Source organism: Megalops cyprinoides, chromosome 10 (genome assembly GCF_013368585.1).
Source record: "Megalops cyprinoides isolate fMegCyp1 chromosome 10, fMegCyp1.pri, whole genome shotgun sequence".
NCBI classification, from domain to species: Eukaryota; Metazoa; Chordata; class Actinopteri; order Elopiformes; family Megalopidae; genus Megalops; species Megalops cyprinoides.
In genome coordinates, this window is record NC_050592.1 from 14,857,936 (window position 1) to 14,918,883 (window position 60,948).

At 40.2% G+C, this 60,948-nt stretch overlaps 3 protein-coding genes across 3 annotated transcripts; 1 reads left to right on the forward strand and 2 right to left on the reverse strand.

Moving 5' to 3' along the window:
* The first annotated feature begins 1,031 nt into the window (after positions 1-1,031).
* LOC118784480 (von Willebrand factor D and EGF domains) lies at positions 1,032-22,412 on the forward strand. Its single transcript, XM_036538722.1, has 33 exons — positions 1,032-1,248; positions 5,275-5,465; positions 6,487-6,718; positions 7,481-7,546; positions 7,950-8,182; positions 8,316-8,405; positions 8,551-8,695; positions 8,908-9,122; positions 9,376-9,449; positions 9,591-9,864; positions 10,581-10,777; positions 11,056-11,957; positions 12,198-12,334; positions 12,468-12,632; positions 13,013-13,117; positions 14,376-14,490; positions 15,210-15,460; positions 16,254-16,473; positions 16,790-16,927; positions 17,025-17,120; positions 17,279-17,422; positions 17,599-17,638; positions 17,669-18,057; positions 18,382-18,477; positions 18,731-18,826; positions 19,143-19,238; positions 19,466-19,561; positions 19,653-19,748; positions 20,144-20,239; positions 20,473-20,568; positions 21,398-21,493; positions 21,823-21,920; positions 22,344-22,412. The coding sequence occupies exons 1-33, from the start codon at positions 1,158-1,160 to the stop codon at positions 22,410-22,412; spliced, it is 5,445 nt and encodes a 1,814-aa protein (XP_036394615.1). The 5' UTR covers positions 1,032-1,157.
* Positions 22,413-23,684: 1,272 nt separating this feature from the next.
* Positions 23,685-26,561, reverse strand: LOC118784008 (von Willebrand factor D and EGF domains). Its single transcript, XM_036537974.1, has 5 exons — positions 26,319-26,561; positions 25,951-26,046; positions 25,315-25,419; positions 24,898-24,993; positions 23,685-23,847 (listed from the first exon to the last, which is right to left on the reverse strand). Exons 1-5 carry the CDS (start codon positions 26,551-26,553, stop codon positions 23,735-23,737), a joined length of 645 nt encoding a protein of 214 aa, XP_036393867.1. The 5' UTR covers positions 26,554-26,561; the 3' UTR covers positions 23,685-23,734.
* A 4,398-nt stretch (positions 26,562-30,959) lies between these two features.
* tmem106ba (transmembrane protein 106Ba) lies at positions 30,960-38,199 on the reverse strand. The gene is made up of 8 exons (XM_036539172.1): positions 38,122-38,199; positions 35,891-36,094; positions 35,387-35,450; positions 35,075-35,234; positions 34,599-34,739; positions 32,955-33,004; positions 32,725-32,778; positions 30,960-32,545 (listed from the first exon to the last, which is right to left on the reverse strand). Exons 2-8 carry the CDS (start codon positions 36,084-36,086, stop codon positions 32,407-32,409), a joined length of 804 nt encoding a protein of 267 aa, XP_036395065.1. The 5' UTR covers positions 36,087-36,094; positions 38,122-38,199; the 3' UTR covers positions 30,960-32,406.
* Positions 38,200-60,948: the final 22,749 nt, after the last annotated feature.

Sequence of the window (60,948 nt, forward strand, 5' to 3'; positions counted from 1 at the left end):
CCCTTAATACCTCTTAAGTTTCTGAATTCAAATTATTTTCCTTGTAAATGTCACTGGAACTATATGCAAATAATGGTGTCTTACAAAAATGTTATTTTGCTAAAATAAAATTATATGAAGCCTTTCACGAATTGTTTTGTGAATCAAATCCTGCCTTACAGCTTTGAACGTAGATGTATGGAATGTGCCTAATTATAGGTCTCTGGAGATAATTACAAGGCAAATTACCGCCAATGCTTTGTGACATGGCTCAAGCACTAATTGTTTTGAGTGAGACATTAGTCAGAAAAACTGTTTTGTAAATCTTTCTAATTGAAAACTTGCTTATTATGACGGCGGATTATTTTTTTAGAAACTACCAGCCTTTAGGGAATAGAGTTCTAAATTTTAATCTGTATTTGTCAAAACAGTCATGCAGGCAAATACACTTCAGTATCCTACCTAAAGACAACAAACTATAGTGTACTCCATTACGTTATGCTTGTTAAATAGCTGTTTGTTGAAAATTAGACGGTATATGTTACATTTTATTAGAAGTTTATAAGACGTAAGATTGAAAGTGTATGTCCTGTTTGGATGTTGGTGGAGTGGGAGGAGCCGTGGGATCATTCTCATGACAACAGAAGCTGTAACATGAAATATAATTGTTATTACTCTATAATGTAATACGACTTAATATATTACGTACCACACGCCATGGTGTATTATGTTTATTATTATGCATTAATTGTCAATGTATTTTGCAAAGTTGTGCTATTGTGCAGTGAACCAGACTTCCTAAATTCCTGTCCTGCACATCTGATTAACATCCTCAATTTTTAAAAAATGCTAACATTAAGTTATACGGATATTCATTTTGGACTCATGCATCGTTTAAAGAACGCCCCTTCTGTTGTGATGCGGTTGCGGAATCTGGGGTTACGCACCACAGCTTGGAGCGCTGTTGATGGGTTTTGTCTCGGACACACAGCTGAGGCAACAGTAGCGAAATTTGGAAACTCTGCCGCTGTCTCAGTGATTTTTATCGCAATTTCGTCATGAAATGGAGTTCCGTGCGAAATAATTCCTTAACGTGAGGAAACACAGAGTGCTTGAATGACCATTCAATATAAGAGGGGGCTTTCGCTACAGATCTAGTAATTTACGGAACGTCCTGCATGAACAAGACCATGGGGCTGGAAGCTCCAATGGTACGCTACCTTGTGCGCCTTGTCACCGTCTTCTTGTCCGGTGTTTATTGTCAAATTGGTAAGTACACATATTTACATTCTTTCATGTAATTATTGCATATCTTACAAGTAGTATTGCTATATTTAGATTCTGCCCATTTATAGTCTATTGTATATTAACACTTTGCTCTTAACTAGCTAAATGTAGTTAGCGTTATTTCTCAGAACTCAGTACGTTCACATGTGGACCTATACATTTGGACAATGCAGGTAGTAACGTGAGATTTACCTACAAGACACTCATACAGAAATGTTTTACGCAAAGAAAACGTTCCGCTTTTTTTCTGCCGCTCTTAAAATTCTTTCGAATGTTAGCAATGTCCTATAATTTATTTTACCGTACAAGACTTTTTTGGGCCTTTGAAGACTTTTAATGTAGTGATGTAATGAAGAATTTCGGGCACACGTTTTCGGCCAGAACGAACGAGTGCCTCTATTTAAGCCTTAGACACGGTCCAGCGCACCTTGAGCACAGTTCGTTTGTTCTACAGGTATGGGGGAGACGATGGAATTGGTATTCACCAACATGCACGTTGTAATCCTTGTGTAACTTAAGCTCCTGTGAAAAGGAAGGCATGTTACCTTGTGTTAATTAGCCCCACTCATAAAATGTTGGCCGGCTTTCCCCTGAGGTTTCAGTTATTTACTATGTGGTGCAAAGACATTTTGCCGGTGCCTGTCTATTATGTGCTCAAAAAAAGGCGCAGAAGGATGCCACAGTTGATCCAAAGTTTCATTGTGTATCACTCCCTCTTCTGAAGCTCCAAGAGGGAGTGATACACAATGAATTATCTAAAATAAATTAATGAAATAAGAGAAGGCTGCAATTACAAACAGATCTTTCTTCATGCAATAGCTTTCAAACACCTCTCTTGTGGTAAAATTGTATTTTACCTACTAAATTTATGATTTTGAACATTGCCTTTCTTGTGTTATAATCAGACTAATTTAATTTGTAAAAGCCATTCACATCATGTATGTAGAAGCCAAACTTCTCATTATCTTCCTTCATCCAAAGGGAGATGGGCAAAACAGTGTAGGTTTGAGGGACCATCAACCAGCAGAGGCCCATGCACATTGCTGCTCACTATGGCCACAGCATGCGTTGTGTAGTACTGTGTCTGTTATTTCTGCTGGTGTCCCAGTCTCTGAAGCTATGTGCACAGTGAGTGGCAGAGTCTTTTTTACACCTGTAGTTTGCATACTTGAATAGGAATACTGGGGAATGTCCAGTCATACTGATATTCTACTGAATCTGTTCTTAATGCTGAAGGCACACTTACTTGACTATCACTAGATATGGTGACAGCAGTGGGTGGGTTTGTGTCTTTCATGCAATGCCTCCTTGTGCAACAGCTGCGACCAAATGAAGTATCTTTTCAATTATGCCAATCATGCCAGGGTGCAGCTCCTAGATAAAATAATCCCATTAGTTATGTCACCCTTTTTCACTTCATGTAAGTGTACATATTATATGGTGGTAGACACCTTATCAGTGAAACTAAAAGACTGAAAGACAAGGTACCAAAGAGCCTGTCGGGTTTGAGAAATGTTCTGGTGCTCAGCAGCTGAAGAATGGCCCAATCTACTGTACTGTACATACGTATGTACATTCACTTAAAATGTAAAGTAAAGTGTGCATAGTCTGTATTGTAACACACCTTGTATGATAGTTCTAGAAAGACAGGACACAGACAACAGCAAGATGTAAATCATTGTATACGGACTGGTAATTATTTATAGGGTGAGAGATACAGTGCAAATACAAAGGATTATTTGATTAAATAAATTGGCTTAAACTCCCCCTCAAGGGTTCACTGAATTAAATCAAACCCAATTAAAGAGACCACAACAAATATTCTTTGTTATTTTCTTGGATATATTTAGTTCTATGCACACACACAAGCAAGAACTGACAATGACAATGTGAAGTTCAAATGCAAGCTAACCTGAATGACTTCAGACTTCTTCAGAGGTCAGGCAAAATAGATCTTGTAAATCAGGATGATATGTTCATGTTAAAACAGTTAATGGGAGCAGTTTTGTAAATTTCATAAACACACTATTTACATCATATGGTGAATTGGACAAAACCTCTTAATTACTAGTGTATGTAATGCCTTGACTTCATTTTCCATGGCATTAAATAGGAAATTCCAGATAATAACCTTTCTTTTCCTGAGGAACCACTTCACACACCACATGGCCATTAACATTCACTGAAACAGAATAATTTTTTGGCTTTTGAAATACATTAATAATTGTGGTTATTACCTTTGGCAATGGCTTGGTTTCTCATGATTTCTGGACAGGCCATGTTTTGAAACTGGACTCCATGTGCTTAAATTTTCCCTGCACCCTCACAGTCCTGTGCGTCTGACTGTGCAGATCATTTATTCCAAATGGTGCTATTGAGTTATGAGTTTGTTGCACTTCTGATTCTGGGTCAGCCTGTCCAGGGTCCTCTCCAGTATAAACTCCTATTTGTTAGCTAGCAAGTGTGGCCCAGGCCCCTACCTTTTGGGCTTCCCTCGTCATGCCTTTGCTATCCTCTTTCTACCAAAGAGAAACTAGATGAGTAATGGTAAACATCAGGATACTGAATTTTGGGCCAACTGCTTGGGGGACCCACTCATTGGTTGGCTGTCTGTATGGGAACTTAGAAACTCTGGGAAGATTTAATCTGGTGCCGTACCCTGCCAATAAATCTCCTGAAAGACTGCCATAGTATTTGTATAACATACTGTAAAATTCATAGTGAACAATATTTTTTAAAAGTCTAATTATATGCCATGAGAAGTCTTGGGATTTAACCCCTTCATCTCATTGCTATGGGAGTCATGGGACTTATTACATTACATTATTGTCATTTAGCAGACACTGTTAACCAGAGCGACTTACATAGGTTACAGCTTTTAAATGTTGTCTGTTTATACAGTTGGATATTTAATGAGGCAACTCTGGGTTAAGTACCCTGCCCAAGGGTACAGCAGCAGTGGCTGGGGGGGAATCAAACCAGCAACCTTTCGGTTATGAGCCCTTACCACTATGCTACACTGCTGCGTCTTAATGTAATGCTGACTACTTAATGTAATGTTGACTACTTAATGTAATGTTGAGCTCAGCTTAGACTGACATGGAGAACTTCTAGTTTGTTGGGAAATGTTTGAATAGATTACATTTGGAAGAGTTCATAAAATAAGGGACCAAAAAGCAACCAAAATTAGCAAAAAGAATTAATCCACAATGATTCTGAAAGAGCACATTTTAAACTGAGTGTTTAACCATTTGTGAAATCTCCTCTGTTTGTGTGATTTAATCAGATCCATCTTGTACTTTGCCTGCCAACCACCTGTAATTTAGTTTTTGATTGTTCTATTACTTCTCAATTGTGTCAAACGGATTTACTCTTGAATTAATAAATTGGATCTGTATAGTACTCTGTTTAACTAAAATGGAGAGAGGAGTAAGTGGGCAAACTTAATATTGCACTCCTCTTTATTTGATGAAATATTGCTTTTGTCTTTCAGGTTTTGAATTTCTTTCAAAGTAGCATTTCCTCTAGTTGTGTGAGCATTGTTTCTACTTTGTGGCTGTAATGAGGCTTTCCCAAATGGAATGAGGAATAAAGATATTATCAAATGTGGAAGGGCGTGGTAAAAAGGTACAATAATGCCTGAAGAAATGTATAATTCATGAAACGATTACAAATAAAGTTCTCTTGTTCTGTTTGAGTGATTTCTTTTATTATTTTTGAAATTTAGCCTGGGAAATGTGACAAATTTAGTACAGTTATGTATTTTCCTTACATGTTTTATGTTGGCAGAACAGTTCATTGAGTTTCCCCCATGAAGGCATAGCTATTTTTTAGATAGTGACTTAGATATTGTGACTGAATGCTGTTTTAGATTCAGAGCACATACTGCTCTTTAGCTTACATCATGAATAAATATTCTTTCATTTTTTTTTTGCTGTGTGGTGTGTGTTGTGTTTCTGTGTCCAGCTGTGTTTTCAACCTGTGTCTGATGTTTCTGTGCGTTTTCAGGGGTGCCCCCCGAGTGTACTCCAGGGGGACACACACTGCTCCAGAACCCCTATCGGAGTGTTAGCTTCAGCTCTCAGCAGCTGCAGCATTCAGCCCTGCAGGACTTCATCTGCGACCACTCCCTCGCTCCTGGCTGGTATCAGTTCCATATCTTTGGCAAACCTGCCAGCATGCCAACTGAATGTGTGGAGGTATATCCTTACCATCCCATTCCTCTCCCTGTTCACTGAATCGCAGGCGTAATGTATGGGGATTTTAGAGAAGCTTTAACCTGTCCTCAAGGAGAAAATCAGGATGGGTACAGTGGTTTGAAATACACTCTGCAGTACAGATAGTTTAATGCATGCTAGCCTCTCCTTTACATACCCATTTACTTTACATGGGCTGTATTGTGTTCATTCATTTTAATGTTGATTTTTATCATAACTGGGTTGTTCTGGTTATGACTGAGATTAGCCTACAGATAATAAATAGTTTTTTTTTATATATATAAATAGAAATGAGGATATAAAAAGCAGGGTGACCATACGTCCTCTTTTTCCCGGACATGTCATCTTTTTGGGACCTAAAAAATGTGTCCCAAAAAGAGGCATGGCTGGGAAAAAGAGGACATATGGTCACCCTATAAAAAGTCCTTTTTATTTTAAGTACATTCTTGCATATCCATTGCAGTATACATGTTACTAACATTCCAGGCTGAGCTCTTTGAAGTGAACATTGGACCTTTGTTCTGGTCGAGAAGGTAGAATCCACATAAATGGTAGCGGAGTTCCAATGGACATCGGAGATGGAGTGTTTCTCATTTCCTTTCAGCTGGAGATGGTAGCCTGCTGTTAAAGCTCTAAATGGCTCCATTTTAAATGTCAGCTCCTCCTTTTCCTGCCCACGGTTCTCTGTGATTCACTCGGGGTGCATTTATTTATATCATTAGAGCAAGAATATTTAGGTGACATGCTGACAAAAGAGAGAGTGGAGGCACTCCAGGCAAAGAGCAGCTATCAAAGTAGAAATGTGCATTTGATTAAAACACATTGAAGAGAATTTTTTGAAGATGATTTCCATACAAATAATGAGGCTTAGTTTGTTCAGAGGGCCTGAGCCCTTCATTAATGTGCATCTAGGTAACTACTTTAACTAGTATGTCTTAAGGCTTTAGGTCTTTAGTAGACTATGGGTCTTGAAACTGCCATAACAATGTGTAACCCTGTGCAGGTAAATCACTGCGGGACACAGGCCCCCGTGTGGCTCTCTCTGGGGGAGGGGGAAACCTTGCCACGCCCCCTGGAGGCGAAGCAGCTCACTGCTTGTGCGACCTGGCAGTTCTTCTTCAGCAGCAATAAGGACTGCTGTCTGTTTCGCATCCCTGTCACTGTGCGGAACTGTGGGGACTTCTATGTGTACCTGCTTCAGCCAACACAAGGGTGCATGGGCTACTGTGCACAGGGTAAGAGCTGTCATGCAGAGGTTTATAGGTAAATAATAATAATATGACTTTATTGTCCACAAATGTGGAAATTTGTCCTTGGCTCCACAGTTAGTTGTCAAAAATACAATACAATAAAATACAATAAAAATACAAGAGCTGTCACACAATCAAAATCTTTGTTGATTAATGGGTAGTTTAATCATATATGTTGCTTTTTATTTGTTCGTTACACTAGTGAATTTGGACATTCCAAAAGACAACACCCTTTGCTGACAATGTATGTTTTTCTGGGTTAACAGTTGCTGGCTAGGTAGTTAGATACAGTATTGCTTGTCTTTTATTACTGTTGTAATTTCATCTTGATATCATAACTTATTGTTCTGTGTCTGAGAGTTGTAGGCTAGCTGGGTGTTTTACTGTATGTTGTACACTCCTTTTGTATTTATTAAAGTTTTGCAGTGAACTAGCTAATGTTGTTAATTTTGTAAATATCAAATACAAAACCATCAACGGAGCTCCAGTCTTTGTTTTCCTTGGAAACAGTGCAGAAAGGTTAGAAGGACACACATCAGCATGTTACTCTGCTGAAGTAGCTTCCTACAGTGGTGACATGACCCTATTCATCAGATGATATCAAGAATGTGTGTGCTAGTTAGCTGCATGACTAGCTACCCCTCTCAATAGTACTTTCAGTGCTTAGGATAATCAACCAATTTGAGCCTTTTACCATTTTGCCTGGTGTGACAAATTCTTATTTGCATTGTGTTTTCTTTTTCACAGTTATGCCAGAGTCAAAGGCAACTGTCTGCGGCCCTGAAGAGATGGACATTGGTGGAATTTGTAGAGGTGAGGTTAACAAAAGCACCTCTGCATGTTGCAAGAGGATGCAGACCAGCTCTCATCGAGACACCAATGTAGTTAAGGTTGCCATGTTTCTAGAATCCACCTCTTCCTGATCCTCTTGATTAGCTTTCCATGTGTCTCCTGCATCCTCACTCCTGTCTATGGCATCTTCCTCCTGCTGGCTCATTATTTATTCAGCAGCCAGTTTTACTACATACTGAACAGGGGCATGAGGCTATCCCCTGCCCTCAATACTAAACAACCCCCTCTCCCCCCCAAGGGAACGTAAGAAACAGCCAAAAGCCCTCTGTCCACTGATGTCTGTAACGTTTTACAATGCAATACCACTCTGTTGCTGTTTAATATTTTATATAAAATGTCACTACTCTTTCTTTGTATGTACCAGCTAAACATCCTCCTTCACCGTCTCTTCCGGAGATTGTGGCAGAAACATCAGGCCAGAGCATCTACCTGAAGTGCAGTTTCGGGGGACAGAGTACAAACAGCTCTTTAGGGTACATCGTGGCGTGGTCCCGTCTCTCTCCCGAGGGGCAAAAAGAGGAGCTGAAAGAAGAGACAACCATACAGACCTTCTCCTTCATTGAGCTGGATGGAATAAACCTGCGACTAGGTGATAAGGTATCTCAGAAAGTGCTGTACACACATGTATCGTTTCTGTAATGTTCCCTGAACAAAACAATACACTTTTGCTGTTGCACTTGTATCATCACTTTTCTGTTAAACAGTTATGATAACCTCTCTTCACCAACAGATTTACTGCAGTTGCTCCAGCTTTTTTCTTGACTCGCCAAATACCAGAGGGACATCTGTAGAAAGCAAGGAGTTCTTTGCGGGGATCAGGGTACGACACATAAGCACTATATACAGTATATATATGTGTGTATGTATATATTACAATGCTTAGTGCTCAGCTCTTGTAAAAATTGTTTCTGTTTTTCCTGATTGGTTGGTAGTTAGTGATGAATGCATGGGTGTTGGCTTTCTAGCTGAGTCCAGAGGTGGCATCTATCTCGGAGGATGGGCGCGAGTACAAATTGGCCATAGAGAGCACAGTTCCCCTCCCCTGCTCTTCGGATGACCCACTCACAGAAGAATGCTCTCTCACTTTACACCTGAGTATGAGCAATCAAGGTAAAGGCTAATCCATGAAGTAATCCATACCTTACATCAAAGCGGAGAAACCAGGGTCTTCGAGGCTTTGGGTTTCATGTACATTATGTTTGGATAATCAACTGCAAAGAAGCTGATTTGATCCAGTGTCCAGATAAGGACCCATTATTGAATTAGGAAGACTTGTTTTGAAAAACAGTGACTATGTCAGGTCCTCATCTCAATCCACTCAGGAGAGGATCACTTGGGCCCGAACCTGGCGCTTTCTGCATGTCAGGTAGAGCTCTCACGATCACTCTGTGGGAATGGGAGTTGCAGCTCAGCGACGGTCTACTTCACCGCTGTGATAGACTTCGTCCAAGATGGGGACAGGACCACTGAGATCTGGGTCAAACCCATTGTCAGTATGAACTTCCTGTGGAGTGGTTACATACCTCAGAGTGCTCAGGTAGGAGAGTGATCAGTCACGGCCATTGAGTCAACATGAGCAGTTAAACACAGTCATGAGACCATACAGTAGTACTTAATAAATACTCAGCTTAGTGAAGCCTGATTCCTGTGAAGTTGTATGTGTTTCTCTATGAGTCATATACGTGACCACATACATAGCTGCATGCACAGACACATGCAGAAATATATGTTCTGTAAAGTGTAAGTATAGTGTAAATTGCAGCTTGACCTTTTTTTATTTGTTATTTTAGATCGATGTAAAGGATGTTCCATTCGCCTACTGCTACTCTTTTACTGACCCTCATGTTATAACGTTCGATGGCAGGTACTACGAACATGTATAATCACGTATGACTCTCATGTATTTGATGCACTAATGTATTTTACATGTTTTTGATGAAATTATTTGCTCTTAACCGATTAATTTTTTGTAAAACTTACATGAATGTTGGTTGAACTTGAACAGGAAGTATGATAATTACAAGACAGGGACCTTTGTGCTCTACAAGAGCACGATGTGGGAGTTTGAAGTCCATGTTCGCCAATGGGAGTGCGGCAGCCTACATTTCCCATCATCCTGTGCATGTGGCTTTGTGGCCCAGGACAGGGGCGATATCATTGCCTTCGACATGTGTAATGGAGAGCAGCAGAGTGCAAGGCCACACCTCTCTGTGAAGAACAGAGACACTGTACGAAGCAGCATTCGCATCACAGAGTCCTACCAGGGCAGGAAAGTGACTGTGAGTAGAAAATATTATTCCATTCTTGCAAATACTGTGATTAAGCAAGAGACATTTGTATTATTCATGTCGACACTTAGTATCCACATCCCACCAAAGAAGACATAGAATGATATCTAACAAGGTTAGTTACTTTTGTCACCTTCCTTTTGGTTTTACTCAGGAGCTGAATACAATCGAACTAGTAAAAGATATGTCATGCCAAGTATGAATTCTATCAGGGTAAATAGAATTCCACTAATCAGGTAATTGGTAATCACAGGGCACTTGCTTCAGGTACAGTTTTATGTCTCTCTATGCAGACTGAGAAAACACTGGACCTCATATCTGGCTGTGATTCACTCATCAGAGGACACTCATAATTTTTATAAATACTTATAAACTGTGTCAAACACTCTATTTCACATGGTCTTGGCCTTTCACCAGAGTGTGGGCCAAATACAGAGCTGAGGTTTCCCAAATTTCAAGTATGTTTAGAGTAATTTTAAGGATGAATTGGTCCCAATGATCTCTGACAATAACTTTTATAAAGGAACTGGTCACAATACTGCCTTGTCTATTACAGGAATGTTAAGGAGGAATTGATCCCAATTCTGACTTCTGTTAAGATAAATGCAATGGAGTATTTGGTCCCATTTCTGACTTATGATGTTTCCTTGTACATTAGGGAATTTGAAGGAAGATTAATTTTTGACTCTGCCTGGCACCTTTTTTAGATCACATTCTCATCTGGAGCATTCGTGCGTGCAGATGTGGCTGATTGGGGGATGAGTTTGACGCTGAGGGCCCCCAGCTCTGATTTCAGCCATACGCAGGGCTTGTGTGGGACCTTTGATGGGAATCCCCAGAATGACTTTCACAGTGTGGGCGGCATCACTGTGCAGGATGCAGCGTCATTCATTTCATCTTGGAGGTAAGAAACATTACTGGAAAGTCAGATCTCATGTTCTGTCATGAACAGTGTGCAGAGCCTAGTCTGATTCTTTATCCACCTATTTGGCTGAATATTAGGAGATGTAGGTGAAGTACCTTATAAAACTGGGCATTATGTGAGTACCTTTTTAGTGAAGAAACATTTTGTTACAATGTTATCTCATTTATTATTTTACCACTTAACTGACTTTCTGCATATGTGTGGCTGTTTTTCCCCTCTAAGTGTTAATTAATTTGCATATGTTTCTTCCCTGTAAGACTCCCTCCTGGCAGTAGCCTGTTTGACAGCGTGCCAGCATATGAGAGCTCCCCAAACACCCTGCCCTACTGTAACTGTGAGCGGGAGGCACGCCAATCATCCGCCAGGCCCCAGTCTCATCTGGACCCTGGTCACCTGACCTCCTGCTCTCACCATGACAATGTCAGGCTCCTGGGGGTGATACCCTCTCTGGATGTCACAGCTGAATACATCAACTCTGTGGAGCTTGACAGAGGGGTGGACAAGCACCAAGCCAAGGCCACCTCAAGGGGACAGGCTGTCCAGAGTAGCCAGGGCAAAGGAGCCAGGGACAGCTCTGTTCATGTGAGGGGCTTGAATGTGAATGATGGCCCCGAGGACCACTCCCACAGTCCCGATGAGAGTCGGCTCGCTCGGAGCAGATGGAGGCGGCAGGAATACACGTTCGTCTCCAACTTCCCCTTCCAGAGTCTGAGTCAGACCGACCTTGAGAGCTTCACATACTTCTTTGCCGAGGACCACGTGGTGGACAACCAACCAGAGCCCTCACCCCCACCATCCTGGCCCACAGACTCTGGCTTGACAGAGACCCAGGCTTCTCAGCTCTGCCAGCACACAGTGGCCAACTCTAGCGTAGCTGCGACCTGCGGGCGCCTGCTGGGTGAGGCGCTGGACAGTGTGGTGGACATGTGTGTGACAGACCTGCAGCTGAAGGACGATCTGGCCTGGCTGGGGGGCGCACTGCCCCTGCTGGAGAATGAGTGTGAGAGGAGGCTGGTGCAGGAGAGGGAGCGTAGTCAACACCAGGACATCCTGTCCTTCCTCAAGTGCCCCAACCTGTGCAGCGGGAATGGACAGTGCTCTGAGTGGGGCTGTGTTTGCTTCCCTGGGTTTGGATCATACGACTGCAGCATTCTCTCTGGTAAGTATTACACTGGGTAATGTAATGCCTTTGCTGTTTAGCTCAAGCAGCTTCTGTTTAATGATAGACTGAAGGCAGATGTAAATGAAATCTTCAATTACCAAAAAAATCAACCTGTGTTCAGGTCTGATGCAAAGAATGTCCTGTTCAAATTTTTAGGAGCAAAAACACCGTCAAAAACATTGTCCTGATGTGTTCTCATCCTCTTATGCTGTTTGGCTTTCTGATATTGTTACGAAGATCAGATCCCAGAAATCACAGAACTGGAGAACCAGGGACTCTGTGACGTCCGACAGTACGACTGCTCCACCGTGCGAGTGTTTGGTCATGGGTTCAAAGACTCCTTTGAACTGAAGTGTGAAGTTGTGAAGGAGAAGGTACACCTTTGTTCTTTGTAGCTAAAAATTAAAACTAATTACAGTTGACTGCACAAATAAGAGCGATGTGATTTGATTGAGCAGAGGCATCCAAGCCAATAACAGGCCCCTTGTCTTCTATCTTTGTGTGCAGTTCATCAACGGGGAGTGGGTGCTGGAGGACCCGCAGTTCATTCCAGCCACCTTCTTTAGTGATACCTCCCTGGACTGTCAGCTGCCAATAGAAAGCAGTCAGTCCACTGATGGGCTGGACCTGGACATGGTGGATGACAAACCCATCGCCAGGTGGCAAATTAAAGTGAGTGTTTGCCTTATGTATGGTTTATTAGGAATAGGCTATAGCTTGACAGGGGTGCAGAACAGTGCGTGTCGAGCCAGAGAGTTGTGAGTTTGAATGTTGTGGAACGATATTGAGCAATCAGTTTGAAATGAGTTTTCAATGTTATGATGTATATTTAAAAAATGCTGCATAGTATGATAATGAGGAACGGGTTGGGTTGATTACTCTGGCCTTTTGTTGAACATTTCAATTTTCAAGTTTCAGCATGATAACTTGCTCTAACTGTAAAATAACTTAGTTGATTTAACTATCTACAGAAATGGATAGCATTAAATATGAATTCATGATCATTTGTAAAACAGTGTTGCAGGTTCCTGATTGTTAATTCATTCCTGCAGGTGTCCAATGATGGGTACAGCTTCAGTAATGCAAAGATCCTGACTCTGTTTGATGGAGCGTGTCAGATCTGCACGCTCCACACCGAGGGCCTCTGTACTCTGAAGGTGTGTACTACACATCTGCTCTCAGTTATATGGAAGTAATGTGTGGTAGCATCATGTACAAGTATAATTGCTATCTATATATGCTGGTGGACAGATTTTCCTTATTGGCATTGTTGTTCAAAGTACATTTAGCCCACATTCACCTATGACTCGTGATCATGTACTGATGGTATCTTTCTGAAAGCAGAATATATTACAAGATAATAAGATGCACATGAAAAGGTAGCTTTAAGTTAAACATTTGATAACTATTCATAGAATAGCTCAGCTGCCCATTAAGGAGTCAAATACCTTGCAGTTCCTTGATGCACTTACTTTACCAGGTCTGGGACTGCACCTTTTTAGGGGTTTGACATCTTGCCAAGCTGCTGTGTTGGAAACAGTTCCAACTTGCCTTCCTCAAAACAGTTTAATTTGAAATGCTATCAGATTTGATGTCAACAGTGCATTTCCCATACAAATAAACTTTAGCACAGAGTAACAGATTTGGCATCATGCTTGAAGTCCTTTTAATCAATGTAGTAGTTAGCAGAACAGTTACACACACTTTGTTGGTAAGGCGAGGGGTTTGGAACTTAAATCTGTTCTCCCAGCTGTTCTTTTTCTCCCTCCCACCATTAATATGTCTCACACTTTCTCAAATACAGGAAGCAATTTTGTGTTTTAGTCTAAACTACACATACAGTTACCATATTGAGACTCCCTGCTGTGTTTTCTAGCACAACAAAGAAAAGACTTTTCTGCCTGCTGATGTTTAGAGAGGGGGGAGGGGGAATTCACATTTTTTTGTTTTAACTCTTAAAAGTTCTCATAGCCAAAAAGCTTCTAGGATGTTTTCATTAACTTCTGGTAGTATAATTGATGTGAAAGAAGAATTTTTTCTTTGTAATGAATCAACATTGCTGGATTATGAAATTCATATGATTATTCAATCAAAATATAATAAACTAACTAATGAGCATATATAGCAAGAGAATCAGTGAAAAATGACTCAGAAATCATAATACATGGATTGCATATGACCATGTATTTTTGTATGTTGTGTTAGCTCACATGAACACAATATTGCATGACATGACTCATTTGTTGGTGATGTGCAGTAGCCTCAGGTATGCATAAGAAAAAGGTGAAATGAAAGTTTTGTGTACAAACTGATATTAGCGTTCCCATTATACCTGCTTCAGAGTAAGCAGCCTGCATAACTATATAAAGAAATGTGCAAATATTCACACACCCTCCCTGCTGTGTTGCTCTTCAGGAAAGAACGTGTAACATTGATGGCCTCTGCTATGGAGAAGGAGACCTCAATCCCAGCAGCCCTTGCTTGACGTGCCGCCCAGAGTCTTCCAAGTTTACGTGGTCAATCACTGAGAGTACATCAGTATTTCTGTCCAATATTTTAAAATTCTATAGTTAAAGCCCTATTTCCATATGAATCCAGGTTCATCCAGGCATGGGTAATCAGAGTACTTTCACAAGAGGTTGAATATTGCAGTCAGTATGTGCATGACTGTGAGGGTCGCTAGTTTGTACTGTTGTCATAATGTGCCATCGTGGCTACCTATGGAAATTTCCATTCTACTACAATGCTACACAACCTAGAAATACTGGTCCTCACCCATATCATCCGACAATAACCAGAGAATGATCTGATATGTATGTTCAGTATCGACCCTAATTTACCACTGCATGTTTTGTGGAATATATTTGGAATATACCATGAATGTATGTTCAGTATCTGATGTCAGGGTGTCTTTAGGGATGCTAGTCTTGTAACCGAAGTTACACGCCTGGATGTTGTCTGAATGGTCTGGATAGTCCTGTAAGAGAAGAAATGCCTCTATGTGATTATTCCAGCACAAAATTACAGTACAGTGTCCTCTGGATTCAATCCATTTTTGGGAAAAAAATAATAATATTGTAATCTAGCACCAGAGAAATATATGTGTGTGTGTTTTTTTTAAATTTTCCCTTGAAATAACTTGGGGGGTTAGACCGAACCCAGGTGACAGTAATTAAACAGGCAAGCCCTTGATGTATGTGTAGAAATTGTGTTCTTCACTCATTCCTTCCTATGGTGCTTTTCCCCAAGAAAACGAACCGCCAGTGTTCCAATCACTCCAGACCAGGCTGCAGACCTTCCATGGGGAGAATTTTGTGTACCAGTTCCTGGCATCAGACCCAGAGGGCTCAGCAGTTCTCTTTACTCTGGAATCTGGGCCAAGGGACGCCGTCCTTTCCCCTGCTGGGCTGCTGATCTGGAAGGTCACGTCCACTTCACCACAGACCTTCGAGTTCGCTGTGACGGACGACTGCAGCGCCGAAGCCAGGGCCTTTGTAGAGGTACAGTGAAAACAAAGAGCTGAGCAGAATTCTCTGCAAAACTCACTCAAACTACAAACCTGTTCAAGCTGAACACCTAGGTTTATCCCTGTGTAGCATGCACATAATACATAAGTGGTTGCGTCGAAGTGGTATGGATATACATGGTACACTATATATACTGGCATTGCACAAAGCACTTTTATTTTTTGCAAACAACCTGGTAGTGCTCATTACCTCCCTGGCGTGCAACACTGTTATACATATAACAGGAAACAAAAATCACTGTTCAGCAGTTTCCTTTGCTGGCCTTTCACTCGTTACTGCAGTGTTTGGCCAGTAGGTGAGTAAGGTGGTCACTACTGCTTATATGGCTGCTTCATCACGTCCACTAAAAATTTTATGCACAAATTCATTTTATGTATGATTTGATATTTCTTATACTGCATAATTCAAGGCTAGCATCCTTGCTGAGTTTAAATGCATGGATTTCAGATGGTTCTTCAAATGATGAAATTTGTATCATTTCTAATTGCTCTTTGCGCATTCAGAGGAATGCCCTTATTGTCATACTATGTAATAAATACTTTGAAATAAAACAGATGATGCCATTTTAGTCAAACAAATTTTTCTTGGTTTAGTACAGTCTTTGTACACAGTCTGATATTCAGGTATGATATGTATTTACTAGCTGAATGAATTTGTTGTATGCATGTGACTTCTCTGACAGATGTCAGCCACAAGGGGGAGCTCTGAATTTGAAATCTCCTCTCATCTAAGAACAGACAAAGCGATCCCTCTTTGTCTTTTCCAGATTACAGTGCGACCCTGCAACTGTCTGAACGGAGCTTCCTGTGTCACGGACATTAAATATCCCCCGGGGAGCGGAGAGTACCTGTGTGTCTGCCCTCCAGGGTTTGAGGGGGACAGATGTGATGTTGACACTGATGACTGCAGATCCAGCCCTTGTCACTTGGGGAAGTGTGTGGATGGACTTAACTCTTACTCCTGCATCTGTCCACCTGGTCTGACAGGTTAGTAAAAAGCGCTGATGGTGATAATGATGATGGTGAGAGTGTTTATGACAAACAGCATCCAATACAGAATTTGACTCCAGGATTCATTAGGGGGAAAATATCCAGGTATTTTTTCACTCACCATAGGTATTTATATAGGTGTGCTCATGTGTGTATTTCTGTGTTGCTTCTTATAAGACTGAGGTAATTGGTTGGGAAAGCACTGAAACACGTTTTAGTGTAGTTTAAGTGGCGCAGATAGGGTCAAGAATGTTTCTTGTGGCCTAAGAGCCAGATTTTACATGCAGTAATAGAGTAAAAATGTGTCCTGCAGGTGCAGCCTGTGGCGAGGATGTTGACGAATGTGCTTCAGCACCTTGTTTCCCCGGAGCTGGCTGCAACAACACTCTGGGATCTTTCGTCTGCGGGTCGTGCCCTGCAGGATACCATGGGGATGGGAGGAACTGCAGACGTGGGTTCAGCCTTTAGCAGGCTGTGACTTTGATTACATGACTCTCATTGTCAAAAAATAAGAACTACAAATAAGCATCTGTCTTGCTCCTTTGAAGGTAAAGAAGGTGATGACTATGGGCATGAAGTAACCCCTGGGGTAAGCCCATCTGCTGGGAGGAACCAGGGATCTCTCAGACCCAGGACTGGTCCTGGTGAGTTATGTTACATGTTATATTTGGGTGGCACCATCACCATCTAATAGAATTTGATGTTATCGGATCCTTTCTTGGTAATGCATTCCCCGATCCTCACAATTTCAGCTTTATTTTCCAATTCTGCGTTAATTCTTTGTTTTTCGGTGTGTCCTCAGTGATCCTGAACCCCTGCTCAAGACGCCCTTGCTTCCCAGGTGTGCAGTGCTTTGAGAGCCCACATCTGGCTGCCGGGTACACCTGTGGGCCCTGTCCACCTGGGCTGCATGGCAATGGTCACACCTGTATCAGAGGTACTTCTGGTACAAAAGTGCTTTCTTACCATCTAACTTGCATAAGGACTGTCTTATAGCCCCATCACAGATACGCATAATCCCTGAATCACAGTCATTGATATATAATATTTTGTAACTGGATCATTAGCCTTTTATTTGCCTTCATTTTTAAGGTTTGTCCTCTAACTTCCAGTGTTTTACAGGACAGAGACCTGTCACCAGCCCCGGTGAAGGAAGTCCCCAGTCTCCTGACATCAACTCCAGTGCGGAGAGAGCAATCTCTCCCGGCAGCTCCCAGCATGTTCCCCTGATCCCTTCCTCTACCTCGACTTCAAGCTCCCAGCCCAGGAGGCCCTCAGAAGGCCCCGTCTCAGGCAGCAGGCGAGTGTCACCGACCGAAAGGAAGACTCCGTCAGGTACACATACAGAGGACAGGAGTGTCCCCAGAGCTGAAACTCCCACAGTTCACAGAGGTGTGCCTGACAGAGAGAGGGCTCAGCCTGGACAGGCCGACCTGGAACAGACGGGTCTCTTGCGCCCCACGGTGACATGCAGTGACTCTCCCTGCTTCCGTGGCGTGCCCTGTGAACCCTCCGAAACAGGCTCCTTCAAGTGTGGACGCTGTCCATACGGATACACTGGAGATGGAGTCATTTGCAAAGGTCACCCTCCTCCACTTCCTGTCCTGTATCTTGTTTTTTAATATCAAACAATACTGTTGTTTTGTTAGTTTTATTGTTATATATCAAAAATTACATACTACATCATTGTTAACCATTCTAACAGATTGCATGGCATAACATTATTAGATCACATTGTTGAATCGTATCAAGGATAGCGTCTGTATCTTGCATTTGTTAGTCATTCATAATTTAAAATGATTACAGTTTTAATAATAATTAAATGGCAACAAACAAATGCAGTTTGGAGGAGTATTTTTGAAGAGCGTATAAGCATGTATCTTGGATATCCTTGTTATGCTACAGCCGTGTGCCGGTACCCATGCGGACGGAACATGGAGTGCTCTCAGCCCAACACCTGCAGCTGCAAGGAGGGATACACAGGATACAGCTGCCACATAGGTCAGTCAGGGAAAGACACGTGATGAGGTCATATGACAAACCCATAGCTGTTCCAGTCCAGATACAGAGCCTACAGAGACTCAAAGACTAATCACGTTACATTTCACTTTACATTACATTACATGCATTTAGCAGACGGTCTCATCCCGAGTGACTTCCAGCATAACAGAACATAAGTGTCTAGCCTGGTCCTGTTGCTGTCGCAGCACAAAAACACACCTTGACCACACTGTGCCCCCCCCCCACCCCCCAGCTGTGTGCAGGCCCGACTGCAAGAATCGAGGGAAGTGTGTGAAGCCGAACACGTGTGCCTGTGCCCTGGGGTACAGCGGGCCCACCTGTGAGGAAGGTAATCACACTGACACCCCTGCCCAGGCTGTCAACCAGTTTCTCAAACAAGTCTTTATCCGACGTGCAAACAATATTGATTGCTAGCTGATCAATAGCAGGTAGGCAGTTATTGTCAGAGATAAAACCAAGATAGCTTATTCTCTGTAAGGTCCATTTGTTGCATAGAGTAAGTGGCCACCAGATCGGAGAAACACAGAACGAATCTGTGAATAATACTGTGAAAACACTACTGAGTGTTCGTGATTATTGTGAGTGATTTTAGAAAACGCAGCCTGACTGTACAGAGTTTGATGTGTTACATTTCCTCTTCTCAGCTATCTGTGAGCCTCCCTGTGAACACGGGGGAACATGTCTGGCCAGAAACCTCTGCACGTGTCCCTATGGCTATGTGGGACCCAGATGCCAAACAAGTAAAAGCGAATTTAATCCACTCAAATTCTTTAAATAATAATAGATAAATGAATTAAAGTAAACTGAAGGAAATTTCATATGTATGCTACCTGTATGCAAATGTCTCTAGAGGCATGTAGAATAGTGCAGGTTTAAGGGTTTATTCCAACAAAGTAGTGTGTAGCTGTGGTTGTGCGCACATTTTTTCTTTGCAATGGTGTGTAACTGTGAATTTGTGTCTCTACAGTGGTGTGTAACAGACACTGTGAAAATGGTGGGGAGTGTGTGTCTCCCGATGTGTGTAAGTGTCGGCCAGGCTGGTATGGGCCTACGTGCAGCTCAGGTAAGCACCTCCAGTCACCGTCCATAAAACTCTTTCAGACTTGTAGCACCAGGGATGTCACATGCTGTTCTACACATTTTCTCATCACCAGCTGTCTGTAAGCCAGTATGCCTGAATGGTGGGACCTGCATAAAACCCAATGTCTGCGTCTGTCCCAGCGGATTCTACGGAGCTCAGTGCCAGATCGGTAGGAATGTGTCTCTTTCAGGACTGTCACAGCATGTTTATAGTAAAAGTCAGATAGTGTGCCATTTCTAATCATAAGTAAAAAAGAACTATATGTGTACATTCTGAGCACTTACATGTCAAACTGATTAATTAAACGAGGTAATATTGTTGTATCATCAACATACAGTATATGTTGATGATACTCCCATACTGCATATAACAGATGTCCAGTGTTGCATATATGCAGTCTGTAGTTGTATTTCTCAGAGTTCTGTGAGCACATGGTCAGATGTCACAGGGTTGTACTGTGTATTTGAAAGTGTGTCCCAGTATAGTTATGTAGTCTTTCAGATAATGTACTGTGTGCATTGATGTGTAACTGAGTGCAGTGAACATGTTGCGTTTGTGCTCCAGCTGTGTGCAGTCCACCTTGTAAAAATGGTGGTCAGTGCATGAGGAACAATGTGTGCTCCTGTCCTGAAGGCTACACCGGAAAGAGGTGCCAAAAGAGTGAGTACCCCTGTATACCACCCTGCACAGAATACCACTGTAGAGAGTCTTACTGCAGGAGAGTGACTACCCCTGAGGGAAGTCCTCTTTCAGACAGCCGTATCTGCTGTTTGGACTTCTTTAACTTAGTATTTGCTATAATAACTTATTTTGTAAATTAAATACGTTTTATGATGGAAAGTAAATTTTGATAAAGATTTTACAGCTGCAGATGTGTTGGATGTGTCCCTCAGGTGTGTGTGATCCCATGTGCATGAACAAGGGGAAGTGTGTGGGCCCCAACATCTGTTCCTGTGCCTCTGGATGGAGAGGGAAGAAGTGCAGCATCCGTGAGTCAGGCTGAGCGTTGCACTATATTACATTACACTACATAACATTACCTTCATTTAGCAGTTGCTCTTCATCCAGACGGACTTCCGGAAGCGTAATCACTCAAGTTGAATGGATTACCCTGCATTTCCCTGCACGCATTACCTGCATTACCCTAATCATCCTCCACGTCAGCTCGCATGCTGCTGTTTCGTGCCACCACGTGCACCCAGACTCCTCCTCAGCTCAGGGGCTGCTGATGTGTTTATGACTGATTAGATGATGCTGCAACGTTGGTGCACGTCAGGCTTGGAGCAGCATTTTAGATGTGATTATACATAAGTGGAATTTCGCAATTTTCAAGACAGGGAAGTTAAGAACTGAGCTTTAAACTGATACTGGCTGAAGGAATCAGTTGCTGATGGGTGACCTTATATAAACCGGCACATTTGTGGATCACACACAACAGTCAGAAGGATTCCAGAATAAGGGAAGGTGTGTTATTTCCTCTCCTATCCCAAGATAATGAGTCTCCACTGGATCGAACACGTTATGAAACACATTGTTACAAATAACACTTTACATTTTAACTAGAGGCAATTTTGTTTTTTTTTTCTCATTTTAAATGAATTATTTTCAGAAGGAAAAATGCTACAAAAATTTAACAGCTGGCAATATTTGGTCTCACCCCCTTTGAATGACATGGAAGACTGTAATATTAATGCGGTGAGGGCAGTAGTGGAGGACCCCAAGGGCCTTGTGGGAAACAGGCTTTGATTTCAGCATTTCTTGTTTTGCTCTCACTGAATCATTGTCACTGTTATTTCTCCACCCATGCGCTGAGTGCAGCGGTCTGTCTGCAGAAGTGTAAGAATGGTGGCGAGTGCGTGGGGCCTAACACTTGTCACTGTCCCACTGGATGGGAGGGCCTTCAGTGTCAGACCGGTGAGTCCCCCAATAATCCTTTGTACTCTGTCAATCGCAGCATTGTTCAGGACTTTACATTACATTCCTGTTATTTTAGCAGACGACTCCGGAGCGACTCACATAGGTTACAATTTTATGTGTTATCCATTTGTACAGCTGGATATTTACTGAGGCAGCTCTGGGTTAAGTATCTTGCCCAAGGGTACAATGGCAGTGCTCCAGCGGGGAATTAAGCCGGAAAAGCTTCAGTTACGAGCCCTGCGCCTTTACCACTATGCTACACTACTGCCCCTAAGCTTCTTGAGGTAACCTCAAAGTAACCTTGGCAAATGACATCTGTTTTGCAGCAATATGCAAGCAGCAGTGTCTCTATGGAGGACGATGTGTGCTTCCCAACTTCTGTCACTGCCGTCCAGGCTTTACAGGCATTGCGTGTGGGAAAAAGGTAAGCCGCTATACTATGGGGCAGTACTGTTGCAGTAGCAGATATGTATGTTGCCTTGTTCCAGACCAAACAACGTAATTTGTGGAGTATTAATACAATGTGAACCATGATCATTCACATGTCATGGGTGCATTTGCAAGAATTACCTATGATGAATGATCCTGGTCCTCAACAGCTACAGAGTCTAACAGTGCTTCACCCAAACCTTTATTTATTGACTGAGATTTGACACCATCTGACTATACCACTGCCCTCACAACTTTCAAAGGGTGTCCCCAAGGCTTTTATCTATTAAAACAATATATTTCAATACACAGAATTTGCCAAGCTTTGAAGCAGTATTTTACAAAGTGAAGTGATGCTGATTTTAATGATTTTTTTCAGATTCCACAGAGATGAGTTTTTCACTTAATGGCATACCAGAGACACTGCAGGTGTGACACACGGCTGGTAGTCCGTGAGAAGTACAGCATTGAGAGGCTGTGTCTTTAGTGTGTGTTTTTGTGTCTGTCTGTGTGAGTGATTACTGTAAGAAGAGATAATCAATTTTCACTTTTTTTCCTGTGTCTCTGTCTGTCACTACCTCATGACATTTGTGTACACTGTGTACACTGTCTGTATGTGTATGTGTATGTGTGTGTGTGTGTGTATGTGTGTGTGTGTGTGTGTGTGTGTGTGCATGCAGGTATGTGTGTGATTTGAACAGAACTGAAAACATTGGGCAGTTTTGTTTGTGGAGGACTGAGGGTTCTCTTAAAATATATCCCACATTTAGACCTTTGACCTTTGGCTTATAGTGTGTTAAAGATATTTTGGTCAAAGTTTTTATTCAGTCCCTGCTTTATTATGTAATGCTATTTTGTTAGTTTGTGTGTATGTATGTTTTCTTTACTAATTGATGTGCACTGTGTCATTTAAAGCAATATTTATATGTCTGGAAAAAATGTAGGCATTTCTGTTAGAAGTCTGTATTTATGTTACTCATTTGCATACATCATACTGAGCAGGATAATTTAATTTTCTTATTTGACAGGATATTTTTATGCTTTTTCACAGAAAGAAAAAATATGTACAAATTCCAGCCAATTTAAATGACAATGGTTCTGTCAAATCTACCTGTGATCAATTATGAGGGTTTTTAATTTTTACTTGTTATAGTACTGGATATTAAAGAGAGGTTTCTATAAAATTTGCTTTAAAATCTTGTACATTGAAAAGAGTCAATTGAGAACAATTTTGAAGTTCATGTTGGTTGTGTACTCTATATTTGGAATGCAAAAACTTTTTTGAAAATAAATTATAGTTGAGTATTTTAGATGCATTTACTTTGTTATAAATCAAGTATTTTTTAAATAAAATATTTTATCTCTATTTAAGCATTCTCTTCAATCACTGCAATTCTGCTCTCAGTAGTTGGCCAACAATATAACAAGTTGACTAATTGTAAAATATAGTAATTCATAATACCAACTGATAAGAACCATGAGTAAAAAATGATAGTGAACCAGGATCCATTATTTAAACAAAATTTCTTTTAATTTTATTTGGTACAGAATGTAATACAGAATGCTTTCAAACAGCAGGAAGTGCCTACATACTTTCCCTGCATAACTTCCTCAGTCTTTGTTTCAAGTTGAAACTTCCAAGCTTTAAGTTTAATGTTTCTTTCAAAAAATGTACATGTTTAAATAGAAAAGATTTTATTTATAGCACCATATTGATTAGGTTTACGCATTAGAATGAAGAATTCGTTTTGGTCCTTGTTCTTCTGTAGTACTGTGGTGTAGGCCATTTGACCGTTTGTTGCCCCCTGGTTAGAACAACTTCTTTCTTTCCTCACACCGTGGTCCAGAGAAGGGGGGGCGACATCGGCAAACATCAGGAGAAACACACTTTCCCCCATTCAGACATGGGCGCTTACACACAGCTGTAGGGAAAGGGAAGGGGGTGGGTATTTATCCACACACAGATGCAGGAGAGGTTCCTTACTGTGAAGCACAGATTGTTTGCTTGGTATCATAACTTGCATCTCTACATTTTATCATAGAAGAAACTAGTTGATATAACATCATACCACTTAAGATGTATTAAAGAATGAGGACATTATTTCACATGTAATTAATTTCAGGGGAAAAAAAATGTACATTTTGATCTGTGTTCCCACGTATTTTTTTCATCACCTAACTAATTAGTTTATAAACTGATGTCATTATTTTTAACGCTTCTGATTAGTATTTGTTGAACTAAGCCAGAAGTAGCAAATTATGGGTATCGTCTCAGTGGATTGACCCGATGGGTCGTTCATGCAGTTTGACGAGGTATAATAACACAGGTGTCTCCTCTATAAAAAAAAAGAACCAGACACACTTCCTGTCACCAGGCCAAGCCAGCAATAAAAATCCCACTGTCTTTGTGGCCTTGTCCATAATCATTACTTGTCTATGCATTGTATCTGTGTGTCTGTTTTTGCCACAGGTGATCCTTTGCTAAATGTCTCCAGCTCTTTTCTTAAATTTATGTTGGGCAGCTGTTTGGGGGTCACTGTTTTTACTCACTGTGAAACATTTTTTAACAGTTTTGCTGAACAATGTATAGACATGGCTATTTGCCAGGTATCCAATGAGGGTAGACAACCACCCTATCTTTTTCAACTTAAAATAACTGCAGATGCACCTATTTCCAACACATAATGATGAAAAATCTGCATTGAATTGGCCTAGCTCTGTTGCTCATTACAGTTAAGGAAGTGATTTATTCAATTCATTGCTTTGCTGTAAACCTATTTTGCTGTGTGTGCTGTTTTCGGAGTGCTCAGTGAAATGTGGTCAGGGTTCTTAGGATAGTTTTCTCCTAATCCAAATCAGATGTTTTTTTTTTTTTTGAAAATCAAGGGCTACAGTTCTAATGCTAATAAATAACCTGAGTGGTTTATTTCCTAAGAGATGATTGGTATGTTAGCCCCCTTATCAGAACTTACCAGTGTGGCAGGCTCCTCCCAGCCAACCATCAGGACAGCTGCAGATTCCTGGGGCAACACAACTGCCCCCATTCCTGCAGCCCTGGGGACAGATCGCTGCGGGGACACCATTGAGACATTCACCACATCAGGAAGCAACAAATCACTTATGTTCTCTAGGTACATGCAGGACATTCTTACACCATTGAGGAAGGAATTCATTCAGAATTATTTACAGCTGGGAGCACACAGTCATTCACACTAAACTGACTATCATGTGACCATGTCACTACTGTACTACTACACTATTAACATAAAAGCACTGTGTAGTGCAAGCAGTAAGTCAAGGAACAATACTCTGCCAGGGACACTCTCTCTGAGTTCAGTCTGAATTCCTGACCACACAGGTTTACAAAGATGTAAAGGAAGTACACACACCTTCTTGACATCTGGAGCCAGTCCAGCTGGAGGGACAGAGACATTTCACAACTCCATTCACTGCAATGCAGTCCCCTCCATTCCAGCATCCACCGTCACACACCACTGTGAAACAGAGACAGTGGGACAATGCTTACACACACTCCACATTCAGTATTTACCATCAGAAATCATTAATCAAACACCACCCAGCTAAATACACACACCACACACGAGCACATATGCACAGACTCCCCCACTTTGAATCCCCCATCACCCACCGCTGAAACTGAGAGACAGTGTAATTACGCAAACCAACCCACCATTCCAGCATCCTTCACACAAAGGGATGTGAACCACAGAAACTCTGAGAGACACACACATGTTCACGTACTCACTACAGTCAGCATCCTCCATCACAATGTACGCAGAGAAAGAGACAGTGACAAAAAATACAACCACAAATTCACACACATACACGCACACAGACGGACACACATACACATAAACCATCACATATCAACATAGTCAAACATAGGGAAAAATGCATATACACATTTATTAATTTGTTTCACTGACACTGTCCAAAGAAACTAAATCTTCCATCCTCAAAAATACAGATATATACTGTATAAGAATGCTAAATGCAAAAGTTACCTTTATGACAATATTTTCCTCCAAATCCTGGAGGACATCGACATTTCCCAGGACGAAGGCACTCTCCTCCATTTTTACACTTGGGATAGCAGTTAGCTGCAATCAACATTAAGTCATATATTCTCCTTTAGCATTGTTGTAGAAAGCAGTTAACTCTCTGATTAAAGGTTTTTAAATTCTTATACTGTGCATCTGTAGTATGCATCAGTCACAAGTTTAGTCTTAACATCATATAAAACAGTACATGCAAATTTAAATGGACTTGCCGTTTATATCAAATTCTTCATTGTTTTTTAATGCACTGAATATTTTCCTCGCTTCCATAATTAACCATTTTTGAGTAAGAAAATCAAAAAGTTTTACATCACCATATTGGCAGACCTCTCCCTCGTAGCCCTTTGAACAGAAGCAAGTGTTGTTTCGGATACAGATTCCTGCATGCTTGCACGGTGGGTCGCATATTGCTTTTGGGTCAAACACGAAGGGGATGGCCACCCCGCGGGATGCCTCCGATCGGCCCTCACAGATGCTCACAAAAAGTGCCAGGGAGGCCAGTAGGAGCCCCATCCTCAGCAGGGCAGAAGAACAGCACAAGAGACCCATCTTATTCAAAGAGCAGGCAGGAGGAACTGGGGGAGACTGTGGCAGAACTGTGGTTACACTCAGAACACTGTTCCTGAGCCTCCTCACTGGTGCCCCTGCTGGTGAGAGGCAGAAACTCCAGCTGAACCACTGCAGCAGCCCCACAGACTGGCTGAGGGGGGAGGAAATGAATAACATGCAAGCAGAGACCTGTAACTCAGATTTCCATTTCTGCTGTGGCGATGTCACTGTTAGCCAGCAGGTCTTCGTGCACAAAGAAGCATGTTATGTTTGTTTAAGACTACCGCTTCTGTTTTTCTTGAAACAATTCTAACCAGATCCATCTGAATTCCAAAAAGCAACTCATTTTTGTACCGGAAAAGAAAAGAAAGTAGTATTTCGCATTTCTGCAGTGAGAAGTTAGTACTTGGCAGGACACCAAAGTCTCTGTGGGGTCCAAAGTGATGTCAAAGGTCAGATGTCTAGTTCCTGTTATATTTACCCATGTGTGACCTTACAAGTTAAAAACACAATGGACTTTTTCAACTTAAAATGGCATTGGTTAAAAGTTCAGTTTAGTTAGTAAAGGCATTATTGAGTACTAAAAATGGTCATCCAGGTCATCATACAATTTCATACTAAAAAAAACTTGGATTGGAACTGGATTTTTTTTTGTACTAAGTAAATGAAGCAAAGTGCCTTATTCAAGGGTAAAACAGCAACGTCCACAACCCTTTGGTCCAACGTGCACTACTCTAGCCACTACACCTCACACGAACCAAAAGAACAACTGTTGTTGGACAACTTATGAAGAGGAAAAAAGAACATGTTTGGAAATTTCCTGAAATTATTTAAGTTTTGATCCATAACCGGAGGGCACTGCAGTGATAAATGAAGAGGGTTACCAGCAGAAAACATTCAAAATCATCATCATCCTCTTTTCACACTCCAAAATGATAATATAAAAGAATAAAACTGTCAATGTTCTGTGTGCTCAACAATACCCCAGTGATGATAAATGCATACATTTGCAATGCAAATGAAGAAACTGCTCCAGGAAACAGAATTGAGAACAGTTCTGCCGAATTGCTCCATACGGTCTGGCAGTATGTTAATGTAATCAAAGGAGCCTCTCTCCTTGACTCATAGATCATATTAATATTCCTTTCCCAGATGTTGTGAAACACCTTTACCAGATGTATTTTTGATCAGCCAACATTATGTGGAAAGTGCACAGCCTTCTTTCCCTGCTTTCTATTCAGGCATAACCTTGATCCATATCACCATAAGGTGAGTATAAGGATGCTGCTGTTTTATGTAACTTTGTTGCTTAAGTATCTTACTGTGTCACCTGCCTTGATGTACATTTAGACGTTTGCTTAGTCCATAATTTTAGGTTAAAAAGGCTGAAAAGGATAAAAAATCAAATGTGCATCTTGCTCTTGTATGTTCATTCAAGGTTAATCAAATCATCATAACTACTCATGAGGCAATCTGTGTCTTTTTTCTTCATTTGCTCATTTTCTCCAAAACCTGTTGGAAAGCATAGAAAATGACCCTCAGAGAAACTGTTTTTCTAGGGGAAATTGATCAGTGACCCCAAACTACAAGCCTCCAGGACAAAAAGCAAGATCTGAACCCTGAGCCATTTCCTCTCACCATTGCCTACTTGTGCCAAGAGATTGAGCCCATATCCTCCTGCTGTAGAGGCAAAGAAGCAAATGCTGTTTAATTCTATCTCATGTTACACATTGGTGCTTTCTATCTCAATGTCTGGAGTGAAAACAGTGCTGTTTCTCAGTCTCCTTAAATCAGAGCGGTTATCCAGGGGGATTTCTACCTTGTCCATGTGAAAGAGAGCTTGTTTCCAGATTGTTAAGTGAAACGAATAGACGGCTCCATCCTGCCTTGGCCTTTTAATGACATAAACAGATGTGCATACCTCTATCCACGGGAGACTGCTACTCCTAGAGCCCAACGTCAGGAAGCAAACAGAGTAACACACTGACACACATACATATGGCCACACGCTGTCCTCACAAGGACTTACAAATTGGTCTTATGTTAGAAGATCCCCTCGAAAACATGTAGTGCCAACAATGTTGAACAACCCAAATGAAGCAGAATTCTCGATACTGGAAAGACCTGCGACTTGAACCTACACCATGGGTATTGACCGTTCTACACCTGCTGTCTGGATTTCTTGTTTTTTCTAGTGTGGGGTCTGCAGTTATACGACTGCTTCAATCCCTCTATATCCTGTCTGCGCTGACCTGCACAGGGGAATAAGATACTTTCTCTGGGGCAGCACACTGCAGATGACATAGATGGATTGGAGCAGCTTAAACCTTTATGCAGATGTGTACAGCACTGATTCCCTTCATGGTTCACATTGCCATTTGAAAGCTTTGAGGAAGTTGCTTCCTGCTTGATTCATGCACCAAGTTTCCCACTTTCAAACCTCCACTTTGAATTTAAGCCAATCTGTTCTGCTGCCTTTCACTTGAGAAATATAGCTATACTGGTGGTCTACTGTATATGGCATCACGGTGAATGCGTCAGTTTAAAGTGTTTGTTATATTAATCATTTAAAAGAAGGAAGCCTTGTCTGTACATATTAAAATCACTTTCTGAGTGTGAAACTGGTGTGGCAGAGTGATATAATAACACTAAAACCTAAAAAACATTACATTACAAACATGAACATTAACTCAATGTGAAATGGATTTTGATTAATCAATGGGTTTATCCTTTACTATTAAATATGCTTCGACATGCACAAGTATGGCCAACATCTGCTTGGAAAGGTATTTTTAAATACCTATCCACCTACTGAAGAGAAAACAGAAAAATTTCTATGTCCTAAATACGAATTATGAGATTAGAGAAAACCTGGCTGTGTATTCATGCCTTTTGCAGAATTTCCACCAACAGGGGCCACCCTGTGGATACACCAGGTATAGCACGTGAGGTCTTTCGGGGTCACGTTCATATTTTAAGTTGCCAGGTCTTTTTATTTAATTGCACTCATTCTTGCTTAGTCACTGGTTAAATTTAATGACTATTTCAGTTTATGAATATAAACTGAAACAATTGCAGACAGTGTGTAACATATTAAACATGTATGTATTTTCAACAGAAGCTGAGGTACTGCTAGCTACCTAAATTCATCTTCAGAAAAACACTGACGTTATTGATCAGAAAAATATGGCAACATTTGATCGTAATTCCATTTCAGACAGGTTTAGTGAATTAAAATCCAATAAATATAATCTTAATCACATTTATAGGTTTAGACTATATTTCCTAGTATATACCTGATCAATTCCAATTCAGCATCAGGGAGTACAAACAGCAACATTCAAAAGTGATTTAAGTTATTTATTTTCATGCTGGAAAGAAACATATACTCAGAATGGTAATCAGAAATGCACACAATAGATAACTTAGAGGGGAAAGAAACATGTTAGTCACACATGGTATGAAACAAAACATCTAGGGCTGTGCAACTGAGACGTGTATGGACAGGCAGGTGCTTTTGATACCTGACATACCTGTTGATTGAACAGATTCACTTAATCTTAAAATCATGAGTGTTACTGTCCCTCACACACATGCACACACAGTTCTGGTCCTTTGGTAGATGTTTATCTATTAAGCAATAAGATGTTTATCTATTAAAATCTGAAGGACTCCATGCTCCATAGCAAAGTTTGTATGTTTGCACATTTATTTTTCCCCCTCTATTACAAGAGAAACAAGACTGGGAATAGATAACATCAAACTGATCAAAATGATGAATTGTAACAGAAATCATATTTGCAAGTCCATATTTGCAATACCATGCAATAGGTCTGGTAGAGTGATTGAGAAGATACAGCTTATTAAACATCTTTTTTGGCACATTAATTTGTAGTGAAATATGATGTGTAAACCACTTCAGTAATGGCCATTAGAAAATGGAGATAAGGTATGCAGTTAAAATAAACAAAGAATGAACGTTTAAAAACTGCACTTAAAAACAGGATCAAATTACACTTTACAATAAGGATGAGATCTTGCACACAATATATTGAACACAAGCTATCAACTCAGGTATGAATTCCAAGAACATGCCAGAACACAGGTTCTAAACACAAACCTTTGTCTGCTTCAAAATGCTGTTTTAGCTGGTCAATAAAACCACTCTCATTGCCACACAATTGTTAATAGCTGAATTTAACCCAACCAAAGCAATATATACTAAACCAAGGTTCTTACATAGTTTTATAAATTTCAATAAAATGTTAAAAAGTTAGTTTGCCAAAACTATTGTAGAAATTAGGAGTATTAAACTATTTGTAAAGTTGTACCTGTAACGAGTTCAACAAGTTTTCAACCAGTGTGTCTAAAGTTGGTGCACACAGTAGATTGTTTCTTGACGTTCCCTTAATAGTACACAATGCAAAGAGGGTTACCACCTTCCATGTAAAATGACTAACTTGATGACAGTTTTTAAATAGGAGGAATAGGATGCTCACCTGCTTGTTAAACTATAGTTTCTGACCTGTGCTGTGCCTGGAGAAGTTCTCTGAAAAAAAAACACCAATAATTTACTTTCAGTTGCCATTATACATGTGCATCTGTGTTTCATAATTTAAGTACAGGGAAACTTTTCCATTGGGCGTACCAAACACACAAGTCAATGGTCCTAAAGGGCCATTTTATTAATGCTTGTTACATCCAATGCTTTTCCCTTTTTTCACAGTGCAGGTTTCTGTGTCCTTTAATTACACAGAGGTACCTGTATACTTTATTGTAGTGGGAGTGCTGTGGAGTTACGCTCCACTGAATAACATTCAGAAAAAAAAATACACTGTTAATTTCTCAACAAGAGACCATAACACTCATCCAATTTATTCAGTATATAGGTAAATAGGCTGCCAGGAGACTGAGCGTCCAGTGGGACACTGAAACACAAAACACAGCATGCCCCCCCACCCCCCCACCTCCCTCCAAGTGCATTAATGTGCATCATTCATACAGCAACATTGCACTACACTGAGATCTGAAAGAACAGAAACATTAACATTATTAATGCCGGTAATAATAAATATTAGTATTGATAACACTCACTGACTGAGAACTATGCTCACGAGATGAGGTGTTCCAAATGTAAACGAAATATTAAGTACTGACACTAGAACATAACAGCTGACAAAAATATGCCTGCTTCAAGAGCACCTAAGACTTGTCTAAAAAAAAATCAGTAGTTTACCTTACCTCATCATTTACCATCTAAATGGAGCTTGAACCTAACTGTAACCTTTCTAGGGTAAGTCAATTAGGTATTCAAAAATGAAACCAATGAAAAGTTTTTAATTGCACCAAGTCAATGGCCCTTATACAGCCTTATATATACACTTTCAAAATTGAACCAGTACTTTCCTTGAGTTTCTTTTTCTCTGCAGATGTAACTTAAAGTGCAAACAGAATTTGAAAAGACAAATAAAAGAAACATAAAGCACTAATAAATAACAAGTGAAAGTGGTCTGGAATGAGTTAGTGAGTTAGTGGTTCTACCTTAACACAAGTTCTCTCCTATTTTGTGGCATCGTACAGAACTGCATCTTCCATATCTGTCTAAAGTGCTTCGTTACTTCAAATACCCCAGTAAATGTAACAGTGGGATGGGGGAAATCTGACACATTTGCCCTCATCTTCCCACAGTTTGATCTTATATTGCTAATATCACCACTGAACAATGGTATCTCACACCATGATCATCTAAATGCACACAGAAATGTATGGTGTTTGTTATCCTTTTGACTAAGCAGAATGGTCACAGTGACCAGCCGGATGATCCGCACGTGAGACCATTGGTGGTGGGGTGTGTTACTCAGGGAGCAACACGAGGTTGGACATCTTAGTGTGCCCACGCAGGGTGGTGGTGTTACCCCCGCAGTCCACATACTGGTACATCTCTTGTGACACTTGCTCCGCATGCCCAAAGTACGCAGTGGTAACTGCCACCCTAGAGACCAGGGAAAACACAGTCAGATGACATCACACCTTTTCTGTATCTGGCAGCATGCGCTGGATATCCATTGGAAATCCCTTTATATACAGTCACAGTAAGAATGATGGAAAGAATTCCACATCTGTGGTTCCACAATCTCCCTTTGGGTCTGTGTTAAAACAAGGTGTACTTACTGCATCATCACCACTATGTTGTGTACTTTTATGGTCTGTAGGGTGCAATAGTCACTGGAGGAAAAAACAAAGAAGGTAGACCTGACATTTACTGTATTCAAAAATGTTACATCTTATTAGAGGAGTGAAATAATTAGATTTTTTAGGTCATTTAGTTTTTTATATATTCAATTTTTTATGTATACATACAGAATGAATGATGAGAATATGAACTTAAATGGGATACTTACTACATGTAGCTCATTTCATCTGCTATAGTGGTAGGAACCATGTAGTCAATCTGGAAACAAGACACAGCAATTTTTAATAATCAGTTGATTTCATCACCCACACAAGAATTTAAGAGCATCAACCATGAAGGTAATACATACATTATGGATAACAGTAAATATAAATGTGGCATGAGTAAATATTTGCTACAAAATCACATCTAAATTTTTTGGTTGCATTCAAATGTTCATTCAATGCTGTTGAATTAACTCAAAAGAGAGCATTAGCTCATCTCTGTTTTCCTTCACCCAAACATTGACAGCAAGAGGAAGACCAGACTGAGAAAACACACTGCCCTAAAAAGTCCTGCTGGTTTCCTGTGAAGTACGTGCTCTCTCATTCCAGCCAATTAATGCTGGTTTTGTTTGCTTTCACACTGATGTATCTCAACATGGGAGTACCTCCAGCAGAGATGAGAGACAATTTTATGAGCACTGTTGTTAGTCATACAGTGATCATGCTTTTAATTGTGCCACTCTGTTCTGTGAACTCCAAAACTTCAGTGCAAGGTAATCCAACAACAGATCAGATTAAGTATAGTTTAACACCAGGGGCAGAGTGCTTTTTGCTGGCCTAACCAAACTGTGGACTGAGTAAGCTTATGTTTAAACTTTTCATGTCTAATGTGAAACTGCTAGGGCTAGGCGGTATAGCCGTCGCGGTATATTGAATAGCTATTTTTAGCGCAATAACAGCTATCCCCGGTATGCGGCGATAGGTTTCTTCCTGTATTGTTTTCCCTTTAGTCATACCTGATGCAGGAGCACACCTCCAGTTTTCCGAGTCTATGTGAAATGCTTCTGGGGGAAAAAACGCCACTCGTATCCAGTGACGGCGGGAGAGCTGGAAACAGGGGAAGCCCGAACACTACCTTTAAATCTACATATAGATACAAATGATATTTTTCTGCCCCAGAAGCATTTTGCTGAACTTTGGAGGTGTGCTCCCGCATCAGGTATGACTAAAGGGAAAACAATACGGAAAGAAACCTTTCGCCGCATACCGGGGATAGCTGTTATTGCGCTAAAAATAGCTATTCCATATACCGAGACGGCTATACCGCCCAGCCCCAGAAACTACCCAAACAAAACCAACCTAAGATCCTTCACATCCACACCCCCTTAGGTCCTCAGAATATGCAAGCATGGTTGTTAGTGAGCTAGATTATAACTGCTAGCACAAATACTATGTGAGGCACTGTTGTTGTACACTTGACCTGCTGTACTGACTTGTTCATAATAGGTTTAAGGTGCTGTTAACTAAGTGCTTTGTTAACAAAAAAAATGTTGGTCACAAAAAAGAAGAGATTTAGTGTGGTTTTCTATTATTTCTTGGACATGCTGACCTGTATCTGCCTGCTGGCATTACTAGAGCCAGACTCACTGGATTGATGAAGGCCAGCCGTGTTGATCTCTGCAAATGCCAGCATTCGGTGTGACACCATGTGCTACAGCTCTGGTTGTGGGTAGCGCAAATGAAAAGCAGTAATACTCCAGTAGGTCAGCCGGCTTTGGCTCAATCTCATGCTAGCTTGGTTCCAGCTCGACAGTAGAAGTTGGTACTGGCATTTGGCACTGGAGGTAGCTGAGCCATACTTGCTGTACCTGCTGCATGTCCAGAGGCATGATGGAGGTGACGTTGCTGACACGAGTCTTCCCAATCACAGTCTTAGAAAACTGCACCTGGGCTGTAATGTTGGCGACCTCCACAGAATAGTAGTTGTTATTGGTGATGCTCAGAGTGTTCTACAAGCAGAAAGAGAGCACTTCATTGCTATCATCAGTACAACCAGTAGAAACAACACAACATAATGAAACTGAGATTTGAGAGGACCATATAAGCCTTTAACTGAAGAACATCACATATGACACAGCTGACAGAGCTTGCTGATCCTTGCATGCAACTGGTGTTTCACGGAGTGTTCTCAGGAATACTGACACTACAATCAGAATAACTGATCTGGACAAATGAATGGAGTTTTAAAGTTTTTCAATAGTTCTCAGTGATGTTATTAATAAATGGCCTTGGCTCTGACTCTGCAAAGATATGATGATATAGAGGGCCAGCACGAGAGGCTCACCGTGACATTGAGATAGACAATTCGTTTGATCTGGTCATAGGTGACGTAGACAGACTTCACGCCCACGTAGGAGACGTCGATGGAGCGAGGAAACAGGAAGAAAACCGCAAGGCCAGAGAGCAGCAGGCACACACTGACTGACGCTGTCACATACAGCTTTCTGAAGGATCAGAAAGCATATTTACTAACTTGTCATGGCACACTTGCCAGTTTATCTCAAACAGGACAGTCACATGGAGGAGACAGAAGGGCATATAGTAAAGGCCATGAAAGAGTCATTGTCCAGCATTCACAGACATACATTGTACTTACGTTCTTCTAGGACGAAGCCTTTGGTCGCTGTATGGAATCAAAGCAACAAGCTGATTTTCTTGGCCTGTGTAGAAAACATTTGAAACGGTTAACAACATGCCGTGACATGCTGAAAAGCAATCACATGCAGAGACATGTTGTCTCCAATCTCTTAAATGCTTGTCCTTTTTTTCTCCCCCCTCTTCAGTAATGCTCATTAACTCTAGCACACCATGGCCATTTCACCCACTTTATTCACATACTCAATCAGTGTGCATCTGTGCTGCCTTCAAACCCTGAAGCCAGTTCTAAATTTCGGGTGGCTTTATCCACTTGTTCTCTAGTTGTAAACAGCAATGTGGACTAATTTCTAATCTACTTGCTTCCCTCCACAGGAAGTGTTCCAGATGCTGAAAACCTTGATCGATACAGGCATCCTGGGTTAGGTTGGCAAATCTGACAACTGTAGTTTCCTGTTTTGCAAGAATAAGGGAAAGAGGGGTTTGGCACTCATCCTGCAATTACCTCTTGGGATCCTGCCTGTCCCCTGACATGTAGGGCATGTGACACTGTCCCTGCCAGTGAACTCCACGTATGGGAATTGAGACACGTCACCGGCCCTGCCATCTTCGCTGTGTGAGTCAGTGTACTCGGGCGCTGTGGTCAGACCGTCCTGGCACTCATCTTTGTGCTTTGGAAGGTGAGAGAAAGACTTCCCCATAGTATCAACTGTTAAGATGGGGAGACAGAAAATATAATGTTATACTTTACTCTTTAGTATTGCAGAGGGAAAATTCATATTGTTCACAAATAAAGAATTTTATTCCACAAAGACATCCTCCTCTGGCAAGTATTACTCTGACAAGCTGTTGCCTGTAGTGTTTTATGAGGTTCTGGTGCTTGTGACAGGGAGAGTTTTGACCATTCCTCCAATGCAGAACTTCCCTAGGTTCTTCAAATCTTTTGTTTTTCATTTGTCAAATGCTTATTTGAGCTCAAACTACAAATGGTCAGTTGGACTGAAGTCTGGTGATTGAGATAATCAGCTGAGGTTATTTATTTTCTGCTCACTTAACCATTTCTTTGTTGATTTTTCAAACAGAGGAAATTTATTCAACTGTTGAATTAGGATGGAAGGTATATTATCCTTCAAGTTAAAAGTGAGAAATTCAGATAATTAGTCTGTTTTGTGTGTGTGTGTGTGTGTGTGTGTGTGTGGGGGGGGGGGGGGGGTCCAGCAATAACCACAATGACCTTCAGGTCTGAGTCAATTTATTTCTGCACCTTCTAACTTCATTTCAACATGTATAATTCTGAGGTATTCTTTCTTCCTGCATCTGTTCATTGTAGTCAATTTGCAATGCACTGTGAGCAACAATAATTACAGGCTAAACTACCGTAACTATAGTACACAATATGCCATAATAAGATTTTGTCTTTAACCAGGCCAAGGAAACATCAGTTATTCTCAACACTCCAGTTCTCATTACAGAGAGACAGTGCAGTCTCAAATATTCTCCATTAAAATGGTTACAAAATATTGGAGGTTTCTTAAAAATGTTATGGGAGGGTGTTAACTTTAATGAGGCCAAGAGGGTTTTAGTTTGCCTGTGAAATTAAATACAAACTGGCAAAGCACAAACTGTGCTGCTTCAGTACCGCTTCTACTTTGTAAAGGCTTGTTACTATCACTAAAAAGCATTGCAGCAGCTATATCTGCAAATTTACTGATATATCTGTTGTACCATCTGCCACTGGGGAAAGTGAAAACGTTCTCTCCTACTACACAGATGCATCGCAACTACACATTTGGACATTCACTTAATTCAGTGTGTGTGTTTGCATCTCTAATAAAACAATTTCAGTGTACATAAAGGCCAAGGTAGTCAGCAAGGTGGTCATACACCTCGTTATCTTGTAGGGTAATCGCATAGCTCAGCTACTCACACCCCTTAAATACAAACATGCCAACACACACACACACACACACTAACAAAGCACTACTCCAAATATATGCTGCTCAGGTTACTCTATTCTTTCAAATAACAAGAAAACTAAAACAGGAATAAGATAACCCTGCCAGCTGCAGGTAAAGTTGCCAGATAACACCTGCAAGACAGCTATCAAGGCTGTGTTCAGAACTAACGACTAGGTACAGGCTGACTAGCATTATAAAGTGTAGCTATCACTAGGTTGTTTAGACTCAACGAAAAAAAAACAAAAAAAACATTTGCAGCATGGATACACATTGGCAGCATTAGCTGTCCATAAAGCTAAGATTGTTGGATGCGCTGTGGCGCAACTCATGAACATTACTCTTTAGCTGGGTAAATATTTATCTTGCAAGTATGCTGGTGTGGCTAGCGCATGGTTGTGTCCTAAGCAAACTTATTATCTAAGTCATTCATTTGCCTAGCCATCTAACTATACTCCGACATAACCACAGTTTTTGGCTATTCCTCATTCCCATTACAGGCCGCGCACTAGCAAGCACGCAAGCAAGGAAACAAACAAGCTATCCTATCTGAACTGTGAAATCTCCAATTCCACAGCTAAGGCTACTACCTAGCCACATAGCCGGCTGGCTAATTCAAGGCCTGTTTCTCAACTGACCTGCTGCCATGCTAACTTGTTATCTGCATTTATCATCGTTGACAGGGCTTATAATAGCCTTCATAATATATAGCTAAACATCTCTACCCAATTCTCCGATTTTCCGACGTAAACACAGATATTCAGCGCAATGAAATTCTTACCAGAGTGTGATTTTCGCTAGATTCTTTAAAATCGTTCGCGATGGTACCGTTGCTCCCCGTACACTGGCTTGGGTATTACTTGGTCACGCCCCCTCAGGACTCCGGCAAATGGAGATGACGCAAAACGTATTATTATTCATTGTGTACTGAATTTAAGCCTATATCTTTTGCATCACCACCACAGTATGCCAGTGATCCGTTGCCTAAGTGGGCAAACAGCGGGGTTTATAAACAACTGCAAAGGCAATACGCTAGAATGACAGAAAAACGTTGTAGCGATTTAGCTACATGTAGTCTTCTTAGTAAAATAGCACGCAAGCTAGGTATATGGCCAAGTAACTATAACTGTGCACAGAGTTGGTTGTAATACGAGGCTATTGTTCTGATCCCTTATGATTTAGTTTCCATCCAATGAATTCATGTATGCAAGTCCAATCCTAAAGTTTCGGTCTGTCTCTTTAGCTATTGTGGGGAAATAAACCGAAACGTGTGAAATTGTGAATGCGGTTGTTCCCAGCACATAATCAGACTAAGCTGAAGATTTCATTTAAATTCGGACTTAAGATATCTGGATGTTCAAAAAGAGTTAGCCAAAACTATCAAGCTGAAATCAGTAGGAATTAATGGAGTTGTGTTAAAGTGGATTAAAAGTGTCTTCATCACACAAAAAGTAAGAAAAAGGGATTTTATCTGAACAAGGAGTTGTGGGAAGCAGCGTCCCTCAGGGATTGGTGTCGCGACCTGTGCTGCTCCTTGTACATAAATAACCTTGATAAGGATATGAGAAGCAAAACAAATAAACTGATGACACTGGACTCGAGGTTAAAATAACAGTTTGGTGGCATTAAAATGATTTAAGAAGACTGAAACAGAATCTAGAATTGGATAGTCAAAATGAAGTTTAAAATTGTCAAATTAAGGCCTAAAGTTCTATATATGTGGGCAATGGCAGTGTAAGGCGATTATTTTATTAGAGGTACTGAGTGTATGCTAGACTGGTCTTTAAATTTTGCTGAAGCCATATTAAAGGGCAATGGACGCTGGATTATATAGCAAAAACTACAAATAAAAGGAGGTTATATTAATGTAACATAGCCTAATGGCCTTTTGAAGCCACATTTAAAGAGCACGGATCATGTAGCTGTTGAAAATTTACATGGGATGGCAATAAGACTGGTTCCAGCCTTATATCTTATCGGTAAGTTATCAAGATAGACTCAAGACACTTAATCATTTTACTCTGGACAAAAGGGGTATGGGAGATTTGACTGAGGTTTTTAAAATTTAGAATGGATTAATCGAGATAATTACAAAACCTATTGTAAGATTAGCTATGTTAGCAAAACAAAGGGCCATGGGAAGAAATGAGCAAAAGGTAAATTTCACAATGACATTAATAAGTATTTATTCCACTCTGAGAGTTCAAGGATTATTTTACCACCGTTCGCAATTAACCCTGAACCCGAGATCAGTAGACTGCCCCAGACCAGAGAAAGACGAACCTCATCCACATTGTTCTTTTAACAACATTGTTACATATACTGATAACGACCTCACTTACCAAACCTAACCAGTATGGAGTTATAATAGCAAAATGTACCAAGCAGACACACTGCAACTGAAACTATTTTGAAATTTGGGGGGGACGGGGGGATACTAGGGGGAAACGACAGTTTAATACATACTGTGAAATGATGCCATGTTATTGATCCCTCGCGTTATCTTGCAGTTGCAGTATGTGTCAATGAAATATTGGACCTGAATGAATTTAAATAGCAGAAGCCTAGTCGACGGGGGAAAAAAAACTCAATGCACAATGTGGGAGTGTTGTGCGACAGATGGACGAAATCTCTGACCCTTTCCAAGACACGCTCTCAAATAATCTGAATTGCAGAACCCTTTTTTGACAGAGTCACGTGAAGAGCACGCGACAGCTGCGCGCTCCATTAATGTTGTCTCCGTGATTTGATTTCCATTTTAAATCAAGGAATTGCTAGAACGTGGGGCATGGGGAGACTGCTGATGTCTATGGACAAAGTTGAAAGTGTACCTCTTTCCTGATCTGGAATGAAAATGAAATATATTTACGTTTTGGCTTGCGCGTCGCATTTGGAATGTACCCAATTCAGTAACATTTTATGTAGCGGTTACAACATGGCGTTCAATGTAGCTCATGCACTAAATAAGAATAAATAAACAATTTATTCTTATTTACTCTTTGTCACAGGTTTGTATTATTTTAACTTTCACGAACGTATTGTCTGTTCGATGGTAATTCTTTCATATAGTAGCAGTTTATATTAACATTATGTAGATTAATATGCACATCACAATAAATAAGCATACTTACTGATGAGAAAGAATAAATCCAGGTAATAACTAAATCACGGGTAGCATTAACCTGTGGCGATGGATAACAGCCTAATCTAAGCTATATTTACATTTAATTGTGTCCGAAGTCTTTTGACTGGTGTTAAGACAACATTTTTACGTCCACCCTGTATTCCTCCATTGAAACGATTTTTATTATTGCGTCTTAGCTGTCTCTATGCTCCTCCATGCAATTTGTGATATCCATTGTCCCCACAAGATGGCAGTGTACAACTTTAGACGGCTTATAGCGTGGCATAGTGGTGGGGCGAGCCTATAATCAACCCTGTGCACACAAACAATGCTTTTTCTCAGAAACACGTTTAACGTGTATGTGTAGGTTCGACCGTATCAGAATATCAATCACATATTTTGTGATGCTTCTTTTCATAGCATGCCGTTACTCTGTGAAAATTCACATGTTGAGGGGATGGTCACATTTCCTCTAGCAGGAAAACTCAGGACATTAAAAGTTGTAGGACTGCATACTTAGTTCATAGTTTTCTCACATTATTCATCGGGCAGATAACAGCAAAGAAATACATAATATGGAAGTTTGAAAATATACAGCAGCCAGATGAATTACAATATTTGAAAATATTGTTTAATTCTTTTTATGAAACTGTCAATTTGAAAGTGAATGTTTATGATTTTGAATTTCTGATTTTATGACAGCAGTTGTGTGCCATAGCATTTCAGACAGGAACTGGTTGAAGCGCTAATGGAGAGGAGGTTGTCCACGGCCTGGGCAAGTGTGTTGTTCAGACTAGCTAGATATCTAACTTGCAAAATGGTCCAAATGCTTTTTTAATTTGGAATTGTGGATGGGGTGGTGGACAATAACACACTCTTCTCCAAGAGACATGCTTTCTGTCTTACACCACTTATATTTACATTTCTTCTTACACTTGCAGGACCGGCTAGCAGGGATCAATGTTAAGCTACAAGACAAGCCCCAGGCTGACCTACCCCTTATATCTCTGGCAGAACAAATCATTTTGTTTAGCCGCTATGGACTCCTAGTCATTGTCAGCTGATGGTATGACTGCAATCGAACCGTTGTGTTCAACCTTGTGCTTGCAACTGCAACTGCTTTTACCAGTTGAGCCACTAGGGTGCTTTCTGCTCTGGGACAATTGTGGCAGCTCTCTTATGGCACTGTGCAATGTCCAATAGGCAATTTTTTTCATTTGCAATTGTATTTATACAATGGTTCAATTGTGACCTTCAGTGTACGTAGACCTGTAAGGTGCATCCAACATATCTGAGCTAGCTAGCCAATTAATTATCTGCCATTTCAATTATGTCAAATGTTACTGTGACATGCTGCTGGACCCTTTCATACACAACAGCATTAAAATGTAATGTATTAAAATAAAATTAATACCTTTTTGTATTAGTTAGCTAGTTAGGCTACTGTAGTTTCAGATGAGTTGGCTGTATTCACAGAAGGGGAAATCCTGTCTTCTATTTACAGCTATGGTGTTATAGGCATATAGGACATAGGACATACAATGGGCTGTATCTGCAGCATGAGACAATGGCCACATACGTAGGAGAGTACTGGTGAACAATTTGATAATGTAATAACTACATAAAATAGACCACTCTTTATAGGGAGTAGGACTCATGGTTGTGAGATTGCATGAGGTAGCCTAACTCAGCTCTAGCCGAAAAAACCACATGGTAGGACAACTGGATATTTTCATCATAACCAGGAGTGCAGTGCAGATTTATGCGGCTTCCAGGTCTTTGGAAAAATGTTGACACCATCACTTGGCACTTCCCAGCATGTTGTTGTTACACACAATTGCCACTGTGGTACATAATTTATTCAACCTTTTTCTGTGTGGAAGGGTTGTGGATAGAAAACTGTCTTATGTCTAACGTCAGAATACCCTTATCTTGGAATGAGACCCACCCTTATTTTGAGCAAAACATCCTCATTTTGGCAAACCCAACCTCAAACGCTCACCTCCCACACAGGAGCATAAACGGCACATGTCTGATTGTGCTTTTTAGTAACAGAGGTGTGCAGCTATCCACGGAAGCTGTTAACTGGGGTTTATGTGCATGTATGTGAAGTCTGAATCAGCCCCTTAATGAATGAAGCTGTAACCCTTTTTTTCAACCCAGACACAGCTTTAGCACCTTGCGATGTGCAGACTGGATCATCTTGCACTGTTTTACCCTTTCTGTGGATTTTAGCCCTCTGGCAGGCCAACATGCTCTGTGAACAGACCTTCATTGGGTGGGAGCAGCTGTCCAGAATTCTAGGAGAGAGGTACAAATTATACCCCCTTACTGTCGAGTGTAAATGCTTATAAATTCTGGAATCATACAGATCTCTGTACTTAACAAGTTGTAAGCAGAGGCTATCGTGCAAGCTGTGCTTGGCAGTCAATTTTTTTTTCCTGTCTGTGTAATTTACAGCGCAAGTAGGGAAGTGTCATTTGCACACAGCACAAATCACCAGGAACAAGCAGGGCTGACACGAGACACCTTGAAGTGAACATTCAGGATTTGGTCTGATGTTGATTTGCTGGTGCTACACCTTCTCAGAGTAATTTCACAGCCACATCAGGGCTGCTCAAGGATGTGCAGAGTAGGCCTACACACTTAACATAAAGAGCTCAGTCAAGGTCAGTGATAATGTGTGCAAACTTTTGTTTATATATGTCATGTTCACACTTCTCTCATTATTTTACAAAAGTGGCCATCTGATGACTAATGACCACTATTTATCTGGTGATAGTTGCATCTACTGATCATATGTAGGCCAGTTACACAGATAAGTGCATATCATAAAACTCCTTTAAAACGGTATGCTTTCCTGGCAAGAATTCAGAATGTAATCTCAGTGTTTTGCTTTCAATACCTCATTCATCAGACTTCCATGATCTCTTCTGCAGAAGTATAACTGATTCTATAGTATTTTTGTGGTTTATTTTTCCATTGGAAAAACACCTGTTTAGATTCAATTCAAAGATATTACAGGAAGGGGAAAGTTCAAAATATGAGTTAAATAATTTAAATGAAAGTATGTAAGTTATAATTACGCTTAATTTGATATTTGATTTAATATTTGAGACAGCAGAAAGAGAGAGCGAGAGAGAGAAAGAAAGAAACGTAGTTTACACTTATGGCATTACAAGCTGCCAAGTTGTCATTAAAGTTACCATACACCTGTGTGGTGTAATCTGAAACAATGGTTTACATGACAGAAGAGTCAAATTTGTAGGTCTGTCTAAAGTATATGCCAGATATTTTTGGGCATGAGAGAGTTAAGACTTGCAGGTATGGAGAAATGAGGTGTTTTGCAGTCCTCTGCGATTAAGTATTGCTTGCTCAATTTTAGAGCATTCCATTATTGCGAAGTCTGCTCCATGCACACAGGGTTATCCACTGGAAAGAAATCATATTTGCAAGTAAATCGAACAAAATAAATCCGAGTGAAAACCCCCTCAACAATGAACAGAGGCAACAGTCTCCCAGCAGGTTGGCCAGTAATGCTGCCTGTAAGGTTGCGATAACGCAACATGGAGAGCGGCGAGGGCACGTCGCACCTCCTCAGATGTCAGCACTTCAAACAATCATCCGCGGCACAGCGTCTCAGGATTAAGCCCCTGCACGGGGGGGGGGGGGGGGGGGGGGGGCTGTGACGCAGGTCCAGCTGTGGAAATTCTCACAGAGGAAATGTCATCGGGGAAGAAAAAAACTGTTTTCCTCACTGTTAATTTTGTTGCAGACTAACTTGTGAGGCTTAGACTGAGTCAGGACATACAGCACCAATACTACTACTGCTACTGCTGTGGTTACTGATATTAGTGTTACTACTACTACTGTTGCTGCTGCTGCTACTACTACCACCACACATACTAATGTATGTGTATTTACTTATTTGCCAAGTAGCAGATACTTAATTCGGGGTGGTCCTCAGAGCTTAATATATGAAACTGAGGACATGGTCATTGACAAAACTTTATTTCTATTCATTTATTTCTGTGTAGTAGATGTATTGAATCTAGCACTCTGTGATGAAGCATATGTAAAAATCCACAACAACAAATTGTTATTATTATTATTATTATTGTTATTATTATTATTATTATTATTATATTATTAGGAGTAATAGAAAAAGTTGTAGTTCTTTGGCAGAATCTGACAAACAGAGCCATTATGTTGGGAGACACACAATAGATGTCATAAAAGCAACAAGAATAAAGATATAGGCATAGAATAGCAAGCAGCAAATCAGCAAAAAAGTGTAAAGCTAAAGAACACTGTAGCACACCTTAAACAGTAATGGGTTTTCATATGTAACTTAAATAGATCACAAAAGTAGCATTTACTTTTCATCATAGAATAGGCACAATATCCATCAGTTAGAGCAACATAACCACAGTACATGAACGACAACACACTAACGTGCACATGCAGTGATCAATTCCCAGCTGTGGAATGTCCACATATTCATTCATATTCACCATTTTGACGGCTGCAGTGGCTGACTTTAATGTATTTGTGGTGTAGTGTGAGAAACAGAAATTAACATTTAAATTGAACCATGCTTGTGAAAACAAAGTTGAAGTGCTTGGTAGACTTGTGTGTGGAGACCACAGCTTCTGTGGGGCATCTCATGGAATTAAACAAATCCCTTTCTATAAAGACAAATGAGGCTACGATAACAGCAATTGTCTAAGTCTAACTATATAAAATGTATTATCTTGTTTTTATGTATTGTATTTTAATTGGACATTTTTATTTTAGTTGAATATTTATTGTTTGTCCATTATTACTTTATTGAATTTATGAATAAGCAGAGTAGTAGGCTTTGGTTATGCAGCAGTAGTTCCCCTAATCCCATACTTCCCATTAACTGCCAGTATTGCCAGTTTCAGTTCTGCTAAGCAGTTGCTTTGTATTTCTTGAGGGATTGCTACAGTGCTTAATGTTGAGTGAGAGCAATACTGTATAGTATGTCAAACTTCAGTCAAATACATGGCCTCTTAAAGTGATGAGGTACTAGGTGCTACTTGTGGGATACACTCTGTACTGTATCTATGAAACAGTGTGAAGTGTAAAGAGGCATGTTTTATGTATGGGAAGATTGCGAACATTTCTGCAAGGAGTTCAGCCACCAGGAAGTTACAGTAGCACAGACAGTATAGACCAAGGGCCTGTGGCTAAGCTTGAGTAGGTGGTGAGGATTTGACATATTTTGAAAATGTTGTTGAGACAGCATCCGTGGGACTGGGTCACAGATGCGATTCTTTCAGTGAAAGAGTGAAAGCTGGTCATTGAGGGTGACACTAGTTCTTGGTAGACTGTGAATTACAGGTATTAGAGGGTATAAGTGCAAACATGAGAGGATACCTGTAGAGTATACTGCAGATTGATTTTCTCAAGAGTCACATAACTTCAACTACAGTATTACTGTTGATTTTATGGCAGGTAGTGCTGTTGGTGGTAGCTACAACTACTAAAATAAAGTTTATCTTGTAATTATCATTTAGCATAGTACATATTTTAATGTAATACTGTATATCATGTGTTTTATAACTTGAAATTGTAATTTGAAAGTCTGGCAAATGGACAGAAATTAAAGTACGTATTTAGGCAGTATGTAGACAAGTCAAGCTCTTGGTACATTACATCTAACAGCATTTTCTGTGGATTGTATTTCTACATAGAACTACCACATGTTCAGTGTAAATAAATATATTATACATTAGCATAAATGTAACATATCTGTCTGCCATTAAGTATTAACTTGCTTTTCCATCACACTGAGAAAAACAAGTTTACATAGATGTGTAATTGCAACAGAGTCAAATGCAACTGAAACAGACAACACATCCTAGAGCCCTCATAAATATTGATGTGGCAATGTGATATGTTGGTGCAATTATCCATAATAACTGTAAACACACGACTAAGCAATAAATATACATGAATGCATGCTACTATTCTGTTTTAAACAGTGTTAGTGAAATGAGACTACACGTCTGTGTTCTTAGGTACATGCATATTGGTACTGTATCCTCTAAGGGTGATTATAGCCTTTTTTGGCAAATTTGGTGAAGATTTTATATGTTGTTTTCCTTTTTTTGTTTAATGCCAATTTAAATTTTATTCCACTACTGCCACTGATAGAACTGAAAGAAACTTCAGATCAATATTTGATATTTGGATTGATTGGATTTTCCAAAATCTGTAATCATTTACTAGGAATTGTAGTATTTATTTACATTCATTAACACATGTGATAATGTAGCTTTGTAAGCGGTTTCCAAATTATATGGTGTTTTTATTATATGTACTGCACAGAACCTGAAGAAGTGCGATCTATATAAATGCATTACAATTTCCAGTGTAAAGGAGAGGACAGCTATTCGTGTGTTATAATTCAATGTTTCATTTCAGTGTTTCCATTTGCACAATTTCATTGCACCCATTTGTACCACGTGACAGGTATTTCTCACCTTATCAAATCAACACATCGGACATGACCTTTTCTTCTATCCTGATAGCTGTCATATAACATATCTGCACATGTCATCTGGAATAAAGGGTTGACACACGCATAGGGTGCAGCAGGATCTAACAGCAGTTGTCTCTTTTTATTTCTGCAGCCTTGCTGTTGATCGAGATTCGTTTCTCATTTATCAGTCCACCTATTGTTATGCTTGATTTTCCTTTGCAGCATCACTTCTATTTGATTGAAATTTGTGCCGCACAAGAAAGCTCGGACTGTGGATTGATCTTTAATAGATATGTCACCTTGTCATGTATTTTTGAGGTTGTAGGAGGTGTTTGTGGTGGAAGAAGGAAAAGCAGTTATCAGCATGACCGTGGTTACTTTGCCGCATCACGATAAAAACCTTGCAATACCCCATGAGACTGCATGTGTTGCTGTATGTCTTGCACTGTGAACATCTCTCAGCTGAATACTAATCACATTCTAACCTACCATGGACATGTTCAGGACTCAAGCTTATGTGAGGTGGTAAATATACTTTATTTACTATATAGAAGCATTCTTATAAAATAAAGTTTCTCAGAGAATCCAGCCTATTCCTGGTTTCATTCAAATCTGGAAACAATAAGCTGGTAGGGGCAAGGTCTTGCTGTATTGTTTTTATATGGCACCCACTTCCACTTGCTATGGTTTCATGTGGTTTTAAAGTCAGATATGATTAGTATGGTTTCATCATTATTAATCAATATTAATATTGCTATTTGTCTACCCAGACAGTGACCTATACTGTGAATTGAAATGTCTAATATGTCTCAATGTAAAATGATACAATATGTTACAATGTAATGTTACAATAGTGAAATGTAGTGAAGTCCTCTACAGGGTAAACACATTGGTACTAAGACAAGATTAGCTTTATTTGTTTAATATTGAAATTTAAACAGACAAGTAATATTGATTGAAATTGTAGTTAGGAAGTGAATTCTGTATTCTTATATGTACAAGTGTAAGCAGTGAAGACGTTTTTTTTTAAAACATTAGTCCTCGGTACTTGTTGATTGTAGTTTCATTGCATCATATTCTGTAAATAACAGTCAATGTTATCAATTAACACATGCCAGACACATCAATGTGACTGACACAGTTCAGGGTAGAATGTGTACCTTTTTATAGATCATACGATTGATGAAAGACTGGCAAAATGGCCTAAGATGAGAACTATGACTTACTGGAGAGCACAATTACAACCCAGTTATAAAGTAAATGCAACACCTTACACCACACAGGAAGCATTTTCACCTGTAAAATGTGAAGACTGTTGCTTTTAGGTCATTGTTAGTGACACAGAGTCTGTGACCTAATGATGGCTCTGCCAGGTGACTCAAAGATAGGGGTCACTGCTTTTCTCACTGATCTGATTTCCTTGGCTCTGACTTGGCACGTCACTGTCCAGATCTTACACTGACCATATGTCTCTGTACTGGGCCATTCTGCCCCTGGCTGGAATTCTTTTAAGAGCGTGCAATATCCTCCTTCTCCAATCCAATTTGTTTAACTGAGACTTCCCAAAATAACTCCCATCTCATTAGACGAGAAAGATAATGCAGCATGATGACGCAGGGTCAGACAGCATGGGATGTGGTAAAATCATATTTTGCCTCAAATTCAGTTAATGCTGTTGCGTTTACTCCTTTTTTTCCCATCCTGACCTTTGAAGTAGGAAGCATTTGCTGAAATGGTGTAATCTACGCTTTTGAAGTGTTTTCAATATGATTCTAACAGCAATTAGCTGTAGTGACATTAATTGCAATAAATATCACTGCTTGAGTCTGCGGTCAGTTGCATGTGGAATTGATTCAGTCCAATACCTCCTCAGAGACATGGTTTGAGTTTGTAGAATGCCTAGATAGTTTGCTAACACATGTTCATTCTCACTGCACACACAGCTTTAGGATTATTTTGAATGGTGACAGTTTTGTTTACAATTGTCCAAGCACTCAGCCTTCATCAGAGATACATAGATTAATTCATATCACGTAGTATCAAGCCAAAGTTGGATCAGCATGTAGTCCTATTTGTGCCCTTGGTCTGTCTGTCTGGAGGTTGTTATGCTCCACATGAAAATCAGATTAAAAAAAGTGAGGCCTGTTTACTATGGATATATTCAATGCAGATGACTGGTTATAGCTTGGTTGATTATAAAGCATTTACCTAGGTTTTTCATAAATGAGTGTGCACATTCATTCATGCATGTGTATGTGCCTGTGTTTCTGTGTGGCCTTTAGCTGGGTGCTGAGATGTCAGATCGAGCCAGAGAAAAAGGGATTTAATTACATTCACTCAGCTGTAATCTCCAAAGTAACCTTTTAATTTATCAAATTGCAGAGCGGTTTGAGGACAGCGAGGGGTGGGGGGCAGCGGGGCAGAGATGGTTATCGCAGGTCACACCCGTAAATAAGACCTTCCTGTCAACCAGAGGTTTGTCACCTTGGAGATAGCGGCCGAGCGCTGGCTCAGTGAGAGAGTAAAGTGCTTAAAGCGCAGCTGTTGTTTCTCACCTCGACAAAGCACCACGGAATCCGCGCGGAAGGCACAATGCTCCTGACGGCCGTGGCGGGTTGATCGCGGGGCAAGCGACGTGCCAGCATGGCGGCATGCCTCCGCTTTAATTTCGCCATCGTTAAACTCCCCCCGGTAACAGCCGAATGGTCGCGTAATTAGTGGCGACGAGAGGTTAATGAATGGCAGACTTGCTCAGTCTGCTCCTTCTTGCCTGTCACAGTCCATCAGTGTCAGGTGACGTCGCGATGATGATGGTTGCCGTAGTAGCGGTGAGTGACATGTGTCCAGCTGTAGGCTAGTCTCGTGGGATGTTTCTTAATGAAGGAACTGCAACAGAGGCCGGGAGGGGAGTGTAATTATACCCTTGGAGATGCTAACATTCCTGCTCATTTTGTCATTATGGTATATATTGTATGCAGGCACACATATGCGCTCCTCACACACACACACACACACACATATACATATATATATATATATATTTTTTTTTTTTCAAACATTTTCAAACATTTTATATAATGTTGTATTTCAAAATACACTGTGCTTTTCAGTTAAATTCAATTCAAGTCAATCAACCAATAATTTACAAATTACAGATATGACACTTACAAATGAATGTTTCATGCTAATGAGATTACCACACTAGACCACACCTAGGAACCACCCCCCCCCCCCCCCCCCCCCACCTCCGTATATCAACCTCTCCAGCTATACCAACTTTTACCATACCATCATGTCCCAATTCAGGTTTCAAAAAAATCCGAATTTGTTCTGGTTGCTCTTCATTGCACTGAAGTCATAGCATAAATGCTCAGCTGTGAACTGATGGACACATCCCTGATAAAAAGAGTCTTTTTGTCAGGAAGAGCTATTCCGTTGCCATATTGGTGCGAGGAGATTGATACTATCTTTTTACAAATCCATAGCACTGAACAATATAAAATGGAGGATTGAGTGTTAACCTCACTAGTCATTCTGCCATCTCAGAATGCAGACAAAATACTGGCAAAGAGCTGAAATTAAAAGTTACTCCATGAACTACATATATTTTTATTATGGCCATCTGGTCGGTATAATACATACTATGCATCTCTCACTAAAATTGTGTGCTACCCCAGAAGATTGCACAGCTGTCATAATGAATGATTGTTTCATTTATGGGCTTGCTTAAGATAAAACATTGGCAGAGTAACAAAGTAAAAGCAATATTCATGTAATTAACCAAGCAATTCTCAGTCATTGCAGCTTGACAAAAAGGACAATCATATTGAAGTAACACACTGTATGGAAATAGAAAAGCAGCTTTGAAGATTCAGTATTTCCCACTTTGCAGGACAATTGATTGCATTCACTCTAATAGCATATTGGACAAATTGAGTTAATTAACTTGTACTGACACAGAGATTCCTGATCAATTGAAAAATTAAATCAAGTCGTGGTCAGATAGGTTGAATGCTAATTTGATTTACATTACATTTTAATCTCAGCCTGGTTATTGACAGTGGCCATTAACGCCAGTGTCACAATGTTCTTGGCACACATAGTCATTTTCTCTTCACAATGCTGAGTGAAGCACAGCAGTCCAGCACTCACATGCCCAGAGACATGGTTCCTGACAGAGGCAGACATGTGTCACATCATAAACCTCTTTGTCTGCTTCTTTACTTACTCTGATTTCATCACCTGGGTAACTTCTAAATACCAAATGTCATTATAGACCCTCAGTTTAATTACTGCCTTGTTTTATGGTATGACTGTAGTGTCCCACTTGAGATTGGAGCCAATGACTTCATACGTCAGAAGCCCTAGCTACTTCTCCACACCACTGCCAAAATGCCTCAGTCCCCATGGGTACCTTTTATATAGGTCACTCCTTTTACACTTCTATCAGCTGCTTCTTCAAATCAAACACAAATACACAAGAATGTCTCCTTTTATTTTTAGCAGGATGTCCAGATAAGTCAAAGATAATAGCTGTATAGAACAGTGATAAAGAAAAAAATCAACATCTGCCTTTTAAAAAACAAATATTTTATTAGGTCATGCCTATTTACAAATTGCAATTACAAATTACAGTTACAAATTGCAGGTCAGCTTTTTTGAGGGATGAAGGCATTGGAAACAGCAAGAATAAAGAACAGCAAAGATTTAAAAAATAAATTATATGAATTCAGGTATGTTATGTGTAACCAAAATGTGTTAAATTACTCTGTGTGGGCTGTGGATTATATTGATGTGACATGCAACAAGTGCGGTAGGTATGGCATAGCATATCACATGCTACATAATGCATTTCTCTTGGCAGGGCTTCAGCTGGCCATCACTTACAAATGACAAAGAGAGAAGGTATGCTGCTGTAAGATTGACAGTCAAGTGGAAGTGGTATTAAAGTGGATGTTTTATAGCTGTTTCTGATCTTATGTCACCACTGAGTTTACATTTTTTGTAGGGACAGAAAAGCTGTATGATGACATTTAGTATGTTTTTCTTTTTTTAGCTTGACCTGAGATGCCTCTGGGAAAAAGAAATAAGAGAATCCGACCTTGATCTTCTTTTACCTCGTCGTGAGGCATTTCAATGTTTGCTGACCCATGTTTTCTTTTTCTTTATTTAGTTTTCAGTGCTGACCTTCTCTGTTCTAGAGAGAGCTTTTGTGCCGTGGAGATGTCTGCTATCGCATCTGTATATGACTGTTATATTTGCTCTAAACAGAACAGAGTTCTGATTTTTTTTCTAGTTTGAATTCAAGTGTCTCAAATTTAAGTATCCCAAACTGGCATCAAACTCCAGCTACCATGGCTTTACACCTACCAGGGCTGTCTATTTTCATTTTTTACATTTCACCTTCACACCAGATTACAAAATTATTTTAGAAGATTGCTTCTGGCCTGTAACTAGCTCTTCTCCACAATTATACCAGAAGGCTTATTTCAGCACCATATATGATATATATGGTAAATAAGATTTAAGAAGTAAATGAGAAGTTAGTGCCCAGCTAATGTGTTAATTTCTTTATCAGGAAAAACAAGATCAGCAAACCTCCTTTGCTGTGATTGCACTAGTTATTAGTGTACCCGTGGAAAGCAGTGATATGAGGTTCCACTGACTCCATCATCAGATGGAACATGCTGCTAATTTCCCAGAGAGCAGACCTCTTCAACAATTTGATCTTAAATCAGAAGTGTAACCTAGCTGCATTACTAGATGACTAGTTTTAACATGCTAATCTGCAGTATCATTGTGCAAAGTTGCATCAAAACAATGTACATATAGTCAATGTACACATGCAGTGCATATGTACATAAGATAGATAGTGTGTATAGGACACCATGAATTCCCATGTGTTAGCTAAGTAAACAAAACTTGATCCATAAGCTGAACAAACACCTCAAACATAATTTGTCTGCTGTCCATTCATTCTTTCACTCATTTTGAAATTATTTTGATTACTGGATTACCATTCAGTCCTTTTATGCTTATGGACATGGTTTGTTGATGAGGAACTTTTGCTGCTTGTGCAAAATAAAATCATTTTGATACAAATTTAATTTAATTGCTTGTTGGCATTTCATGTAGCTGGTAATTAGCGATAGAGTCAAAGCATGGAATCAATCCAATCCTTCCATGTTAATAATAAGAAAAGGACATGAAAGAGCTGTAGAATTGTGCTGCATAGCTCAGTATACCACTGCTGGCATTGCCCTGTCTATCATAGCCTAGATGGAATCTAGAGTTGTGAACACCCTGCTACCCACTAATGATAAACTTGGGTTGGTTCTTTTGGGACTGTTGGCTCTATTTTGGTTTGTAGCTGTTAATTAGTTGATGGTAGAGCTGGGGTCAATTCCATTTCAAATCAGCTGAATTGAAGCGTAATTTATCGAAACCCAGGGTGATGGGAAAGGGTTTTCATCTAATCCACAAATTCAGAACACTCACTGGTTTGCATGCACTGAGGCCACAATAGTAATTTGTCCTGCACGTTACAGGAATGGATTAGGTTAGGTTAGGTTAGGTTATGTTTATCTTTGAATTTGCTAAAGGTTTCTAGCAAGAGGTGGTCTTCAGAGTCTAGGCCTGTACAACGTCTGCTTGTAGTAGATTGCCCTGTCCTCTCATCTGCCTAATTGGTTTTGGTTGTGTTCATTTCGGCTGAAGACAGCTGTTATGGTTGGCCGGATGGAATTAGCACATAATCCGTTTGTCCTTATTTTCCCGCCATTATGTGGCCCCCTCCGTCTGGGTGCACAGAATAACAGTACCATATTCTGGCAGAGCTGAGATCTGTACATAAACTGACCCTGTCATCATTCAGGAGCCTTGTGGCCTTCAATCCCAGGACCTCTGCCTAGCTCCGACTCAGCATCTGTTGTGCCAGCACGCAAGGAGATAGGAGTGACAAAAGAGGCCTCGAGCGGTGCCACAATCCTTCAAATCATCTTGTTAAATCACCAAGCACCGAAAACCTTGATCACATGGTCAGTTTGGGCTAATCGAGATTAATACTCTACGTGATTCAATCCAAGTACTTAAGGAATGGGATTAAACAAAACCCAGAGACTAATTACCACCCAATGTCAATGCTTTGCACAAGGTGTGAAATAAAACATTGTTAGTCTCAGCTAGTAAATTGGATGCCCTGAGCTTTAGTCAGTGTACAGACCTATGAGATGCTGAAGAACAAAGTGGTGTTTCTCGCCTGCTGCCTGACCAGGCACAGGGATAATGTGCACCCAGACCAGGAGCATGTGGCTTCCATTAATCTTAATGCATTGTACTATGGTGTGGATCGGATTCAAACAAGTTAGGTGTGATACCCAACAAACAAGCATACCTCAGGCAGCTTCGTGGCATGAAGATATATGAGGTCTATTTCACTGAATGTGCCATTTCATTGTGTTTCACAACATTGCAGTCAAAGATCAAACCATTTAGTTAAAATGTGTTCTGCTGTTAAGCGATATGGTGTTTTTTCCACTCTTGAAGGAGTTGTTCATTACTGTAACATTGGCCAGCACGTGAATTGTGATTTTCTTTTTTATTTATTGTGGAAACACTGCCTGATAGCCTGGCTGGATCATTTCACACACATGCACTCATATAATTTGTGAAATCTTTTATCGACCCGCCTGTGTTGGAATACAGTTTGTTGTCTTTGTTTGAAATAAAACTCATCAGTGATAAATTATATCAAAACTGACGAGGTGTGCAAAAGTGAATACTAATCTTTCAGGACATCTTTTCTTCTTCATCAAGGCAAGAGATTTTTAAACCAAACAATAGTACTTAAAATAATTGAAATCACTAATAATCTAAATCCTCATCATGATGCCAAGCTAACAGACTGGTTATTGGTAACCTCTCATTAAATGCTTTCAATAAGAGACAGAGTAAGATCAAGTGCTGTTGCAGGGTTAATTTTTGTGGAAGACCTAGAGGAGCCTGTGCAGAGTGACCAGCCAGTGATTCTTTACTAGAGTTCCATCACTATCAGGGCAGCAGAAAAGCAGAAGTGGGACCAATGCCACCAGGCCCAGGACTGCTTGCAGCAAGTGTCTAGACAGTTCAACATAGCTGAGATTCGTACAACAGACTGCCTGAGTGCCCTCAAGAGAAAGCTGAAAACCCATCTTTTCAAGCTGTATCTCTAGTCTACCTTCCTCTCTATCTCTATCTATCCCTATTTTCTATTAAAAAGCACTGTGCACTAGTTTAGCATTTAATTCAGTATCTTACTGACCTCCTGAAATACTTCTCGATAACTACTCTTAGCATAGTGATGCACTAATTTGGAAGTCACTTTGGGTAATAGCATCTGCTAAATGACGTAATGTAATGTAATGTAATGCAATGCAATACGCTACTTCATTCAAGACCTGAGGGCTTGAAATAACTTCACTTTCCTAAAAGGTGAAGCTCATATTTTATTAATATGTAAGTATACAAGCAGCCCTCGCCCAGGCTTGGTGGCAGGAGAAAATACTGAGGGGTGCAATTGCAATCTACGGCGCTGCACAAAAAGTCATAAATACTATGCAGACATATATATATAAGGACACCACTGAGGGTGCACTGAGGTCAGTCTGGGGGTACAATGCACTCCTAAGCACTCCCACAGAGCCACGCCTGCCTCACCATATGGGGAGGAAATATTCCAGGTATCTGAAAGACCACAAAATAATGTAATAACACAAAAAACAAGTGATTTAATGTTTATGTTTTTGTAATAAGACCATTAAGACATATGTCAAATATGAATAAAAATATGTAAAATTGTAAAATAAAAAAATATGTAACATTAACATAAAAATCTTTGCAATGTGAATGAATCAAGCCTCAGGTATGATTTGCCAGCACACAGAGCACATTTGATTCATGCACCAATCTTTCATTCTTTGTTTGCATACACTTTTTAGGGGGAGTTTTTAGGTCCGTATATGGCATCACCAATGTCCTTATATGTCAGCACCAAGTATTTATGCTGTAATTCTAACAAAATATGTGTAAGTGTGGTTTTGTATTTGTTACTGGTGCTTGCCCATTAAAGCCAAGCCAACATATGATCACTCAGATTTGACCTTTGATCCTTCCTAATTCCTCCCATATGGCTTGGAGCTTGACTTGGCCTCAATATCCACCATCAGCACTGTAATATGAGTAGGAGGATGAGTGTATTGATTTGCTACTGACCACACGCCTATTATCCTTGAGTGAACCTGAACATTTTAAGGATAAACCTAGTACTGAAATCAGCCCTTATTACTATGTATTTTCATTGATAATTCAATTTATATTTATATAGCCATAATATACTACAAATGTCAAATATCAGACTATCAGCATGGCCTTTCAGTGCAGCATTAAGTAATGGCATATTGTTTGTGTGCTGATGAATTTCAAGGAGCACAGTTAATACTACAGCAGTCTTTGTGTGACATTCAGCAGACAGGGACTTACTGGAATAGGCCGGGCAGTTCTTGTCTCCAGGAAGGAATGGTGCTGCTGTAACCTCATTGGCAGAGTGCTGATATTTCGGGGGGTGGTGGGGGAGGGGTTAGAAATTATGGGAGATGGAGCTGAGCTTTAATGACTTCTCATGCTTGTTATGACTAATATACTCTAAGTGTAATTAAAGTGAGACTTCTTTACAGAGTGACTGGTAGTTCTGGTACTCAGTGGTCTTCAATTGTCTTCCTTTGAGCTCAGAGCTTCTCTCAGCTTCATTTCCTCTTTGACCAAAAAGACAGGTTCTTGATGTGTTAATGCTTCCTGACCTGAATATGTCTGATACGCTTTTAAATCCTCTGATTTATTTTTATAATTTCTTCATAAAATCATTAACATACAGCAGGGTTCCATATTAATGGCTACCTTCTGTCCAGGGTAACCTTTGCACTTTTTCTCCTCAAAATGAATCTGTCCTTTTATGCCCTTGTTTAAATTTGATGCAATATGTGGACTGTGTTCCACCAGTAACTATTTTGCTTTCACCAAATGCATAGCACATCTCAAATCTAAAAAATTAGATGCTATTTGGTGATTTTTTGTTAAATTAGCTTTAATGGGAAACTCTTGCCAGGTAGCCAAGAGGAAAGTAAACTGTGAAGAAAAAGTAAACTGTCTATACGCATAATAATTGCTGTTGAACACTCTATAAATTGTTAGGGAATGAATAAATATTAACAATGCAGTCGATTATTAGCACAGGTCATGTCATTTCAAAACTCACATGCTAGTCATTAATATGGTTCAATTGCATCAGAAACTACACTGAAATGCTCAACTGGTGAATTTCAAGAGAAAAAAATGACTGTTAAGTTTAAGGGGTGCAGAAGTGGGAGAAAACGCACATGTGCCTGCATTATGGAATCTGTTGTCTGCCACCCACAATGCACCTGTTCTAGGCACGACATCATTTCAATGCTAACAAGAGGGAAATTTTCTTTTTGCTATCCTAAGATCTTTGGTTTAGCAGAGTAGTTTCTTGTGATGGTGTCACTGTGCTGGTTCCTGTTTCCAGATGCTGTGTGTGTGTGTGTGTGTGTGTATGTGTGCGTGCGTGCATGCATGCATGCAAGCACAGGCCAACAGACGTTTAGGATGTATGAGACTTGGCAAATTCCTGTAACACGCATTCATATCGTTTCTTAATCCAGAGAATGGGTTTGGACATATTCTGTAGAATCCAACATATGGGACATGACAGGATTTATAAAGACAGAGGTGAATGATAACACAAATCCCTGTGCTTTTCACCCTTTACTCAACCTCTTCTCCTCTGTCATATGGAGGAGTCACTGTAATCAATCCCCCATGCCAGTTTGTCTGGAACAATGTAGCTGACAACTGTAAATCTGGACATTCTGCTGTTGCAGTGTGGTGTATCAGCACCACTGATCTATATTACTATCCTGGAGAGAGGGGCCGTGCATTATGTTTTTGCAAGCCACTTGATGGCTCATTATATAGGCTCAATCTAGCTGGGCAAGAACAGTGTAAAAATTAGCACTGCTTTTTATGGGGGTCACATATCATATTAAAAAGTAAATACACAGATCATGTGAAATGTAACAAGTAATTATTATACAACTGGGTAACATTGAGAGAATGGTCAGTCAGTACGCATAGCCTCAAAAGATGGTGACATGAGGCATCACCATCAAATGCCAACCCTCATTCAGAAAGTACACAGAGAACAGTCATCAGCAACCGCAAGTTTGTGCTGGGTATATTTAGCTGAAAATGGCCTGATAATTGTATTCATTTGGCTAGAATGACTCAACTTTATGGATGCTTTGAAACTGAGGCAGTTGGTGAGCACTGGGGCACTGAGGTCTACTGTGGGTAATTCTCAGGAGCTGTTAGTACAATTATAAATCAATCCACTCAACTGTGTAGTCAAACAGGAAGGGACAGGATAACATAAATATTTCTCAATATGATGTCTTTAAGGCAAGAAACATAAAATGATTTCAAGTAATTGCTCAATTTTTTATTGTACATATACAATCGTCAATAGTTCAAACAAATGTGAACTTCAGTGCTGTTCAGAGCAATTTATTCCCTCATGTCCTTGCTCCTGTATATGTAACCCCATTCTTATTAAGACCTTCAGATGCCATGATTTATTCCAGTATGTTAAAGAAATAAAAAAAATAAGTGAGCATATTTAATATTCCTGACCTTGTGTTCGATTATTTGTCATGGCCATAATCTTCTCAGTGGATGAGTCACCTTTAGGAGATAGCTGGACTGTCAGCTGTCAGACTACAGCCCTGTCATTTCCACTTGGTGATGAGTCATGTAGTCATATTTAACGGGCCCTGGCAGAGGGGGGTGTATTCTGTGTTTTGAAGTTGTCTAAACAGGACAGGGATGGCAGCATGCAATGCTGTTCTCAGGTTTTGTACTTCTCCATGCTGTTAGTTGCATCCTAATCCTGGCTGACATCCAGAGTACTTTCAGACTCCCAAGACATTTTTTTTTACATATTATCATTATATATCACTGAATGTTACCAAAGCAATTTCAGTTAGCTCCACTGTTCAAAGGTTCAAGGGTGCCATGTGGTCTGAGGCCTTGTTGATTGTTAAGTGTTTGATGTGAAGCTCGCTCATGCTTTCATTACGTCTCAGCTTGATTACTACAATACACCCTTGGTTGAGGTATCAGCCTGAGTTCTCGATAAGCTTCAGAGTGTGTATTTGACAGCAAAGGGTTTAACACACACAGACAAATATCAGCACATTACACCACACTCATTAATCGACACTGGCCACCAATCAAATTTCAGGCTTATGATTCTGGTTCTTACCCTCTGGTGAGGCTCCTTGATATATTGTTGAGCTGCTCCACTCCTACGTCTCCTAACACTCCTTGAGACCATTAGACATGATGCTACCTAATCCTTTGGCTAATAAGATATGCACTGCTGCAGCCTGCTGTTTGTGGAACTCCCCTCCCTTCTCAATGAGACATTACCCGTTAAAACAATTTTAATCTATGCAGACATATTTTTAGAACCTGGCATTTAACCTTAAGTTCCTTTTATCACTATTACTGTTATGACACTTTTCTTTTTACAGTGTTAGGAATTTTTCATTTTCATGTTTGTACTCTGTTATTTCTTCATATTTTGTGATATTTAGTTATCATTATTTTATTATAATTGTTTATAATTTTTCTTTGTGACCTTTTGTGTTTTATTGTAAAGCACTTTGAGTATGACAATAAGATGTAATACACATTATTATTATTATTATTATTATTATTATTATTATTATTATTATTATTATTATTATTATGATTATTAATAATAATAATAATAATCATCATCATAATAAGGCTCACCTGAGCAGCCTTTTGGTTTCCAAATACTTCACCCTTCCTCTGTTTCTTATGGCTGTCTGTAAGTACAGGATAGTCAGTGGTGTTGTGTTGTTCTTAGTGAAAGCCAGTGGAACGGAGCCAGTCATCGAAGTGACAAGCTGCCACAGGAATTCTGTGTGGATGGCTCCATGCGTTTGCACTGTGTACATCATCCAGAACCAATTACTCCTGTATTTGTGCACGACACCAAATCTCATGTGACCAAACTAAACTGATCCATTCCTTACCAATTTTGTTCTGCATTTACAGAAATGCTTTCTGTCCTCTAAATAGACTAATACTGATAATGTCCCTGGTGTTCTATATGGATTTGATGCTCTCCTGATTGCACTGTGGCCAGTTTCCAGCAGGGATTCAGCCTTATGACCTCTTTCCCATCCTGAATTCAGCTATCACCATGAGACCTTATCAGGAAAACGCAACACAAAACATGCTATATATCAGTGTTTCTCAACCCTCTCCTGGAGGACCCCCTGCCCTGCATGTTTTAGATCTCTCCCTGCTCCAACACAGCTGATTCAAATGATCAGTTTGTTATTAAGCAGCTTCAGGAGTTCATAACGAGTTGATCATTTGAATCAGCTGTGTTGGAGCAGGGAGAGATCTAAAACATGCAGGGCAGGGGGTCCTCCAGGAGAGGGTTGAGAAACACTGCTATATATTGAAGTGCATCTGTAGTGGGTTTTTTAAGTGTGCAGATCTCCATCAAAATTAACAGAGACATCCCTAAAAACAGATCATTCTTGCCTATGATCATTGTGCTAGTTTGCTGCAGTGTAGTTATTAGCTGTTTAACACTGCTGCTATGTCTGACTGATTGTCTGACAGTAATGCAGATAGACATGGTAGAGGTAGTAAAGCCATGATTGTGTGCTGACATGTTTATAGTGAGCTCATAAAGACCAGATGAAGTCAACAGCCTCTTTGGGCTTGAGAAAATGTGTTGTACATGGTTGAATGTGCTCCACTCTAGCAACATGATGGGTCCCGAACTCTGCTTGAAACAGCACTCCTGATCCTAACAG

What these genes read in the sequence shown, in the direction of transcription:
- LOC118784480 (XM_036538722.1), top strand. Translation starts at nt 1,158, where the DNA reads ATGAACAAGACCATGGGGCTGGAAGCTCCAATGGTACGCTACCTTGTG. An exon ending in AGTTCTTTGCGGGGATCAGG is followed by an intron (nt 8,406 to 8,550) that starts GTACGACACATA and finishes TTGGCTTTCTAG; the next exon opens with CTGAGTCCAGAGGTGGCATC. An exon ending in CGACTGCAGCATTCTCTCTG is followed by an intron (nt 11,958 to 12,197) that starts GTAAGTATTACA and finishes ATTGTTACGAAG; the next exon opens with ATCAGATCCCAGAAATCACA.
- tmem106ba (XM_036539172.1), bottom strand. Translation starts at nt 36,086, where the DNA reads ATGGGGAAGTCTTTCTCTCACCTTCCAAAGCACAAAGATGAGTGCCAG. An exon ending in GACAGGCAGGATCCCAAGAG is followed by an intron (nt 35,451 to 35,890) that starts GTAATTGCAGGA and finishes TTTTCTACACAG; the next exon opens with GCCAAGAAAATCAGCTTGTT. An exon ending in TTGTCTATCTCAATGTCACG is followed by an intron (nt 34,740 to 35,074) that starts GTGAGCCTCTCG and finishes TTCTGCTTGTAG; the next exon opens with AACACTCTGAGCATCACCAA.
- LOC118784008 (XM_036537974.1), bottom strand. Translation starts at nt 26,553, where the DNA reads ATGGGTCTCTTGTGCTGTTCTTCTGCCCTGCTGAGGATGGGGCTCCTA. An exon ending in GGGAGAGGTCTGCCAATATG is followed by an intron (nt 26,047 to 26,318) that starts GTGATGTAAAAC and finishes TGTTGATTGCAG; the next exon opens with CTAACTGCTATCCCAAGTGT. An exon ending in GGGAGGAGCCTGCCACACTG is followed by an intron (nt 23,848 to 24,897) that starts GTAAGTTCTGAT and finishes CTTTCCCTACAG; the next exon opens with CTGTGTGTAAGCGCCCATGT.